The 72089-nt window shown below is 36.4% G+C and overlaps 9 protein-coding genes and 1 pseudogene across 9 annotated transcripts in view; 4 read left to right on the plus strand and 6 right to left on the minus strand.

Moving 5' to 3' along the window:
- Positions 1-3112: 3112 nt before the first annotated feature.
- On the plus strand, positions 3113-4045 carry LOC148215571 (olfactory receptor 14A16-like). The gene has a single exon (XM_088142976.1). The coding sequence runs from the start codon at positions 3119-3121 to the stop codon at positions 4043-4045; it is 927 nt and encodes a 308-aa protein (XP_087999102.1). The 5' UTR covers positions 3113-3118.
- A 10953-nt stretch (positions 4046-14998) lies between these two features.
- On the minus strand, positions 14999-15922 carry LOC103057802 (olfactory receptor 14A16-like). The gene has a single exon (XM_088143061.1). The coding sequence runs from the start codon at positions 15914-15916 to the stop codon at positions 14999-15001; it is 918 nt and encodes a 305-aa protein (XP_087999187.1). The 5' UTR covers positions 15917-15922.
- A 2151-nt stretch (positions 15923-18073) lies between these two features.
- On the minus strand, positions 18074-19025 carry LOC148215572 (olfactory receptor 14A16-like; annotated as a pseudogene).
- Positions 19026-27726: 8701 nt separating this feature from the next.
- Positions 27727-28728, plus strand: LOC107326757 (olfactory receptor 14A16-like). The gene has a single exon (XM_015891357.2). The coding sequence runs from the start codon at positions 27736-27738 to the stop codon at positions 28726-28728; it is 993 nt and encodes a 330-aa protein (XP_015746843.2). The 5' UTR covers positions 27727-27735.
- A 7008-nt stretch (positions 28729-35736) lies between these two features.
- Positions 35737-36717, plus strand: LOC112542455 (olfactory receptor 14A16-like). Its single transcript, XM_025175356.2, has one exon. It carries the CDS (start codon positions 35746-35748, stop codon positions 36715-36717), a length of 972 nt encoding a protein of 323 aa, XP_025031124.2. The 5' UTR covers positions 35737-35745.
- An 8377-nt stretch (positions 36718-45094) lies between these two features.
- On the plus strand, positions 45095-46039 carry LOC112542454 (olfactory receptor 14A16-like). The gene has a single exon (XM_025175355.2). The coding sequence runs from the start codon at positions 45101-45103 to the stop codon at positions 46037-46039; it is 939 nt and encodes a 312-aa protein (XP_025031123.1). The 5' UTR covers positions 45095-45100.
- Positions 46040-53854: 7815 nt separating this feature from the next.
- On the minus strand, positions 53855-54808 carry LOC112542453 (olfactory receptor 14A16-like). Its single transcript, XM_025175354.2, has one exon. The coding sequence runs from the start codon at positions 54797-54799 to the stop codon at positions 53855-53857; it is 945 nt and encodes a 314-aa protein (XP_025031122.1). The 5' UTR covers positions 54800-54808.
- A 7119-nt stretch (positions 54809-61927) lies between these two features.
- LOC112542452 (olfactory receptor 14A16-like) lies at positions 61928-62872 on the minus strand. The gene has a single exon (XM_025175353.2). It carries the CDS (start codon positions 62870-62872, stop codon positions 61928-61930), a length of 945 nt encoding a protein of 314 aa, XP_025031121.2.
- A 6040-nt stretch (positions 62873-68912) lies between these two features.
- On the minus strand, positions 68913-69860 carry LOC148215573 (olfactory receptor 14A16-like). The gene has a single exon (XM_088142978.1). It carries the CDS (start codon positions 69852-69854, stop codon positions 68913-68915), a length of 942 nt encoding a protein of 313 aa, XP_087999104.1. The 5' UTR covers positions 69855-69860.
- A 2151-nt stretch (positions 69861-72011) lies between these two features.
- The window catches only part of LOC148215574 (olfactory receptor 14A16-like), a 951-nt gene continuing 873 nt past the window's right edge, over positions 72012-72089 (minus strand). The window contains exon 1 of the mRNA XM_088142979.1: positions 72012-72089. This exon is cut by the window's right edge and continues 873 nt beyond it. Coding sequence (XP_087999105.1) covers positions 72012-72089 — 78 coding nt within the window.

Raw genomic sequence — 72089 nt, forward strand, 5'->3', positions numbered from 1 at the left:
TGGACACAATGGTTAAATATGGAAGATTTAACTAAGTCCCTTATAACGAATGCACTTGTATTTGCAGAGCTCCAGAGATATAAGACATAATACATATATTATTTGAACCTCAACTGTATAAAAAAGAGAGGGATCAGTATCTTGGACTGCACAATAGATGAATGATCTATTGGGATCCTTATATTAAAACAATATATTTAATGTGTGGTCAGAATTTTAAAAATTGCATATAATACGGCCCTTTATTTGAACAAAGCAGTACAGGTGAGATCTGCATATGTGGATCTGATAAGAGTAAATTGTAGGGGTGATACAGAAATATGATTTGCATCCTTTTTCTTTCTTTCTTTCTTTTTTAATTTTAATTTTAATTTTTTAATCCTATTTTTAATATATGGTCTTTATGTCTTATGTTTCATATGTTTTATACTCTGTATCTTGATATGGCCTAATGGCTAGTCAATAATAATAAACTAAACTATTTTCCATTTCTTGGGTGGGGTAGCATTTTTATGCTTTAAAGCAAATAATAGTGGCCAGCTCTCTGCAGCCTGATTTTCCATCTGCTTGGATCTTCCTTTCTTTAGTATTGTTTTAAATTTTGGATGTTTTATGTGTTTTAAATGTATTTATAGTTTTAATGTTTTTTGTAAGTCTCCCAGAGTCCCCTATTGTGGGGGAGATGGGCAGCGGAGAAATCCAATAAAATAAAATAAAATAAAAATATTTTTAAAAAGAGGAAATGGTTAGGTTGTGGCAGTTGGAGGAAGCTGACATATCAAATGTTCATTCAAGTACCTTTTCATGTTCATAAGCTGACTTTCTTTCCCCATTAACTTTTATTCCTGACATGAAAGGTTATCTATATCCAGGTTCTTTGAAGGGTGCTTAGTTTATTTCTAAACTAAGACATTCTGCAGACTTCACTGATATACTGTAAATAAAAGAAGCTTACCTAAGAAGCTGAAGGACTTCTTTTAGTGACCATTTGGTTTCTGAAACAGAACGTACCAAATTGATTGATATTTTGTAATATATGTTGCAGTAACCAGGACTATTTATTTCTTAATTCAATTGGCCCCCCACTCTCCCTCTTTTAATTGTTATTTCATTAAGATATATTCAGGTTTCTTCTTATCTTGACTGCTACTAATTTACATAATGAGTCACGTGTAAAATTCAAGATGCTAGTTAGATTATACAAATTTAGCATGCCATTTTGAATACTTTTATCCATCTTTCTAGTAATTTTACATAGGAAAGTGATATAAATAATGAAAGTAAAGCATTCAGAAGAATAAAGACATACATTGTAAAGAGTACAAGATTGAGTAGGGAGGAAAACAAATACTTGTGTTGTCTTATTGGAAATTGTAAGTATGGAAACATGTGTAGAGAACGCTTTTAATGATGTTACAGATTTGTTCATTGGGGATGTGAATGTTCCTGTATTGACATATGCAGACAATCCTGTGCTGTTGGATGAGATCATAAATTCTTGGAAGGGAATGTTAGATTGAAAGATGCAACCAAAGCATATATCTGAACTTGAATATATCAAAAACCAATGTGGCTGTGTTTCATACAGAACAAGGAGGGAACAGTTCCAACCAACATGCAAACAGTACAAAAAATAGAGGTTTATGAATGTGTGTATGTTGTCAACATGAACATTGATGATGAGGAATTGGAGTAATTTTCAGATGTGCAAATGCTGGCAAAATGGTATTAGGCAATACATGGCCTGTTGCAAGGAATGAATATTTATAGAAAGAAGCCAAAAGGCAGCATATAAATCTGCACTTTTTATATTAAGAAAGTATTGTCTTTATTACAACTTCCATTTACTGCCTGTTAATTGGTTAATACTTCAAAATTATGAAAAAAATTGTCTGTGGAGGAAAAATGAAGAAATTGGTCCCATATGTTTTAAGATACATAGTACATGTCAACATGTTATATTCCCCAGGGAATGACTCCCTGAAACATAAGAGAAAGCATGATGTTATTTATTTATTTATTTATTTATTTTCATTTCCATGGCGATGGTGTCTTCTGCAAAAGTCTATTTATTCACAGGCAGACCTGGAAGAATCAACACTGAAGTAAAATAATCAAGGGTAAGTAGAAATATCTACTGTTTCATCCTAGGTATTCAGTCATTCTTCACTTATGAGAGATGCTTCGTACATGCTGGATATCTTGTAATACACCACTGTATTAAAAATATACCAATTTGGTTGATTTAATATGGAAGAACTAATATGAATTCAACAAATATCTACGCAAGTATGGTTAACATAGATATTAGAATTCTAGATTAAGATTCATTTTATATTGTATTTCTATAGTGAGAGAAAATATGTTTACAACTAATGATCAGAAATATTTTCTTTTTGAAATAAGAATATTTTTAGAATCCCTGAGTAAAATGGAACATACTGTTATCTTTAGTGGACAGAACCAGTTAATAGATTGTGTTAAAGTTGTTGAGGAAAGAAGAATAATGACAACATTTTCTTCAGTAAACTTTTAATTGACACTTCCAAGAAATAGTGAAATGAACATGGCTTTTATATATATATATATATATATATATATATATATATATATATATATAATAGAAACCTACAGTCATTTACCTGGGAAAATGGAGACAGAGAGCAAAAATAGTAATTGTACATACATTTTAGTGTATGTATTTAGTACTTTTATCACTAGCAAAAAATCATTCTTAAAAACCAGGTTGAACATATCAACATTTTCAATAGTTTCCATTTTTTTTAGTTTTTACCATTATTATGGTCTCTTTCTGTAAAATGCCTCTTTTTGTCAATGCAATCCATTCTGACAAAGGTGGATTTGATATACCTTGTCATGTCAAATGTAGAAAGGGCAAAAAGAATATTGTGTATATGTTTTCAAGTTTGAGGCTCTCTTTTGCCTTTTAAGAATTGAAAACTCTGACACTGAATATATTTCAAATACTGTGATAATTATAATTTAATAATATGCAAATATCACTATTATTGTATATAATACTGTACCCATATTTATTTCCACTATTTTTAGCCTATAATAATCTTTTTTTCTGTCCAGAAGGTGTCAAAGAAACTAAATGGTGAACCAATCCACTGTGACAGAATTCCTTCTGATGGGATTTTCCAATGATCATGATATGCAAATTCTGTATTTTGTGGTGTTTCTTGCCATTTACTTACTAGCCTTAATTGGAAATCTCCTTCTTGTAGTTGCTGTGATCCTAAATCATCACCTTCATGCTCCCATGTATTTCTTTTTGGCCAATTTGTCATTCTCTGATGTTTGCTTCATCTCAACTACGGTTCCTAAAGCCATGGCCACATCTTTGACCAATAACAAAGTAATCTCCTTTGTTGGATGTGCTGCTCAAGTCTTCTCAGTCTTCACCTTTGCATGTTCTGAGCTTGCCTTGCTCACCATCATGGCTTATGACCGTTACGTGGCCATCTGCCATCCTTTGCAATACACGCTAATGATGAACTGGGATGCCTGTTTACAAATGGCAGCTGCTTCCTGGATAAGTACTTTGATCCATGCTCTGCTACACACCACTCTCACTTTCAGGTTAAATTTCTGCAAATTACACATAATTGAGCAATTTTTCTGTGATGTCCCTCAGCTACAAAAGATTTCCTGTAGTGATACAAGAATCATCCAAATTCTGATTTTGGTTGTAGGGATTACTGTAGACTCATTTTGTAGTGGGTTCATTTTTGCTTCCTATGGCTACATCTTCTCTGCTGTGCTAAAAATTCCTTCAGTTCAAGGCAGGTACAAAGCTTTTTCAACATGTACTCCACACCTGATGGTTTATTCTTTATTTTTGAGCTCTGGCATGTTTGCATATATGAGGCCCCAAAGTCTTTCCTCCCCTACTTTGAACTTGCTCTCTGCTCTTCTCTACACAGTTTTGCCCCCACTACTGAATCCCCTCATTTATAGCTTTAGGAACAAGGACCTCCAGGATGCTGTTTGGAGAATGCTTAAAAAAATAAAAGTATAAGTTTTATCTATGCAGTTTTGTTGTTGTTGTTTATTTATTGATAAACATTATTCAGATAGCATACAACTCTGCCCACATAATTCTCCACAGCAAAGCAATAACTCTTTAAGTGGGCCATCCAAATGCTTGGAAATATCATCCTGGACTTGCAAAGCTGGATTAATGGTATGTTTTTGCTCCATGCATATAAATTAAGTGTCTATTATCATAATGGAAAGATTGACCAATATTAATCTATGTGATCGAGATTAAATGCTGTGTTAAAAAGTAACCTGGTTTTTTATGTGATTTTTACTTTTATTTTTCTTTGGGGAGTTAGCATTTTTATGTTTTAAAGCAAATAAAATATTTTTAAAAAGAGGGAAGGGTTTTGATTGTGGCAGTTGGAGGACACTGAGAAGTCAAATGTTCATTCAAGTAGCTTTTCATGTTCATAAACTGACTTTCTTTTCCCATTAGCTTTTATTTCTCACAGAAAAAGTAATCTATATCCAGATTCTTTGAAGGGTGCTTAGTTTATGTCTAAACTAAGACATTCTATAGACTTCATTGATACACTGTATATAAAAGAAGCATATGTGAGAACCTGAAGGACTCCTCACGAGGAGAAGCTCTCTGGAGCACACTTGGGCAATATCTCATCCACAATTATACAAATTTAGAGTGCCATTTTGAATACTCATTTTTGTGTCTTTTGAATAGCCCAGATTTAGGGAAAAAGAAAAAAAGACCTTACTAATATTGCCATTCATGAAAATACATTATTTGTTTACAATTTGAGTCCTCAACAAGGTGCCAGATGGGTGTATGTGAACGGACATTTCCTTTCCTTTTCAGTCTCTCTGGAATTACTGGGCATTGGAACTGTCTATTCCAGTGGTCTATGAGGATGAAGAGGAGGAGATAGGTTGGGCTGTGCCACAGAGCAAGGAGTGAAAGGACCAGGTCCCAGTGTAAATGTTTCTCCACCCATACTTTAGTTTGCCAGAATTAATGCCCTTGGTGATTACTGCTGTTTGTCCTTCCCTCTCTCAAGCTACAATAAAATCATGCTAAGGACAACCCAAACTCTGCCCAAGTGCAGTAATTCAAGATGAAACAAGCAAATGAAGTTGCCAGATATTTTTTGTTAGTAGCCAAGAGCCCTAGCCAAAGGAAATGTTAAACACTTATGTACACATAAAAAGCCCTCTTTGATCCACTCATCAGTCTGTCTGCTCCAGGGTCCTATGTCACACTACAGGAACAATATTCATTCCAAAGCTTTCAGTTGTGAACATGACAACAGTAGCCTTGCTCCACTGTTGCTGTCCAACTCCTCATATTTTTTTTTTGGGAAAAATTTTGGAACACACTTGGCCAACATTAAAAGCTCAGAGTTTCTTTTTAAAATTTTCTACAGTTACAGGGTTTTTTTTAAATTGTTTGTTCTTTTTTTTTTGGTCTATATTTTCTTGTTAAAAATTCCCCTCTCACCCCTATCGGTGGTATGTGTCTTCCTCAATCTCGGGTTCTCTACCAGAGGCCTGGGAATTTGAAGGTTCTGCGCAGTATCTTAGCTGTTCCCAGCACTCCACTCTTCTGGACAGAGACCTTTGATGTTGTTCCTGGGATCTGTTGGAGCCACTCTCCCAGCTTAGGAGTCACGGCCCTGAGTGCTCCTATCACCACTTTGGGCTTTACTTTCCACATCGTCTCTAGTTCCTCCTTCACGCCCTGATATTTCTCCAGCTTCTCATGCTCCTCGTTCCTGATGTTGCTGTTGCTTGGCACCACTGCATCTATCATTACCACTGTCTTCCGGTCTTTGTCTACTACCACGATGTCTGGTAGATTGGCCGGTACCTGCCTGTCCATCTGGATCTCGTCCCACAGGATCTTAGCCCTGTTATTCTCCATGACCTTCTGTGGGATCTCCCATCCTGACTTAGGGGGTCTAGCCCATAAACTTTTCAGATGTTCCTGTACACAATGCCAGCTACTTGGTTGTGCTGTTCAGTATATGATGTTCCTGCCTGCATCTTACATCCTGCCACTATGTGTTGGACTGTCTCTGAGGCCTCTTTGCACAATCTGCACCTTGGGTCCTGTCTAGTGTGGGAGACACCTGCATCTATGGATCTGGTGCTTTGCTCCTGTTCTTGTGCTGTTATGATCAGTGCCTCAGTGCTGTCTTTTAATCCAGCCCTTTCCAGCCACTGATAAGATTTCCGAATGTCAGCCACTTTGACTATCTGTTGATGATACATCCCATGCAGGGGCTTGTCTTGCTATGGTACTTCCTCCATTTGAAATTCCTCCCATGTCTGCTGCTGCCTCAGGCATCCTCTCAGCAGCTCATCTTTGGGTGCCATCTTACTGATGTACTCCTGGACACTCCGGGTTTCATCCAGGACAGTGGGTTTAACACTCGTGAGACCCCATCCACTATCTTTGTGGCTGGTGTACAATCTTTGGGTATTGGATTGTACACCAGCCACAATCTGTACCTCCAGGTCTTCACGTTGGCAGCCTCCATGTCCTGCTTTGGCCAGCCCACTATACCAGCAGGGTATCTGATGATTGGCAGGGCATACGTGTTGATGGCATGGATCTTGTTCTTCCCATTCAGCTGGCTCTTTAGGACCTGTCGTACCCTTTGGTGGTACTTGGATGTTGCTGTCTTCCTTGCCTCTTCATCATGGTTCCCATGTGTCTGTGGGATACCAAGGTATTTACAGCTGGTCTCTATGTCTTCTATGTGGCCCACTGGTAGTTCCACTCCATCGGTCTTAACTACCTTCCCTCTCTTTACTATCATCCTGCCACACTTCTCCAGTCCGAATGACATCCCAATGTCCTCACTGTAGATCCGTGTCAGGTGGATCAGTAAGTTGATGTCTCATTCATTCTTAGCATACAGCTTGATGTCACCCATGTAGAGGAGGTGGATGATGGTGTTTCCATCTTGAACTTGTACTTGTATCCAGTCCTTGTGCTTATTTGGCTGAGGGGGTTTAAGCCTATGCAGAACAGCAGCAGGGACAGTGCATCACCTTGGTATATGCCACACTTGATGGCCACTTGTGCAAGCTGTCTTGAGTTGAGTATTGTCTTCCACAGTCCCATTGAGTTCTTGAGGAAGGTTCTTAGTGTCCTGTTGACTGTGTATAGTGCCAGGCATTCACAGATACATGAGTGTGGCATTGAGTTGTAGGCTTTCCTGTAGTCAATCCAGGCTGTGCTCAGATTGGTCTGCCTAGACCTTGAGTCTTGGGCAACTGCTCTATCAATGAGCAACAGGTGTTTTGAGCCTCTGGTGTTGTTCCCAATGCCCTTCTGAGCTGTGCTCATGTACTGGCCCATATGTAGCCTGGTGGCTAGGATGCCTGATAGAACTTTCCATGTTGTGGGGAGGCAGGTTATTGGCCAGTAGTTGGATGGTGCTGTTCCCTTGGGAAGGTCTTTCATGATCAGCACTGTCCTTCCTTGTGTTAGCCACTCTGGGTGGGAGCCTGCTGCTAGCAGCTGGTTCATCTGTGCTGCTAGGTGTTCATGCACTGCTGTTAGTTTCTTTAGCCAATAGGTGTGGATCATGTCCGGGCCAGGTGCTGTCCAGCTCTTTATGTTCTTGACCTGCTGTTGGATGTCTGCTACTGTGATGGTGACTGGTTCCTGTTCTGGGAGGTTGCTGTGGTCTGATCTCAGGTCCTGCAGCCACTTTGCACTGGTGTTATGTGTCTTCTCTTTCTCCCATATATTCTTCTAGCACTGTTCAGTTTCTGCTGCTAGTCGCTTCACTTTTACTGTGTGGTTGCACTGCAGTTGGGAGTACACCTTGGATGGTTCTTTGGAGAACAGGGCATTTATCTTCTTGGCCTCTTCTTCTCTAGTGTAACTCCTTAGCCTGGCAGCCAGTGCTGTGAGCCTTTGTTTAGCACTCTCTAGGGCTTGAGATGGACTCAGGCCCATATATTTTTTTCAGTAGCCGAGTCTTATCCTTAATCTCCACACCCTTCTGTAGTTCCACCAGCTGACTGACTTCTCTCTGAGTTGCCTTGATCTTAGCCTCCAGCCTCATTTTCCAGGGAGGGTATGTACTGCTGTTCTTCTTGGTCATGTAGCCAGGCATTTCCAGGATTACAGCAGCTATAGCGTATATCGGTTCGTTGGTTTGAGTTATGGTGGTAGTAGGGATTGTCTGGAGGGCTCTATTGGCATCTTCTATAGTAGCATACTATCCAATGATCCTTCTCCACTGAGCCTTGGTAATTGATCTTGAGTGTTGACTGTAGCTAGTTTATCCATGATCTTACTGTATGTCTCATATGAGCTGCTGTGCTCTGTAGTGGAGTGGGTGGCAGTGACGTTCCAGCTTCTGGAGTTGGCTGGACATCTGGTTGTTTTTCCAGGTCTGCTTGAGTCTGGGTTGCAATGTGGAGTTGGTCTATCTCAGGTTGTGAGAGCAGCTTCCTCTTCACTATGTTGAAGTGCTTGGTAACTAGTTGTTTCTCAGTTAGTGTGGATGTAGGTCTTCTGTCTATCCATAGTTCCCTCATACATGTCATATATCCTCTCTCATTAGGTCTGTTGTTGTATTAGCATTCCATCAATTCCAAGTTCTCTTGTCTCGTCCGTGTGTGGTTTGTTCCAGTATCGTCAGATTGTCCTGGTTCCCCAACATCTGACGCGGACTGTGTCAATTTGGGCGATGTCCGAGCTGGCATGACTCTCTTAGTTTGTGTCAGTCTCATATTTGAGGTAGGCAGGTGAAGTGTTAGAGGGTCTTTGCCCAAGGCCCCCTACTAGTAAGGTAGGTACCAGCGGGATTTGCATCCCAGTCTCCTGTGTCAAAGGCGGTGTTCTAACCACTATGGTATCCACCCGTATCATTCATTCATTCATTCATTCATTCATTCATTCATTCATTCATTCATTCATTCATTCATATACATACATACATACATACATACATACATACATATTTTGTCTGTTTGAAAGTGGATCAATAGTTTGGGTGAAAAAAAGTATTATTTGTATGGTTTCTTAAATATACCAGCAACGTTAATTCCTGATGCAACACATATGGAGGTGGTTGAGTTTTATTCCTTGCCTCTTCTAAATGCTGCTGCTAATTTCACAGATAAATGCAGTGACATTTATTCTCTTTCATTATCCTTATTAGAGTTTTATCTCAAGTTTTTTATATGTAACTCAAGTTGGCAAACATGCCTAATACTCCTTCATTCTCCTATTTCCTACACAACAACAACCCTGTGAGGTGGGTTGGGCTGAGAGAGACTGACTGGGCCAAAGTCACCCTTTCATGCCTAAAGGAGGCCTGCAACTCACAGTCTCCTGGTTTCTAGCCCAGCACCTTCACCATTACACCAAACTGGCTCCATTCAGAGACAAATTATCTGTAAGATGCCCATTTGATCTTAAAGGATGGTTTGCTTTCCACTCAAAATGTTTGATTTTGCCTCTTGTGCATATGTCAAATGTAAATATTATTTATTCCAAAAACATGTACCCATATAGTGGTCTCTAATGCAGTATTCATGAGGCATCCCTTTTAAGGAACATACTAATCCTTTGGTGAGGATTGGGATCCTCTTCCTTCAGCAGTGTTGATCCTAGTAAATACCGTTTCAACCATGTTTATATGGGGGAACCCTGTTAGGCTTTCAAGATCCTGTTATTGACCCTTACAACAAAAACACTTGATTCTCTTAGTTCGTGTCAGTTTCATATTTGAGGTAGGCAGGTGAAGCGTTAGGGGGTCTTTGCCTTAGGACCCCTACTAGTAAGGTTGGTAACAACCGGGAATTGAACCCTGTTCTCCTGCATCAAAGGTGGTGTTCTAACCACAACAAAAGGAAAGAAATTGAACAAGAAAATACATAAAAATAAAAAGGAAAAAAAACAACAACCCAATAAAAACTGTAAATTTTTAATATATTAAAAAGAAAATCTGAGCTTTTAATGTTGACCAAGCCTGTTCCAAACTTTTTTCCCTATGGCAAAACATGAGGAACTGGACACAAGAGTGGAGCAAGACTACTGCTGTCATGCCCGTGACTGAAAGCTTCCAGTGTGAGACGTTAGCTGAAGCTAAAGATGAAGCAGACACGTAAGCAGGGTGGACAAAAGCCAGGAATCTTGTCTAAAAGATCTCATCAAGGAGGTAGTTAAGAAGGAACAAGTTGTTAAGGAAACAAAGAAAAAAAAAATCACCTGAACCAGACAAAGGAATTTGGGTCTGAGCACAGGAAAACCCCTTCCCCCCTCCTGCTTCAGGTTTCAACCATGCACACTCATACATGGTTACTTATGGAGTTTAGCAATTTTACTCCAAGGCTGAAGAGATAACAGTGAAGAAAGGAGTGTAAACAAAACTGAGGCTTGCCTGAAGTGTTTCCTTTCTAAAGAGGAGCATGCAGAGGAGTTGTCCAAATCCAAATCCAGGGTGTCAGGAGCCAGGTCAGTGTTGTCAGCCACCCCAGAGGTCAGAGGTTCAAGGTTGCAAACACAAACAGGATTTGCAGGAATGTTACACAAGATCCAGAGGTCAGATGTTGCTTCCAGCAAAAGGGGCATGGGTCCGAGCTGTTTCTTTTATCAGGCTGTAGCCAGTGATCACTAACTGAAGACTTACTCCCTTGCTTGGGAAGAAGCCTCATGGAAGTCTGCTTTGCTCTTTTCTCTACTTGCCAGGTGCTGAGGCTGACATTCCACGCGTTCAGCTGGAGCAGCTTCTTCAGATTCAGATTCAGAATTTGAGTCCTGAGCTTGAGTCATGATACCCCCCAAGTTCTATCAACAGCCATAAGACTTGTAAGTTAACAAGGCAAGAGTAGCTGCCAGTCTTGTGAATCAACAAAGCAAGGAGTTTTGGGGATAAAAGGGGTCCTGAAGCTCACCCACTCTTTGAGTTGTCCTTGTATCCAGACTTGGTGGCTTCCATCCCTCTAGCCAGTGCCTGGCAGCCTAGTTGAGAAGGATGTGGGTAAATATGGATGAGTATATGTCTCCATGTGAGAAAGAGAAAATGTAGGACTTATGGTGGAGGATAAAATGGCGGAAATTCCCTCCGGCTGAAGCTTCTCTGAAGCTGGACCTTAAACGTGGTTAATTCAGTGTCTCAGAAATTTTTTCCGAGACACAAAGCATTCTCCAGGCAAGGGGAAGCTATCAAATCACATCATGTGTCTTCCGACAGCTATAGCTTATTGATTGAACGTGGGTTGCAAACAAACAGTGAGCAATCAGCCAGGAAGCGGGTGGATCAGCTTGTCAGTGCTGCATTTAAAGCCTCTTAAAGAGACACTACTTCCGACCACCGCACCTCTAAAATCACTTTTGTTATAAGTTACTTAAAAAATTTAAAGAGGCTATCTCCACTATAGAAATCTTTCTTCTCTTGGTTGACTTTCATTATTTTCTGGGACTTTTAAAGTGCATTATACTAGATTGGAAGGATTGAAACAAGAGCATGCAATCTGGAAGTTTTAATGTTTTTAAAGAAGTTTTCTACGTTTTTAGGAGACTACTTTTATCTATATTTTACTTTTGCTTTTAAAAAGCAAGAATTTTATATAAGTTTTTTTTTTCCTTTCTTTTTTTCTTTGTGGAATTGAGAGAGATTTACTCTTAAATGCTGTGGGAAAGTCTTGGTTTGGTGATTTTCACAAGTTATGATTGGCTGCAGATTCAACCCCCTTTTGTTTTGTTGCTAGTTTGTGAGAAAGCAAAATCTGTTGATTTTTCTAAGCTGGGATTGGCTGCTGATTTGCCCCCCCCCCCCCCCATCTTGCTGTTTGTTGTGGCTATCCAGTTATGTTTGCATTTGGGAATAATCACGTTTGGCCACAAGGGGAGCAAAAATATTAAATTGGATATTATTAAAAGGAAGAAACAGCTTTCCTTTTTTCCTTTCTTTAATTTTTAACTAAGGGTAGAAAGAAGAAGAAACAGAAATAATGGCCACCAAAAAGCGTATAAGGCACGGATTTAGTGAACTTGAGTGGATGAAAGGCATGTTTGAAGAATATACTCTCAAAATCACACAAACCATTACTCAAAGTGTTAACCAAATATTTGATTTAAGATTTGCTGATCTTGATAACAAGCTTGACCTAAAACTGGAGAAAATCGAAAAGGAATTGGAAAAATGAAATAAAAAAGTTAATGACACAGTTAACATGTTGGAAAGTGAGAGGGACAAAGAGTTGGATAAAGTTGTACCACTGGAACTGAGAGATAAAGAAGTTTGTTTAAGGTCCAGGGAAATTTTTGAGATTAAAGGAGAAAATTTAATAAATATGATGGATGAAATAGAGAAAATTCTTTGTATAAATTGTAAATATACAACTGTGTATATTAAATCAAGAGATGTGTTGGTCTTTCAGGTACTCTCTGATTTTAAATTTAATACTGAAAACATGGATATAACTAGGCCTAAAGAAATATAAGTAAGAATTTCAAGGAAGGGCAAGGATTATGATGTTTTGATAGATACTTTGAAAAAGAATAAAATCCTCTTTTATTGGGAAAAATTAGAAGGGATAGGGTGAATTAAATTTTAAAATAAAAGAATAGTTAACAGTTTGAAGGCTTTATATATTATTGATCTACTTACATGCAACTGTTTAAATGTTTTTGTATAAATGATGAATATGTTATTATTAAAATGTATAAGATGTTGTTATAGATGAATCTGGAAGATGAACAAGCCAAGAAAGGTGGAAGGTCCCACAAATACCTACAGCAGAAGAATGGATTATTTAATGGTTAACCAAATATTTGATTTAAGATTTGCTGATTTTGACAAGAAAGAGAAAATGTATATTATAACCAGTAAAGTTTTGCTGTTACTTTAAATGCACTGGGTAACTGTGTATTCCAAAAAATCTGTTGTGCCTCAGTGTTCAGTTGAAAGCTACTTGTGCATGTCCCCAGTTACTTCCCACCTATTGCCTGGGGCTGTGTGTCTGGTTTCCTCTAGCCACGCCTATTGGAAAACCCAGGTAGAAGGCAGAAGGAGGCCAGAATGAATATTGTGTCTCTGATCAGGATCCTGGACCAGACAGATTGCTGAATGGATCCAGCAGGGCTTTTTATCTGTATATAAATGTTTAAGATTTACTTAGGGCTTTTGTCTCCTGTCAAAGAATATCTGGCAAATTCTTCTTTTTACTTTATCTTCAGTTATTTTACTCAAGAAGAGTTGGGGTTGTTTTTAGCATGATTTTATTGTACCCTGTGAAAAAAGACAGACAGAGAGAACAGGGCAGAGAGCAGTTAATACCAAAGGCACTAACTCTAGGAGACTAAGGTGGTGAAGAAACTTTTGCATCGAGAAGTGTTACTCCCACTCCTTGTTCTGTGACACCACCCAGCCTATTTCCTCTTCTTCATCCTTCTGACCTCCAATAGACTACTGGCATAGATAGTTCCATTCTCCACAAATTCCAGAGGGAAGGGAAGGGAAGGGAAGGGAAGGGAAGGGAAGGGAAGGGAAGGGAAGGGAAGGGAAGGGAAGGGAAGGGAAGGGAAGGGAAGGGAAGGGAAGGACCCTTCACATACACTGAACAGGCCTCTTACTGAGGACACCAGCTGTAGACTAATAGTTAATTTTCTTGAATGGAATGTTAATAGGGTCATTTTATTCTAAATCTGGACTATCCAGAAGACATGAATAAAAGTATTGAAAATGGGACACTAAAAATGCATAATTCAACAAGTAACTTGACTTCTACATAGTGACCCAATTAGTTAATCAATAGGAATAAAAAGAAGAAGAATGCTGAATATATCTTAATGAAATGCCAATTAGAAAGAGAGGGAGTGGATTCCATTTATTAATGGAATTAATAAATAAATAGTCCTGTTTAGTGCAGCAAAAATATCTATCATTTTGATTCAATCTTTTTCAGAACCCAAAGAGTCACTAAAGCAAGTATTTCAGCTTCTTAGATATGCTTCTTTTTAAATGCAGTATAATAATGAAATCTACAGAATGCTGTAGTGTAGAAATAAATTAAGCACACTTCATAAACTCTGGCAGTAAAAGTACCTAGATATAGATAACTTTTCGTGTTAGGAATAAAAGTTAATGGGAAAAGAAAGTCAGCTTATGAACATGAAAAGCTACTTGAATGAGCATTTGACTTGAAGCTGTCAGCTGACACAACCTAAAGTATACACACACACACACACACATCTATACACACACACACACACACACACACACATCTATACACCACACATACACTGTATGTGTATATATTTATACATACAAAACCTAAAGCACTTCCTTTTATTTATATATAAACACAGTATATATGTGTGTGTGTGTACACACACACACACACACAAAACTGTGCAAATGTTTTAGGCAGGAGTGAAAAAAATGCTGTAAAGTAAGAATGCTACCATCCTGAGAAAAGGGGGGGAAAATAAAAAGCACGTAAAAAGCAGCTCAGTTTTTAAACACAGCATTTAATAGATTGGTATTCGTCTGTCTTTCAGTTATGTCATATGAAAAATCAGTTCATACACAGAGAGCAAACACATACCATTGTCGAACGTTGCAAGTCAGATTACTGTATATTGTCTTTCCAATGTAACAGAATCACCTTCTTCAAAACACAACGGTTACAATAAATCCAAAGTTCTTGATTTCTTGATGAATTCCAAATTTTCAATATTCAATTCAGCATCAATCCATCAGACTGAAGCTCAATTCCTCTTCCCAAAACCATATTAAACAAAATATTACAACAGTGGGCTGATTCTATGCAAAATCTTTAAGTGCCCTTTCCATCATTTTGATAGTAATTAACACTTCTAAGCATTTGGAGGACCCACTTAAAGAGTGACTATTTAGTGTGGAGAGTTTGCATGGGAGAGATCTATGTTGTCTGAATAATGCTTATAAAGAAAGAAAGAAAAAAAGACTAAAAATAACACTTATTTTTTTAGCATTCTCCACATAGCCTCCTGGATGTCCTTATTCCTGAAGCTATAAATGAGGGGATTGAGTAGTGGAGGCAAAACTGTGTAGAGAAAAGCAGAGAGCAAGTCCAAAGTAGGGGAGGAAAGACTTTGGGGCCTCATATAGGCAAACACAGCAGAGCTCAAAAATAAAGAATAAACCATCAGGTGGGGAGTACATGTTGAAAAAGCTTTGTACCTGCCTTGAACTGAAGGAATTTTTAGCACAGCAGAGAAGATGTAGCCATAGGAAGCAAAAATGAACCCACTACAAAATGAGTCTACAGTAATCCCTACAACCAAAATCAGAATTTGGATGATTCTTGTATCACTACAGGAAATCTTTTGTAGCTGAGGGACATCACAGAAAAATTGCTCAATTATGTGTAATTTGCAGAAATTTAACCTGAAAGTGAGAGTGGTGTGTAGCAGAGCATGGATCAAAGTACTTATCCAGGAAGCAGCTGCCATTTGTAAACAGGCATCCCAGTTCATCATTAGCGTGTATTGCAAAGGATGGCAGATGGCCACGTAACGGTCATAAGCCATGATGGTGAGCAAGGCAAGCTCAAAACCTGCAAAGGTCAAAACTGAGAAGACTTGAGCAGCACATCCAACAAAGGAGATTACTTTGTTATTGGTCAAAGATGTGGCCATGGCTTTAGGAACCGTAGTTGAGATGAAGCAAACATCAGAGAATGACAAATTGGCCAAAAAGAAATACATGGGAGCATGAAGGTGATGATTTAGGATCACAGCAACTACAAGAAGGAGATTTCCAATTAAGGCTAGTAAGTAAATGGCAAGAAACACCACAAAATACAGAATTTGCATATCATGATCATTGGAAAATCCCATCAGAAGGAATTCTGTCACAGTGGATTGGTTCACCATTTAGTTTCTTTGACACCTTCTGGACAGAAAAAAAGATTATTATAGGCTAAAAATAGTGGAAATAAATATGGGTACAGTATTATATACAATAATAGTGATATATGCATACTATTAAATCACATTGTTTGACATATTTCCAGTGTCATGGTTACCCATTCTTAAAAGGCAAAAGGGCACCTCAAACTTTTAAAACTTGTACACAATGCTTCCCCCTTCTATTTGATATATGACAAGGTATGTCAAATCCGCCTTTGTCAGAATTGATTACATTGACAAAAAGAGACATTTTACAGAAGGAGGCCATTGTAATGGAAAAAACCAAAGAAATGGTAGCTATGGAAAACTTCAATATGTTATGGCTGGTTTGTAAGAAGTATTTTTGCTAGTGATGAATGTACTAATTCTATACATTAAAAGGTACATATATTTCTCTTTCTTTTTCTCCTTTCCATTTTCCCAGGTAAATGAATAATGTAGGTTTTTATGATATTTTTATTTTTTAAAAAGCTGCTAACAGAATAGAAAATGAATACATATGTCTTTTAGGGAGTAATATTTTTCTTTAGGTATTTTCAGTTTCTTTAAAATAATTAAGGAACTAAATAATGATTTAATTAAACATAATAATACAGGAAACTACTGATAAAACCAATAAACTATGCTTCTACTACAAGAAGAGGAAACACACCTACATTTGGGGGGGAAGAGGGAGATTAACTTTATTATTCTACAGATTTCTATTAAAAGTAAAGCTTTCTTAAATTAATTGGATGTAGGATTGCCATCCTGGGCTACAGGACACAAACATGTTTATAGTGTATTACTGCACAGTCCTTCTGGGTTTTCCATACATGTCTGTGTGAACTACATTCCCTGAAATCAGTGGAGCCCACAGCTACTGTATGTAAGTGGGCATCCAATGGCAGCATAAAGAAGTTAATGAGTTAATAGGTCCATATAAGCTTTGTGTCAAATTAAACAAATATTTGATATTATAATCAGATCATTATTATGTATTTACTGAGTCAATTTTGTAAAAAAATAATAATTGTAAACTACTTTTGAATCCTTAGAGCTCTTTTCTAGTATCATGACATTGTGATGTAGCTGTCATATTTTTCTTAATAATCCTTTTTTCCCCTGTTTATTCCTCTTAGCATCAGAAATAATGAATCATGCTTGAAAACAAACACATACACTTCAACTCATACACACACACACACACACACACACACATAAAGTTGAAAAAGGGATTTTTAAAGCATTATACATGCTTTATACAGGTCTTCCTGTAAGAAATTATACAGGTCTTCCTGTAAGAAACGTTACACAATTATTTGATAGCTAAAATCCTCAGCACATAGGAATTGCGGTCTTTACTTAAGTGTTCTACTTATCACTATTTTGGTTGCAGTCTTGAAATAGGCTTGAAGAGTGATAAGAAATATACCTGTGCTTTTCCACCATTTTATAGATTCTAACTGTCTGCTAAGAAGAACTGAAAGAAAGAACAATTATGTCACCCTTGTTTTCTACTGTGCTTCAAGGACTCACTCCCTGGAGATTGATCATAATTCTCATGCTGAAGTGAAAGTCTAAGTTAGAGAACAAGAAAAGGACTGATTGTTACATGTTTTCTTTTTTAGAAAAGTAGAAAAAATTACATGTTTTCTCTTTAGAAAAAGATCTATAAGAATAGTTAAAATTGCCATCCATGTTTCCTTCTTCTGTCCCAAGTATACAGGGGGAAAAAAAGGAATGCAGTTCTCTTCCAAGCATCATCCTACAGAAACAAACATTATATTATATTATATTATATTATATTATATTATATTATATTATATTATATTATATTATATTATATTATATTATATTATATTATATTATATTATATTATATTTTAATGTAATAATTAAAGTTAGGAGCAAGGAACCCAATCCAATTCATGGGTGCTAGCCATTGTACATAGATATGTCCTAAATAACTTCCTCTTCCACTCCTTTACATCCAAATACCTGCAGCATTCAATCCAAAAGAATGGGAGATTGTGCTATAGATTAGAATATAATAATGAAGAAAGATGCATGTGAGGAGGATCACTAACAGTTTAAGATCCTTAAACAGAATATTATATTTGTGAGACTGAAGATGATTCAATCAGATTAGGCAATTATTTTTCATTTGTGCTGTTAATTTCCACACAGCTGTTTGAATGTCCTTGTTTCGGAGGCTATAAATGATGGGATTCAGAACGGGAGGCAAAACTGTATACGAAACAGCAGAGAGTAAGTCTAGAGTAGGAAAGGAAAGAGACTTTGGCCTCATGTATGAAAAGAAAGCTGAAGAGATGAATAAAAAAAAAAACTGTCAAATGTGGACTGCAGGTGGAGAAGGCTTTGTATCTGCCTTCAGCTGACGGAATCTTCAGCACAGCAGCGATGATGTAGCCATAAGAAGCGAAAATGCATCCAATACAAAATGAAGGCACGATGAATCCAAATACCCAGATCAGAATTTGGTTAACTTTTGTATCTGTGCAAGAAATCTTTAGTAACTGAGGAATATTACAGAAAAACTGCCCAATTGTGTTTGGCCCACAGAAATTTAATTGGAAAGTCATGACCGTTTGTAGAGATGCATAAAGCAGGGAGCTGACCCAGGAAGTAACTGCCATTTGATTGCAGGTATCCCAGTTCAGGATAAAACTATATTGTAGGGGATGACAGATGGCTACATACCGGTCATAAGCCATGAGGGTAAGCAAGGAGAGTTCAGAAAATAGACTAGTAATGACTAAGGAAACCTGAGCAACACACCCAGGAAAAGTAATTATTTTGTTGTCTGTCAGAGAAACTGCCATTGATTTGGGGACAGTGGTTGTGATGTAACAAATATCAGTCATGGATAGGTTGCTCAGAAAGAAATACATGGGGGTGTGAAGGTGGTGGTTTAGGATCACAACAAAAAGTATGAGTAAATTGCCAGTTAAGGCCACTAAGTAAGTGAATAGAAACATGACAAAATGTAGGAGTTTTACATCGTGGTCATCAGAAAATCCCATCAGAAGAAACTCCATCACAGTAGATTGGTTGGCCATTCCAGCTCTTTCCATTATTCTGTACAAAAACAGATTATGATTGGAATCAGAGGAGGAAAGAAATGCAATTACTCATATCAATTTATTGCCAGAACATAGTTAAACAGCGTTACCAAAATGTTTTATCTCAAAAGTTAAATGGACACAATGAGTCAAATAGGGAGGAAACATGCTTATTCATTTCCTATATATGAGCACTTTTTTATTATAATTCAAGATTCAGTAATACAGAATTTTGCAGAAATCCTCAGTTTGTCCCTAAGAATTCTGGAGAAAATAAAATTCATTCCACCATATCAGGAGGTAGAGGAAAGGTAGGGAAACAAATATCTCTATACAAGATTTAAAATGATCCACTCTTCAAATTATGTTAAAGTATTTTTAAAAGTATTCTTTGACATGGCTTTGCCTATCCCCAAAAGTGAAAGAGATCTACTGTATGTATGTATGTATGTACGCATGGATAGATGGCTGATTATAGTTATTAATGGAAGAAAAGATGACAAAAGGCAGAATTGTCAAATCATATTAATTAGAACATCCCATCAAGAAGGACTGTATCATGGGGAATAGGTTGCTTATTATGTATCTTTGAATCACGGTGGACAAAAGGTAACTATTATAGACTTTAAAACATAATTACTGAAGGGAATATATAGAAAGCAGTATTATAGCTATGTATACTTCTTTAATATCTATTTTGTACTTCTCTGTAATTAAAAAATTAATATACATTCAGCTTTGAACCATAAGTTACTTCCCCCAAAAGTAAAGGGTTGCATTATTCAGAAAAGGGAAGTACATGTTTATGTATCCAACATACATGTTAATTTTTTTATATAAGAATATAGATGATTTGATAGATAGATAGAGAGATAGATAGAGAGAGAGAGAGAGAGAGAGATAGAGAGAGAGAGAGATAGAGAGATAGAGAGATAGAGAGATAGAGAGATAGAGAGATAGAGAGATGATAAGTAATTCTGCAAAATTCTTCGCTCCCTAGGATTCTAAGAATAAGCCAAATCTTATCAGCCTGGGACAAAATTGACAAGAAGGAGCTGTGCTTTCAAATAATATTTTGTAGTAATTCATCAAATTAAGTAAATAATTCAGAGCCTGCCTTTCTTTCTTTCCCTTTTTGCAAGGGAAATTAATTTGTTTTTCTGTGAAGTACAGTTTGCTGACCTCAGTGGGACTTAATTCAAGTTAACAGTTGCAGAATTGCTAGCTAATGTGTTGTAAACAGAGACATATGGTTTCAGATACTCCTAACATTTACATATGTATATATTCTCTAAAATCTTACCCTACCTGTCAAGCTCACTGAGTTCAGTGTGTGGACTGCTAGACAGGTGAGTGTAGTATTGCAGACAGAACTTCATAATTACCTATCTCAGTTTTGTACCAAATTGATTATCATCCGGTAATATTTCTATTAATTCAAACAATAAGAAAAGCCAGCTGATTAGATATTGTATCATTACAAACAAAGCGTTATATACCTACCATGAGTTTTCATCAAGGGCCTTATTATATGATCTAAAGTCAAAGTATAACTAATTTACTTCTGCTTACAATTATGGAGCTATTTACCTAAGCCAGAAATTCACTATTTCACACAAGAAGGTCTAAACCTAATTAATCTCTGTGTGAATTACAAATAGACAACATTTGACAATATTTTAATAACTGACCTTCTAGGCAGCCAGAATTAATGAAAAGGAATTCTTCTTATCTTGGACTTCTTTTGATGAGAAGATGACTCTGCCAATCTGTTTAAATATAGATGTTTCTGTAGATGTTTCTCCTATGCAGAAAGAAATTGTGTCATCTCTGCCTTCTGTTCACTCTTTTGGGATCACCACAATTCCCATATTAATATATAAAGTTTATTAAAAAATCTGACATTAACTCATAATATTTAGCAGATGATAGCCCTATGGGTTTTTTGTTTTGTTTTTTGTTTTGTTTTTAACTCAAAACATCTCCTGAGTTTGAGAAGCTCAGGAGATCACTTTTGGTGATGGTCCCCCTTTTTCCTCTATGAGTCTATTACGAATAATATAAATCTCTAGAGATGAACAAACAGAATTGCTTTATTTTATCCATTGCATACAGAATGCATAACTATACAGGTGCACGTCCAGTATAGCCAGGAACACAGATACAAGAATTTCTTAAAACAATCATAGCGCTTCAATTAATTAGGAACAAATCCCTCAGTCCAGCGGTTTGTCTCTGAGATAGCCGTTTTCTTCTCTCTTGTCCAACAACTAGAAAAGCTTCTTGAAATGGCAGAATGGTTGAAAAGGACATACATATTGTCAGCCCTTCAAAGGAGGTGAGGCCAGAAAAGAGAAATGGCAAAGATTATTGCAAATGTATGGAATTGTTGTAGGTATAATAATGAACCTTGAAACAGAATCCTGAAAGCCTAACAGAATCCCCATGTTTAAATAGGAATTGAACATTATGACTTAGAATAAGTACTATCTAAGGCACAGGATCCTAATCTTGACTAAAGGATTGATCTGTTCCTTAATAGGGATGCCTCATACATACTGCATTACGGACCATTATAGGGCTACATGTTTATGGAATAAATATTATTTATATTGGGCATATATACAAGAGGCAAGATCAGACACTTCAGGTGTCAAACAAAGCATCCTTTAAGATGGAATGGGTTTGTCACTGATAGCTGCTCTCTGACTACAGAAAGAAACATCACTGCAATTATTTGTGAAATTAGCAGCAGGTATATGGAACAGGCAAGGAGTAAAACTCAACCAATTCCATACATGTACTATTAGGAATTACTACATATGTAGACTTGCTAACTATATTTTAAGAAATAACACAAATAATAATTATTTTCCCCAAAAAACAAATACTTTTATTGATCCATGTTGAAACAGACATACAACAAAATAATATAAAATAAAAATAAACAATTCATCATATGGAAAAAAAAAAAAAACCTTAAATAACAAGTTTATAAATAAAAAGGACAAACAAACAACAGAAAGACTAATTTTGTAAAACTTTAAAAAGAAAAAGTTGACATGCCTGTTCAAAAGCTTTTCCCAAAGGGGATATTGTGACATTTTCTGATTATCTGAATATACAATTATCTCAAAAATGGCTAAATCTCTGAAATCCAGTCCTTTATGTCTCCAATTATAGCATGGTTCCCTCTCCTAAGAATGATTAAAACAAATAATACTTCTAGCAAAACAAACAATATAGTTCAACAAGGGAACTTGCATGTAAGTTGATTTTCAAATGTGATAGATAAGTTCAAAAATTAGGTTCCTCTCATTGCTTGCTAAGCCTGATAGCTAACTGCTACCTCCAGAACCATGGAGAAGATATCTTGAATACAAAGAGTTGGACAACAACAGTGGAGCAAGGCTACTGCTGTCATGTCCATGACTGAAAAGCTTGCAGAATGAATATTGTGTCAATGATGTAACACAGGATCCTGGACCAGATTGTTGAATGGATAGAGATTGAGAGCAACCACGTTTCCACTCCTAAAAGTTCAACAGGGGCATTCTGGGGAACATTCAGAATGTTCTTCAGAAAGCTATTGTAGATGGTCTCTAGATTAGCAACAATTTTTGCATTCCGTACCCAAATCTCTGTCCCATAAAAGTGCCAAGGAACATTTCTAATGGAGGGCAATTAATAGCCCTCCTTTGCACTGAAATATTCTGTGAGTGGGGGTTATTAATTGGCCTCCATTAGAAAACCAAACCAAAGAGAGAATTATGTTTCAACAGATTTCCCCCAATTTGGAAAAAATTGTGGCAATTTCTCACCCTATTCCATAGGAAGTTACACAGAAAGAAGGAAAAGATCTTAAGGACTTTAGGAGCAGGTTGTAGCACCATGTATTCCAAATCTGAAGTACCTTAGACGGCACCAAAAAAAAAAAAAAGGGGGGGGCTCCAATAGAATTGATATAGTGGTTATTATGGTGTATATTTTATAAGTGTCAGGTTCAGCCCAAGGACCACAGCAATACAATTCAGGACCAGTTCAGTTACTTTATTAGCTTACACCTATTAGACAGAATCTCACCAGACTAACTCAAACCCCCAACGACAGCAACTATAAACCTGAATTCCTTAGGGAGGTCCCAGTTTCCTTCTCTTAACTTTCACATGCTCCAGCTGGGGGCTGAGGAGATGCTTGGAATGCCTCTCCCCCTCCCCGTGACCTTGGAACTCCCTTCCATGATCCTCCTCGCTTAGGCCTTCCATCACAATAAGTTTCTGAATGATAAAAAGGGCAATATCATTTTTTCTAAAAGCTCTAGATAAATTCAATATTAATTCATTATTTCAAAAGGACTGCATCTTTGTAGAAAATGTTCTGCTTGCTAATATGAAGATCCCTGTCTTTAGCACCTCCTGATCCACCTACTTATTTTTCACCTGCCATTCTTATTTATCCATACTTCTTTTCCCCACTATTTACAAAATACTGCCAAATAAGGTGCTGAAAGCCAATACACCCTCCACTAATTCATCTCAGAAAAAAGCAGCCAAATATTCCCTCACTTTTTTTTCCAAAAGAGCATTAGGTCATGTCTCACTTCAACAACAAAATTCTAAACAGAGACAGACAAAAAGTATTGTTATTCCTCGACAACTTGACAAACCACAACCTATCTGGATATGCCTTAGGTAAATAAATAGCCCTCTTCAAAAACAGAGGGATGCTTCATAATAGTCAAATTAAAATTCCAGCTGGAATCCCCGTGGAAAAGGTGAAAACAAAAATCATTTTAGGAATACTATTCCATATTGCACAGCTTCCCCTGGCAATGAACACTTGCAAACATTCCCTAGATTTTTGGATTCAATAGACAGTGTTTCAGATTTAAAACAATAACATCCACAGAAATGGTTAGAAGACAACCACTCCTTTTCTTGTTTTGTAAATTAGACTTTCAAATTAACGTGAGAATTGGGATCAGTCTCCAAGGAATGGGTCCTGGAAACACAGCAGAAAACAAGGGTGACATGACTGCTCTTCCTTTTAGCTCTTCATAGCACATGAGAACTGGAACCTATAAACAGGTTACCTTCCAGGCAAAAATTAAGACCACAAAAGCCGTGGTAAGTTCAATGTGCTGCAAAGGTTTCAGTTAGGAAATATTTGTGCATATAGGAAGAACATAATGCATAGTGTGCTAAAAACAAGTGTTTGGTTTGTATCTGATTGTTAGGTAACAGTATAATCCTTCTGTTTTTCCAAGATCTGGTAATCAGCCTTAAGGCCTGAATTTATGGCCCAAGTAAACTAATTCTGGTGCACAAGTCTGTATTTCATAGGCATCTATCTCGTGAGTAAAATATAAAGCATTCCAAGCAGAAGCATGATCCAGGGTTAATTTAACTCTCTTACTTGACTAGAAGACATATTGCATGCTGGTTTATTGAATCCCTTAAACAGGTCTCCTGGAGAGTAGATGGACATTGGTAGCAAAACTCTTAAAGTAGACAATAATGTTTTCTTGGGGAAGCAGTTCCCCTTGCTCCTGATGAGCTCAAATTCAGCCTTGTCATTGACAGCTCTCCATCAGTTGGGGATCTGACTAGAGTTTCATGTGTTTTTTTAGCAGTCTATTCATTGTCAGAACTAAACATGCTTCATTTTATTTCATTTATTTGTTTTATTTCTATAGGCACCCATCTCAACCAAGTGACTCTGGGTGTTAATCATGTCATCAAAATCTAAATCATCAGAATGTTATCAAAATCTAATCAGAGTTAATCATGGCATCAAAATCTCGTTCCAGATCAGTTACTTCCAGTTTAAGTCCTATTAATGTATATATGGATCTTTTGTGCTAACATTAATTAATTTGCCCTGGCATACTGCAGATACTAAATCTGTTTAGTGCCTGTAAGTGTGAAGAAACAGGTACTCGGTTTTTGGATCAAAAGATAGGTCCTTAAGGAGTTTCAGCTTCCTGTTAACCAAAACATGTTGAACAAAGTATGTACCACCTATCTAAATAAAGATTCCTTTTAAAAGGAAAAATAAACACAAAAACAAAAACCAAGCAATTACGTACCAAAAAAAATTCGTAAGGAAAAATAATAACTTCCCATCAACTTTTCTACAATTAGACTTTGGCCAAAAGTTTCTACGTTCCCTTCTGAAAGGTATACTTGATATGTTTTGTCAAACTTCCGTAGGGAATCTATTCTGCATTCAGCATATCCTGAACGGTGAGGATCAAGGCCAAGAGCAAGAAGAACACCTAAGGTGCATCAGGTGGCTGAAAGAGAGAAGGAGGAAGAGGAGCTAGTAAGTTACTATGATTCCAAATTCTGTCATGTTAGATATAAGTTGTGCAGCAGTTTGATTGACATGCTTACCTAATCAATCATTCTATCCATCTCAGTTTTATGCATGCACTGTGTTTTATGGACTGGTTATTAACCATAATAAATAATCTCTCTCTCCCTCTCCCTCTCCATTTTCTTGTATCTGTGTTCTGGTTCAATACTCTGTATGTACCTGTATGGTCATGGGTTCTGTACGCAAACAGTAAAAATAAAACAGTTCTATCTGTGCAGAAACAAAGATTCATATTTGTCTTACTGGATCTGTGGAGGAAAGGGGAAATCACCACTTGCAGCATCCTTGTAGGTTGAAGATTCAGCAATAGTGTTGTTGAAGTGATTCTATGAAAGATTAAGGCCCTACTTTAAGAAATCCCCTGGATGATCTGCTTCTGAAATTCAGGACTTGCTACTGTGCACAATAACAGGGGTACCATTATTGACAAATAAGACAGTATAACCATCTACTAAATATTATGGGTTACTAGCAGGTCTTTCAAAATCGAAGGAAAAACAAGGGAAATTAAACTTTCTATATTAACATGGAATTTATGGTGGTCTCAAAGATGATTCCTTGAAATGTTGCAGAAAGCAGAGAAGACACCATTTATTTCTGCATAGCAGAAACATCTACAGAGTTTCTGTATTTAAACAGATAGGGAGGGTCACCTTCTCAGCAAAAGAAGTCAAAGGTAGGTAGAATTCTCTTTCATTCATTCCAGCTACTTAACACGTCATTTATTAAAACATTGCCAAATGTTAGATACGTATATTTCACATAGAACATTATAAGATAAATTAGTTTTATATTTTCTTACTGCTGAAATAAGGAGTAAGCATTTCTGGGCTCAGGTAAATGGTTACAAAATTATTTGTAAAAAGCATTTATAACCTTGTTTGTAATGATACAATATGTGATCAGCTGGATTTCTTCTTGTTTAAATACAGTATATTAGAAATCTGATATTATCTAATAACAATTAATTTGATACAAAACCGAGATAGGTAACTCTGATCTTCAGTCTGCAATACTATACTTGCCTGTCTAGCAGCCATTACACTGAATCCAATAAACTCCACAATTTAGGCAAGGGTTTCAGTATGTATCAATACCTAAAAGCCAGGAATATGTGTAAAAGACATAGGCGGGCAGTTCTGCAACCAATAAATTCAATTAAGACCCAGTAATGGAATACACAGAAACAGAAATTAGCTTCCTTTTCAAAAAGGAGGGAGGCAGGGAGGGAGAGAAGGTCTGAATTATGTATTTGTATGAATTACAGAAAAACATTCCATACTTTTAGCCACATTAGTAATGCTTTGCTTTTTCTTGCAACCCTAAAGAACAGAGGGATTTTGCAGAATTCTCTCTGTTTCATTTTATTATACTCTACCTATCTATCTGTCTATTCGTCATTATAGGAAAACTCTTTCCAATGGATATTTTCATGAATATGATACACAAATTCTGAATATTGGCATTTTTTCTCCATTACCTTAGAAACCTTATCTCCATTACCTTAGGAACATATCTTTCCTTCCTTTCCTTTCCTTTATTCCCCCCCCCCCTTTTTTCTTCTTTGTATAGATGGAATAGTAATAAAGACTACTTCTTAAGATATTTAAAGACATTTTGGGGAAGTTAGTTTGTTTTTAAAATATTGTGTGCAGATATTTCCTCCCCAGGCCCATCCAGCCCAGTGTTGCTTCTCATCAAGTTCCTGATAATTTGCATTGGATTTTATTCTCTTCAGAATTCTTAGGGCTGAACTGGGGATTTCTGAAATTCCATAGTGCTATACCTTGCATTATAAGGGGGGAAAAATAATATTCATAGAGTTAGAAGAATTGTATGTTCTCCCAATCTGACTGATGTGTCCACTTTTGATCTAACCTAAGCTGGATATGTAATAAAGATTTCTAATTGAGTTTCATAGCAAATTAGTATAAATAATGTATACTGATGTATCATTATCTCCATATTTTCTCTTCAGTAATGGTGCTCAATAAAATGCTTTCTACGTTCATATGTGTATGCAGCACAGGGTGGCAATTCTATATCCAGTCTAAATCAAGAAAATTTATTGTAGGAAAGAAATTTATAGCACTGTACTGTTATTTTCTCTCTTCTCCCCCTTCAATGTGTGACTGTATATGTAAAAGTCATAGAAAAAGATCCCCCCCAGTACTATAGTGAATTTTTCTTGAAATGTAATTTTTGCCATTTTTTGTCAGAAAGCTTGGGGAAAAAAAACATATTATCACTATTATTAGGTGTAATATTGTAGCCATATTTCCTTCCTGTATTAATATCCTATGATCATCTCTTTCTGTCCAGAAGGAGTCAAAGAAACTCAATGGCCAACCAATCCACTGGGACAGATTTCCTTCTGATGGGATTTTCTGAGGACCGTGATTTGCAGATTCTGTCTTTTGTAATATTTCTTGCCATTTACTTACTAGCCTTAATTGGAAATTTCCTTCTTGTTGCTGCTGTGATAATAAATCACCAGCTTCACACTCCCATGTATTTCTTTTTGGTCAATTTGTCATTCTCTGATGTTTGCTTCATCTCAACTACGATTCCTAAAGCCATGGCCACATCTTTGACAAACAACAAAGTGATCTCCTTTGTTGGATGTGCTGCTCAAGTCTTCTCCGTCTTCACCTTTGCAGGTTCTGAGCTTACCTTGCTCACCATCATGGCTTATGATCGTTACGTGGCCATCTGCCATCCTTTGCAATATACGCTAATGATGAACTGGGATGCCTGTTTACAAATGGCAGCCGCTTCCTGGATAAGCAATTTGGTCTATGCTCTGCTGCACACCACTCTCACTTTCAGGTTAAATTTCTGCAAATTACACATAATTGAGCAATTTTTCTGTGATGTTCCTCAGCTACAAAAGATTTCCTGTAGTGATACAAGAATTAACCAAATTCTGGTTTTGGTTGTAGGGTTTATTGTAGACACATTTTGTAGTGGGCTCATTTTTGTTTCCTATGGCTACATCTTCTCTGCTGCACTAAGAATTCCTTCAGTTCAAGGCAGATATAAAGCCTTCTCAACATGTACTCCCCACCTGATGGTTTTTTCTTTATTTTTGAGCTTTGCTACCTTTGCATATATGAGGCCCCAGAGTCTTTCCTCTCATACTTTGGACTTGCTCTCTGCTCTTCTCTACACAGTTTTGCCCCCACTACTCAATCCCCTGATTTATAGCTTCAGGAACAAGGACATCCAGGACACTGTGTGGAGAATGCTAAGAAAAATAAAAGTAGAAGTTATATTTTGCTTTAAATGGTTTTGGGAGGTGGAATTGGGTTTAAATGTGTCAAATTGGAAGTAAATAACAGGAAATAAAACATTGACATTTTCTTTGTATCAATCTGTGAAGAGCTTTGGATTTATCCATTTTAAAGTGTCCGTTCTCTCTCTACATTATTTTTTTCCCCCACCAATCCCCCTGGAATTTGTGCAGAATGGAGCTATAATAGTTTTAGTTTTATTCCTTGCCTGTTTCATATGCTGTTACTAAATCCATAACTTGAGTGATTTTTATTCTGCATTGAGAGACCAGCCATCAGTATCAAGCCCATTTCTTTTTAAAGCATCATTTAATTGACTCTTGCAGTATTTAATCTTACCTCTTGTATAGATGTCAAATATTTATGCCATTAACATGTCCCTACATAATGGCTTATTTGGAAATATATATGAAGCATACCCAATAATAGGGATTATTAATTTTTTGGCCCACGACTGGCATCCTGTACTGAAATGTAGTGTTTTCAATGATTATCCATGCATTCATGAACTGGGGCAGCCAAGGTTGATTACCTAATAATATGAGCATCACATTAATTTTATATTATATATCCCAGAATAGTGTACGATGAATTAGAATGTTCATCTTGCATCTGAGTTAATTTCTGAAAGTAGATATGTAGACTTGCTAACTAAAATTTAAGAAATAATACAAATAATAATTATTTTTCCCAAAAAACAAATACTTTTATTGATCCATTTTGAAACAGACATAGAAAAAAATAATAATACAAAAATATTTTGTCATAAGGACAAAAAAAAAGAAAAAGAAAAACTTTAAATAACAAGATTATAAATAAAAGAACAAACAAACAATGGAAGGACTAATTTTGTAAAACTTTAAAGAGAAAAAGTTGACATTCCTGACATTTCCAAAGGGGCAAGATAATATGACATTTTATGATTACCTGAATATACAATTATCGGAAAAATGGTTAAATCTCTGAAATCCAGTCCTTTATGTCTTCAATTATAGCATGGTTCCCTCTCCTAAGAATGAATAAAACAAATAATACTTCTAGCAAGACAAACAAAAAAGTTCAACAAAGGAACTTGAACATAATTTGAGTTTCAAATGTGAGAGACAAGTTCAAAAATTAGGTTCCTCTCATTGCTTGCTAAGCCTGATAGCTAACTGCTACCTCCAGAACCATGGAGAAGATATCTTGAATACAAAGAGTTGGACAACAACAGTGGAGCAAGGCTACTGCTGTCATGTCCATGACTGAAAAGCTTGCAGAATGAATATTGTGTCAATGATGTAACACAGGATCCTGGACCAGATTGTTGAATGGATAGAGATTGAGAGCAACCACGTTTCCACTCCTAAAAGTTCAACAGGGGCATTCTGGGGAACATCCAGAATGTTCTTCAGAAAGCTATTGTAGATGGTCTCTAGATTAGCAACAATTTTTGCATTCCGTACCCAAATCTTTGTCCCATAAAAGTGCCAAGGAACATTTCTAATGGAGGGCAATTAATAGCCCTCCTTTGCACTGAAATATTCTGTGAGTGGGGGTTATTAATTGGCCTCCATTAGAAAACCAAACCAAAGAGAGAATTATGTTTCAACAGATTTCCCCCAATTTGGAAAAAATTGTGGCAATTTCTCACCCTATTCCATAGGAAGTTACACAGAAAGAAGGAAAAGATCTTAAGGACTTTAGGAGCAGGTTGTAGCACCATGTATTCCAAATCTGAAGTACCTTAGACGGCACCAAAAAAAAAAATGGGGGGGGCCTCCAATAGAATTGATATAGTGGTTATTATGGTGTATATTTTATAAGTGTCAGGTTCAGCCCAAGGACCACAGCAATACAATTCAGGACCAGTTCAGTTACTTTATTAGCTTACACCTATTAGACAGAATCTCACGAGACTAACTCAAACCCCCAATGACAGCAACTATAAACCTGAATTCCTTAGGGAGGTCCCAGTTTCCTTCTCTTAACTTTCACATGCTCCAGCTGGGGGCTGAGGAGATGCTTGGAATGCCTCTCCCCCTCCCCGTGACCTTGGAACTCCCTTCCATGATCCTCCTCGCTTAGGCCTTCCATCACAATAGGTTTCTGAATGATAAAAAGGGCAATATCATTTTTCTAAAAGCTCTAGATAAATTCAATATTAATTCATTATTTCAAAAGGACTGCATCTTTGTAGAAAATGTTCTGCTTGCTAATATGAAGATGCCTGTCTTTAGCACCTCCTGATCCACCTACTTATTTTTCACCTGCCATTCTTATTTATCCATACTTCTTTTCCCCACTATTTACAAAATACTGCCAAATAAGGTGCTGAAAGCCAATACACCCTCCACTAATTCATCTCAGAAAAAAGCAGCCAAATATTCCCTCACTTTTTTTTCCAAAAGAGCATTAGGTCATGTCTCACTTCAACAACAAAATTCTAAACAGAGACAGACAAAAAGTATTGTTATTCCTCGACAACTTGACAAACCACAACCTATCTGGATATGCCTTAGGTAAATAAATAGCCCTCTTCAAAAACAGAGGGATGCTTCATAATAGTCAAATTAAAATTCCAGCTGGAATCCCCGTGGAAAAGGTGAAAACAAAAATCATTTTAGGAATACTATTCCATATTGCACAGCTTCCCCTGGCAATGAACACTTGGAAACCTTCCCTAGATTTTTGGATTTAATAGACAGTGTTTCAGATTTAAAACAATAACATCCACAGAAATGGTTAGAAGACAACCACTCCTTTTCTTGTTTTGTAAATTAGACTTTCAAATTAACGTGAGAATTGGGATCAGTCTCCAAGGAATGGGTCCTGGAAACACAGCAGAAAACAAGGGTGACATGACTGCTCTTCCTTTTAGCTCTTCATAGCACATGAGAACTGGAACCTATAAACAGGTTACCTTCCAGGCAAAAATTAAGACCACAAAAGCCGTGGTAAGTTCAACGTGCTGCAAAGGTTTCAGTTAGGAAATATTTGTGCATATAGGAAGAACATAATACATAGTGTGCTAAAAACAAGTGTTTGGTTTGTATCTGATTGTTAGGTAACAGTATAATCCTTCTGTTTTTCCAAGATCTGGTAATCAGCCTTAAGGCCTGAATTTATGGCCCAAGTAAACTAATTCTGGTGCACAAGTCTGTATTTCATAGGCATCTATCTCGTGAGTGAAATATAAAGCATTCCAAGCAGAAGCGTGATCCAGGGCTAATTTAACTCTCTTACTTGACTAGAAGACATATTGCATGCTGGTTTATTGAATCCCTTAAACAGGTCTCCTGGAGAGTAGATGGACATCGGTAGCCAAACAATGAATAGACTGCTAAAATAACACATGAAACTCTGGCCAGATCCTGAATTGAGGGAGAGCTGTCTATGACAAGGCTGAATTTGAGCTCATCAGGAGCAAGGGGAACTGCTGTCCCAAGAATACATTATTTTCTACTTTTAGACAATAATGTATTCTTGAGAAAGCAGTTCCACTTGCTCCTGATGAGCTCAAATTCAGCCTTGTCATCGACAGCTCTCCATCAATTGGGGATCTGACTAGAGTTTCATGTGTTTTTTTAGCAGTCTATTCATTGTCAGAACTAAACATGCTTCATTTTATTTTATTTTTTTATTTCATTTCTATAGGCACCCATCTCAACCAAGTGACTCTGGGTGTTAATCATGTCATCAAAACCTAAATCATCAAAATCTAATCAGAGTTAATCATGGCATCAAAATCTGTTTCCAGATCAGTTACTTCCAATTTAAGTCCTATTAATGTATATATGGATTTTTTGTGCTAACATTAATTAATTTGCCCTGGCATACTCCAGATACTAATTCTGTTTATGCCTGTAAGTGTGAAGAAACTGCTACTCTGTTTTTGGGCCAAAAGATAGGTCCTTAAGGAGTTTCAGCTTCCTGTTAACCAAAACATGTTGTACAAGGTATGTACCACCTATCTAAATAAAGCTTCCTTTTAAAAGGAAAAAACAAGCACAAAAACAAAAACAAAAACCAAGCAATCACGTACCAAAATAATTTCTGAAGCAAAAATAATAACTTCCCATCAATTTTTCTACAATTAAACTTTGGTCAAAAGTTTCTGTGTTCCCTTCAGAAAGGTATAGATATGTTTTGTCAAACTTCCATGGGCACCCAATGTGCATTAGGTGGCTGACAGAGAGGGGGGAAGAGGAACTAGTAACTTACTATGATTCTAAAGTCTGTCATGTTAGATATAAGATGTGCAGCACTTTGATTGACATACTTACCTAATCAATCAATCACTCAATCAATTTTAGTTTTATGCATGCAATGTGTTTTATGGACTGGTCATTAACTATAATAATCTCTCTGTCTCTCTGTCTCTGTCTCTGTCTCTCTCTCTCACACACACACACACACACCATTTAAAGGTATTCTTGTATCTGTGTTCTGGTTCAATACTGTCTATATACCTGTATGGTCATGAGTTCTGTAGGCAAACAGTAAAATAAAACAGTTCTATCTATGCAGAAGTAAAGATTTATATTAATCCTACTGGATCTGTGGAGGAATGGGGAAATCACCACTTGCAGCATCCTTGTAGGTTGAAGATTCAGCAATAGTGTTGTTGAAGTGAGTCTATGAAAGATTAAGGCCCTACTTTAAGAAATCCCCTGGATGATCTGCTTCTGAAATTCAGGACTTGCTACTGTGCACAATAACAGGGGTACCATTATTGACAAATAAGACAGTATAACCATCTACTAAATATTATGGGTTACTAGCAGGTCTTTCAAAATAGAAGGAAAAACAAGGGAAATTAAACTTTCTATATTAAGATGGAATTTTTGGCGGTCTCAAAGATGATTCCTTGAAATGTTGCAGAAAGCAGAGAAGACACCATTTCTTTCTGCATAGCAGAAGCATCTAGACAGTTTCTATATTTAAACAGATTGGGAGAGTCACCTTCTCAGCAAAAGAAGTCAAAGGTAGGTAGAATTCTCTTTCATTCATTCCAGCTACTTAACACATCACTTGTTAAAACATTGCCAAATGTTGGATACGTATATTTCACATAGAACATTATAAGATAAATTAGGTTTATATTTTCTTACTGTTGAAATAAAGAGTAAGCATTTCTGGGCTCAGGTAAATGGTTACAAAATTATTAGCTGGAATAAATTACCTAAACTTTGACTCCAAGTCTCATGATACTAAAGGAACGATGGCAAGCATTTATAACCTTGTTTGTAATGATACAATATGTGATCAACTGGGTTTCTTCTTGTTTGAATACAGTATATTAAAAATCTGATATTATCTAATAACAATTAATTTGATACAAAACTGAGATAGGTAACTCTGATCTTCAGTCTGCAATACTATGCTTGCCTGTCTAGCAGCCATTATAATGAACCCAATAAGCTCCATAATTTAGGTGAGGGTTTTCAGTATGTATACATATCTAAATGCCAGGTGTAAAAGACATAGGCTTGCAGGTCTGTAACCAATAAATTGAATTAAGTCCCACTAATGGAATACACAGAAACATAAATCAGCTTCCTTTTCAAAAAGGAGGGATGCAGAGAGGGAGAGAAGATCTGAATTATGTATTTGTATGAATTACAGAAAAACATTCCATACTTAGCGAATTTTACCCACATTTGTAATATTTTGCTCTTTCTTGGAACCCTGAAGAACAGAGGGATTTTACAGAATTCTGTCGATATCATTTTATTATAATCTATCTATTTATCTGTCTATCCACTATTATGGGGGAGGGGGGAGAAAGAAAGAAAATATGTGTTGGATGGGGGGGAACATACATCCTCCTGACCTGAATAATGTCTCCTACTTTTTTCATGAGTAAATTACATTTGACACATAAAGCCTATATTGAAAACATTTCTAATTATACATGAGTAGTATTAAAAATCATAATAAATATTTATACTGTATAATACTAAAACTATTAATAATGACATATAGCTATAATTCTCCCTGCTCTAAATTTCCTCCACTAATTGTGTTTTATAAACTATTACAATCCCTTTTTGTCCACAATGAGTCAAAAATATTTAATGGGCAACCAATCCACCATGCCAGAACTCTTTCCAATAGATATTCTGATGAATATGATATCCAAATTCTGAACGTTGGCATTTTTTCTCCATTACCTTAGGAACCTTGATTATACATATATACATATTTCCTTTACTTCTTTGTATAGATGGAATATTAATAAAGGATAATTTTTAAGTTCTATATCCAGTCTAAATCAGGAAGAAAATTATAGCATTGTGCTGTAATTCTCTCTCTTCTCCCGCTTCAACGTGTGACTGTAAATGTAAAAGTCACAGAAAAATCCTTTCCCCCCCCCCCAGTACTATATTGTCTTTCTCAAAAAATCATTTTTGCCATTTTTTTAGAGAAATTTATTGCCTAGAGAAAATTATTGCTTCATACAACACAGATGGGTATTTAATTTCCCACCATCTTTATCGCTTGCTTTATTCTTGCTTTTTTTTTTAAATTTAAATATCATTACTATCCCAATCACACATTTACCAGAGGAAAATGTACGGAGTCACTGGGAGTTGTGTAGCATATAAATGATGATGATGATGATGATGATGATGATGATGATGATGATGATGATGATGATGATGCAGCGTGCCTTCAGTCTGTTCATTACTAGCAAAAAAATTCTTCTTACAATTTGATTTTAATAGATCAAACTCATCAGGTTTCTGTAGCCTTGTTTGCTTTCTTCTATGGCCACTATGGCCTCATTCTCTAGAAGGTCTTTTTGGGCAATGGAATCACCTGCAACATAGAGAGGTTTGCTGTAAGTTGGCATGTATAATGCAGAAGGAAAAAAGTATCCCGTACCTGTTTTAAATGTGTGAAGCCCCCTTTTGCATGTGGAGAACAGATACTTATTTGAAACCTGTGCTAATTATAATTGGATAGCAAGCATAGTATCACCGTTATTAGGTGTAATACTGTAGCTATATTTATTTCCTCCACTAAATGCCTATGATCATCTCTTTCTATCCAGGAGAAGTCGAAGAAACTCAATGGCCAATCAATCAACTGTGACAGATTTCCTTCTGATGGGATTTTCTGATGACCATGATATGCAAATTCTGTATTTTGTTGTATTTCTCTTTATTTATTTAATAGCCTTAACTGGAAATTTTCTTCTCATTTTTGCTGTGATCTTAAATCACCAGCTTCACACTCCCATGTGTTTCTTTTTGATGAATTTGTCATTCTCTGATATTTGCTTCATCTCAACTACGGTTCCTAAAGCCATGGCCACATCTTTGACAAACAACAAAGTGATCTCCTTTGTTGGATGTGCTGCTCAGGTCTTCTCAGTCTTCACCTTTGCATGTTCTGAACTTGCCTTGCTCACCATCATGGCTTATGACCATTATGTGGCCATCTGCCATCCTTTGCAATACACGCTAATGATGAACTGGGATGCCTGTTTACAAATGGCAGCTGCTTCCTGGATAAGCAATTTAGTCTATGCTCTTCTGCACACTACTATCATTTTCAGGTTAAACTTCTGCAAATTCCATCAAATTGAGCAATTTTTCTGTGATGTTCCTCAGCTACAAAAGATTTCCTGTAGTGATACAAGAATTAACCAAATTCTCATTTTGGTTGTAGGAATTACTGTAGGCTCATTTTGTAGTGGGTTCATTTTTATTTCGTATGGCTACATCTTCTCTGCTGTGCTAAAAATTCCATCAGTTCAAGGCAGATATAAAGCTTTTTCAACATGTACTCCCCACCTGGTGGTTTTTTCTTTATATTTGAGCTCTGGAATGTTTGCATATATGAGGCCTCAAAATCTTTCCTCCCATACTTTGGACTTGCTCTCTGCTCTTCTTTACACAGTTTTGCCCCCACTACTCAATCCCCTCATTTATAGCTTCAGGAACAAGGACATCCAGGACGCTGTGTGGAGAATGCTAAGAAAAGTAAAAGTAGAAGTTATATTTTGCTTTAAATGGTTTTGGGAGGTGGGATTGGGTTGAAATGTGTCAGATTGGAAGAAATAAAAGAAAATAAAATAATGACATTTTCTGTGTATTAATCTGTTAAGAGCTTTGGATTTATCCATTTTAAAGGGTCTCTTCTCTCTCTATGTTATTTTTCCCCACCAACTCCACTGGAATTTGTGCAGAATGGAGCTATCTAAGCTTTAGTTTTATTCCTTGCCTGTTTCATGTGCTGTTTCTAAATCCATAATTTCATTGATTTTTATTCTGCATTGAGAGAGGAGCCATCAGTAACAAGCCCATTTCGTTTTAAAGGATGGTTTAATTGACCCTTGCAGTATTTAATCTTACCTCCTGAATAGATGCCAAATATTTATGCCATTAACTTGTCCCTACATATTGGTGGATTCAGCAATATATATGAAGCATTTCAATTAATGGGCATACTAATTCTTTGGGCCAGGACTGGCATCCTTTGCCCTGTATAGTGCTGACTCTCAGTGTGTTCAATGATTATCCACATACTCATGAACTGAGGCAGCCAAGGTTGATTACCTAATAATATGAGCATCACATTAATTTTATATATCCCATATAGGCTGACATATCATCCACTGGCTGTCCTGAATATTAATACTGTAGGCTAGAATAAAACATTTGTAATGTACACTTTCTTTGTCTACATTTCACTTTGGACCAATTTATCTAAACCCCATCTGTTAATTGTCCTAAATACCTAATTCTATTTCTTAATATTTCTCAATCTAAAGCATTAAAACAGACCACTCTTGTGCTCCCTGAAAGTTTTCCCATGCCCCTTCTTGGGTTTAGTATTGATCCCAGGAGTTTATTTATAGACCACAGCTTGGATTAAGTAAACTAATATTGACATGTTTAGAGTGAATCCTATCATCCTGCCGAGTGATGGTTGGAACAATTAGTATATATAGGTCTAATATGCAGGCTTTCTGTTTCATAGCGAGAATAGTAAATGCTATGATCACGTGAACCCAGAATCTTGAAGTATCATGCATATATAATAACTGATTACTGGTAAGCATACATTAATTACAGTTGCCCCAGGTAAGATTCAGTCTTTTTCTGAGCTAGCTGTGAGTATAGAAGAAAGGGAGAGAGGAAAATAGTGCTTTACATGGAGCTACCCTTGAAGAGTATCCAGAAGCCACAGCTGGCACAAAATACAGCAGTGCAGACAGTTCTGAATGCCCCAGAGGGGCATGTATAATATGCCTGTTATACGAACTGCAATGGTTGCCAGTTTGCTTTTGGGTCCAATTCAAGATGTTGGCTATTACCTTTAAAGCCCTCAATGGAACTGGACCAGGTTATCTGAGGAGCCATCTCATCCCCGCCATATCAGCTCTATTATGACCATTATGTTGCCATCTGCCATCCTCTGCTATGTAACCTTATCCAGAATTTGGTTACCTGCAAACAAATGGCAGTTGCTTCCTGGATCAGCTCCCTGGTACATGTATCTCTACAAACTGTCCTGCATTTTCAGCTAAATTTCTGTAGGCCAAACATGACTGAGCAGTTTTTCTGTGATATTCCTCAGTTACAAAAGATTTCTTGCCCTGAAGCAAAAGTTAACCAAATTTTGATTTGGATAATTGCATGCGCTGTGGATTTATTTAGTACTGGATTTGTTTTTGTTTCTTATGGCTGTATTATTTCTGCTGTGCTGAAAAATCCATCTGTTGAAGGCAGATGTAAAGTCTTCTCAACTTGTAGTCCACACTTGACAGTTTTTTCTTTATTCGTTTCTACACATTTGTTTTCATACGTGAGGCCAAACTCTCTTTCCTCTCCTACTATAGACTTATTTTCTGCTGTCCTGTACACAGTTTTGCCTCCCACTCTGAATCCCATCATTTATAGCCTCCAGAACAAGGACATTCAAGCAACTGTGTGGAAATTAACATTGACAAATAAAAGGAATGTCCTAATCGGATAATGCCATCTCCAATCTCACAAAGATAACATTTTGTTAAAGTAACCTCCTCTATAAAATGATTCTCCTCCCACACATATTCCTCCATTCTTTGAGTCTAAAGTATAAGGCAGGCTCCTGCCACTCTGTTTTGAATCTTGCATCGTTCTAATGCTGATTCAATTTATTTTCATGATATGATTACCACCATTTATTTTAGGTTTCATGTAATAAAATAGATAATAGGGCTATATTAATCGTCTCCATGAAGCAGAATATTTTTCATATACAGCAGACAGAGATAATTAAGCTACTATACTAGATTATACTGGACTAGGCTAAGAGACGTGCTTGATCACTCAGTAATAATAATTGCCAAATATATCCACAGAACCTCATTCTGTGAAATAGATTTCATGTACTTTAACTATTTTTTTCCCCAGAATCATATAAAGCTAGTGTCAGGGACAAACTGAGATCCCAGGCATGCATATATCCTGGATAATTTTAGATCTCTTTTGTAAGAAAAGCAAGTTGGGTGGAAAGCAACATTTGTCTTACTAAGGACATAATATCTTTTTCATAGAGCAGCAAAGCCTTTGGAATAGCAACTAGATGACATAAGTTCTGTATGGTCTTGAAAAGGAATTAAAATAAGTAATGATACAAAAATAAAAAGGTAAATTACTCCAGAGAACATTTACTAGTATTCAAATAGCCATTTGTCAAGCAGTTAACACCTTTCTAAAAGATGGATTTTCTACTCTCTGTGATGAACTGTGACTCATAATCCTAGAGATCTTTGAAGAGCAATAAATACTTTATGATGGGCTTTCATTTAAGTATTACAAATAGATAGCACCCATGGAACATCATTCTCCACCCCCAAATTAGATTAGCTCCAAGCCCACAAGCCTTCCATAAGTGCTTAAAGACATGGCAGTGGAATCACTTTGAACTCATGAGCCTCTCTGATAGGGAACCAGAGGAAATGTGGAATGAAATCAAAGATGTTGTTAAAAATAAAAGTTAAAGAAGATTCCTAAATATCAGGAAGCAGAAGAAAACAAACTAGATGTCAGAATTATTGGTAGGAATTGCCAAGAATAGAAGAGAAGCCTCTGGGGTATGTCAGGTGTGAAGCAGACACTGCAAGAAATATTAGAACTCTACTTTATTGATACTGGCTACAATAACAGAATTTTGAAAGCTTAACAATTTCCTCCTTCCTTTCTCTGGTGTTGGAGAAGACTCCTCAGACTATCATGGAGAGCCAAGAAAACAAACCAATGGATCATTAAACCAATCAACCAGGTGTTGTCACTTGAGGCACAAATGACCAGGGTCAAATTATCCTATTCTGGACACATTATGCAAAGAGCCAGCTCCCTGGAGAAGGCTGTAATGCTGGGAAATGTAGAAGGAAAAAAAAGAAGAGGACAACCAGCAGCAAGGTGGATGGACTCAGTTACAAAGGTGATAAGTGCACAAAGGCAGACTTGAAAGGACAGTTTAGGGATAGATCATAATGGAGAAGATCTAACCAAGGCTTTAGGAAGGCATTTGAAGACCTGGCTGTTTTCTCAGGCATTTGGAAAATGGGTAGATGACCTCTGTTACTATTGATGGCCAATGAGCCATTGGTTATCCTTGGGTGCCCAGAGCTTATGTTTGGTGGGTTTGTGTGTTTTAATCTTATAAGCCTCCCAAAGTCACTTGCATGAGATGGCCAGGTATAAAAATCAAATCAAATCAAATCAAATCAAGTCAATCAATCAATCAATCAATCAATGACAATTCAGTGTTGTCCTAAGGTAGCAATATTCTGGGAGCTGGATGGGTTCCTGGTTTGTTTCCATGTTCAAGATACTGGTGATCACCTGTAAAGACCTTTATGGTTTGCAGCCTGCTTAACTCCAGGACCATTTCCTCCAAATAGAATGTACCTCCCAGAGGCTGTCCATGGAGATTGCCTGCTGACAGTGCCTGCCTGGATGGAGGTGTGGTGCAGATGAGACTCAGAGGCCACATTCTCTGCAAGTTTCCCTTCTGTAGAATTACTGCCACCCAAATATAAGAACCTCACCCTCACTCATAGCATTCGGAAAGCTTTAAAAAAGGTGGAAAAGAAGCCAGTTGAAACCATCATCATTGTGTTTTTATACTTTTTGTTTCATGCTATAACCCAGTGTGAATGGTTAACCCTGTGGTTAAATTCCCTGGTTATTTTGAACAGTTTTATTTACAGCTCTTACTTTCACACTCAAGTGATGAAATTTTTAAAACGTGGCCAAATTCTGTCACATGAGATGTGACTGCAGTGTGACTGACATGATTGCCTAATTTGTTAATCACTCAATCAATATTAGTTTTATGTACGTAGTGTGTTTTATGGACTGCTAATTAAGCGTAATAAAGAATCAACTCTCACTCTCTCTCTTATTTAAAGTTATTCTTATATCTTTATTCCTGTACAATATTGTTTATGTACCTGCATGGTTGTGGGCTCCATAGGTAAACAACAAAATAAAATGGCTCTCTCTATGCATAACTAAAGATTTGTATTAGTCTTACTGGATATGTGGAGCAATGTGAAAAACATCACTTAGAATATCATTGTTGGTTGAAGAGCTGGCAACAATCTTGCTTAAATAATTCTATAAACTATAAAACTATATAGTTTTATAGTTTATAAATTCTATATAGTTTTATAGAATTATAAATTCTATAAACTATAAAAGTTTGAAGCCCTCCTTTAGGAGATCCCCCAGGTAAACTGCTTCTCAAATACAGGATTAGCTACTGTGTACAAAAACAGGACTGCCACTGTTCACAAATGCACCATTATAGCTGTCTACTAAACGTTAAAGATTAATGTCAGGTCTTCCTGTTTACAAGGAAAGAAAGGGAAAATTAAAATGTGGATATTAACATGGGAACCCAGGTGGTCCCAAGGGACTGATTCCTTGAAATGTTACAGAAAACAGAGAAGACATAATTTCATTCCACATAGCAAAAACATCTACACAGCATCGATATTTAAACAGATGGCAGAATCAACTTCTCAGAAAAAGAAGAGAGAGGTAAGAATAATTCTCTTTTATTCATTCCAGTTACTTAGAACATCAGTTATTAAAGTATTGCCAAATGTTGGATACTTATAACTCACACATAATATTATAAGATGAATTATGCATGTATTTTTTTTTACTCCTGAAATAAAGAGTAAGCATTTCTGGGCTCAGGTAAATGGTTACAAAATTATTAGCTGGAATAAATTACTTATACTTACTTACATGAATCCAAATCTTCTATATACTACTAAAATTCTTGTGTCTATAACTTTCTACTTGGCAAAACAACACATCATAGGACAATTTTTGAACCAAGGTACATCAAATGGGCTAACTTTCAGAATGCATGCAAATCTGGGACCCATTTATCCCATGTGATTGAAATTTGGGGAATTTGTGGCTGCTTCAGTGCTGTTGTGCTGCAGTGATCAGTCCAGGTCACATCATCATCATGAACATATCCCCAACTTCTTTCCCACCTCCCTCTGTCCCCTGTACCCAAACACACTGCATCAAAATCCAACAGGCAAGTGGTGATTGGCTGCTTTGGAAATGAGGCAGAAATGTGAAATCTCTTAATGACTTTGGGCATTGAGGGAAGGATGAAGGAGTGACTTGGATGCATGCTGGTGAAATAGGGCTGGCTGGGGGACACCCGTAGTTAATGGGTGAGCCCTCTTCCTCCCATGAGGGAGGGGCCCTTGTGGATACTCCAGAATAGGGAGCAGGGGTGCAGTTTAACTCGTAGTCTGCAGCTTCCTTTGTTGCACCTGGCCTCAGCAAAGTGCCAGGCAGTTTTGCAGGTCAGCCGAGGAAGAAGGATGCTTTGCCGGGGGTCTCCTGAAGATTGTGAGGGGAGGGCAAATGGTGCAAGGCTATATTATATGTGGAAATGGACAAGGGAGGGGTGGAAGGAAGGAAGATGGAAGGAAGGAAGAATTCTGATGCTGCCTGCCAGCTTCCCACAAGCCAAGTCAATGGGGAAGCCGGCAACGAGTTACAAGTTGCTCCCACTCCCACTGCTTTTTTGCCTTTGGTCATTCTGTTTCTCTGTTTAGGTAAGGCAATATCTCTGACACAATGACTCAACAGATCACAGGTTGTCTAGTATAATACTAAAGGAAGGATGTATTTAAAGTATTTGAAGTTCTGTTTGTAATGATACAATATGTGATCACCTGGATTTCGTATTTTTGAGTAAAATATATTAGAAAACTAATATTATCTCATAATAATTGATCTGATACAATACAGAGGTAGGTAATTATGGTCCTCAGTTTGCAATACCATGCTTGCCAATCTAGCAGTCATCAACGTAAAGTCAATGAGCTCAGCAGGTTGGGCATGGTTTTATATAATATGTACAATACATTTCTAAAATTCAGGCATTTTGCTAAAAGACAACAGGTAAAAGTTGTCAAGTTATATGTAAGATGAACAGCAGTTTGATTGATTTGTTTATCTAATTTGTTCATCAGTTTCTGTTTTATGCACTATATGCAAGCCATTTTAGGGATTGGTCATAATCATCTTCTCAGCCCCATCTTCATCCTATTTCACTGTATAAAAGAAATCAGCTGCGAATTCTGTAACAGCTACATTTAATGAATTCTCACTCATTTTAGCAAATTGGAATACACAGAAAAGCAAAAAAAGGAAAGGAAAGGAAAGGAAAGGAAAGGAAAGGAAAGGAAAGGAAAGGAAAGGAAAGGAAAGGAAAGGAAAGGAAAGGAAAGGAAAGGAAAAGTTTTAATTTGTTTAGATGGATTACAGGAACATGTTCTTTAAAAAAAGAAGAAGAAGAAGGTTCTTCTTCACACACAGTGAGTTTTACCCAAACTTGTAAGATTTTGCCTTTTCTTGAGACCCTAAAGTACAAAGGAATTTTACAGAGTTCTGTGTATGTTACTTTATTATAATATCAATGCACCTCATCTTTTTGTCTATCATTATAGAAAAAAAGGACATACATATTGGAGGAATTTTATTTATTTATTAAATTTATATAGCCACCCATCTCATGAAGGTGAATTTGCTAGGTGTACAATAAAAACACATATTAAAATAATCAGTAAAAACATAAATAAAGATATATCTCCCTGATCTGAATAATATATCCTTCTATTTTTTGGATAAGTAAATTATATATGACACTTAAATCACTTCTAATTATAGATAAGTTGCAAGTTTTAATAATGATAATAAAAAGTATTAATTATGAGATGTAACTATGATTTTTCTTTCTATAAATTTCCTCCAGTAATTGCATTTTATAATCTATTATAATCCCCTTTTGTCCACAACAGGGTTAACCAATCAATCATGTCAGAACTCTTTCTGATAGGATACTCTGATTGCTGTGATATCCAAATTTGGCATTTTAGCATTCTTTTTCTTCACTGAATTAGCATATGCAACTTTTCCCTTTGCTTCTTTGTATAGATGAAATTGTACCAAAGACTAGCTCTTAAGATATTTAAACAAATTTTTGGGAAAGTGTATTGTTGAAGGCTTTCACGGCCGGCATACGATGGCTGGTGTGGGTCTTCCGGGCTGTGCGGCCGTGGTCTTGAAGTCTTGTTTCCTAACGTTTCGCCAGCACCTGTGACCAGCATCTTCAGAGTGCAGGAGCACAGACAGGAGCAGTTCTCTCTGTGCCCAGGGTGAAGTGACCCTTCTGTGGGTATTTATAGAGATCTGGGGGTGTGGGGGTGTGGGTGGGGTTGGGTTACTGAGTGGCTGCTTGTTTTGGAGTCAGCATCTGTGTGTATTTTCCTGGGGATTAGGCAGGGTTTTTTCTTCTACTGAAAGTCCGTGTACAGCGACAGCCCCAAAACATCACTGCTCTAGAGGAGATCTGCATGGAGGAATGGGCCAAAATACCAGCAACAGTGTGTGAAAACCTTGTGAAGACTTACAGAAAAGTTTGACCTCTGTCATTGCCAACAAAGGATATATAACAAAGTATTGAGATGAACTTTTGATATTGACCAAATACTTATTTTCCACCATGATTTGCAAATAAATTCTTTAAAAATCAGACAATGTGATTTTCTGGATTTTTTCCCCATTTTGTCTCTCATAGTTGAGGTATACCTATGATGAAAATTACAGGCCTCTCTCATCTTTTTAAGTGGGAGAACATGCACAATTGGTGGCTGACTAAATACTTTTTTGCCCACTGTATGCAATGAATAAGCATGTGTCTTCCAATCTGACTGATGTGTCCAGACAACTTTTGATATAACTTAAGTGTTACATATCATAAAGATTTCTAATTGCAGATTGGCGATAAATTGATATGAATAATATATACTGAAATACATGGTCCCCATCTTTTCCCCCTACTAATCTCCAGCTATAATCTGTTTTTGCCCAGATTCAAAGAACCATGTCCAACCAATCTACTGTGACAGAATTCCTTCTGATGGGATTTTCTGATGACCCTGACATCCAACTTCTATATTTTGTCATGTTTCTATCCATTTATTTAATAGCCTTAATTGGGAATTTACTCATTGTGATTGTTGTGATCCTGAACCACCACCTTCATACCCCCATGTATTTCTTTTTGGTCAACCTGTCTCTGACTGATATTTGTTACATCACAGCCACTGTCCCCAAATCAATGTCAGTTTCACTGACAGATAACAAAATAATTAGTGTACTTGGATGTGTTGCTCAAGTTTTTTTAGTTGTAACTTGTGCAGGTTCTGAAATTGCCTTGCTTACCATCATGGCTTATGACCGTTACATTGCCATCTGCCATCCTTTGCAATATAGCCTTATCCTGAATTGGAATACGTGCAACCAAATGGCAGTTGCTTCCTGGATCAGCTCCCTGGTACATGCATCTCTACAAACTGTCCTCACTTTCCAATTAAACTTCTGTGGGCCAAACATGATTGATCAGTTTTTCTGTGATATTCCTCAGTTACAAAAAATTTCTTGCACTGATGCAAAAGTTAACCACATTTTGATTTGGATATTTGGATTCATTGTGGATTCATTTAGTACTGGATTCATTTTTACTTCTTATGGATACATTATTTCTGCTGTAGTGAAAATTCCATCTGTTGAAGGCAGATGTAAAGTCTTCTCAACTTGTAGTCCACACTTGACAGTTTTTTGTTTATTCATTTCTACAGGTTTGTTTTCATACGTGAGGCCAAACTCTCTTTCCTCTCCTACTATAGACTTATTTTCTGCTGTCCTGTATACAGTTTTGCCTCCCACTCTGAATCCCATCATTTATAGCCTCCGGAACAAGGACATTCAAACAGCTGTGTGGAAATTAATATTGACAAAGAAAAGGGATGTTTTAATCTGATAGTGCCATTTTCAGTCTGATAAATATAATGTTCTGTTAAAGTAACATCTTCTATAAAATATGAGTGATCTTTTTCCAACAAATATTCCTCCATTCTTTGAGTCTAATGTGTCGGGCAGGCTCCTACCGCTCCGTTTTGAATATTGCATGTAGTTGAATGTAAGGGGGGAATTATTCAGGAAATATTTTTCTCAAGTGATGTTTTGTACAAGCCTTGAACTGAACCTTCTGCTTTTAATCTTACATCATTCTAATATTTATTCAATTTATTTTCACGACATTGTTATAAGCATTTAATTCAGGTTTCATGTACTGAGATAGATATTAGGGCTACATTAATCATCTCCATGAAATAGGAGATGTTTCATATACAGCAGACAGATAATTAAGCTTTTATACTAGATTGTACTGTACTATGCTAGATTAAGAGGCATGCTTGGATTCAGGCTGTTGGGTCTCTTCTTTTATGGCCCTTACATACACATATATTATCTAGTTTATAAGGGAAAAAAAAAGGAATTGACATATTTTAATGGCTATGTGGTTTCTCTCTCCTTCCCCATTCTGTGACTTTTCCCCTCTCTTTAAATTGGAAGATTGTCCCCTTCATTAAATTTCCTCTCCTTTTCCCATTTGTCTGTATAACATTATCAGCAATCAGTTGGGGACATCAGTAACAATCAAGGGGACATCAGGGAAATTCTGTAATGTCTGATGACCACTGGTTGGGATTTAGAGATTCATTTTAATTTATCACTATAGCATTATTTTATTTAGTATTTTATATTTCTCACCTTTGTGGGCTGGGACTGGATTTTAGATGTAATCCAGATATAGTATAAATGGATATGGTATATACTATTTTTCTTGCTCACAGAAGAATGGTATATACCATATCCATCTCACTCATTTTTAATATTAGTAATATCTTATAGCATAAGTCTGAAATAAATTTTAAAAGATGAGAACTGAATTAGCCTTTTTCATTGCAGAGATCTTAGATTTTACCTAAAGAAAATCTGTTTCAGAAATTTGGTTGGGGGTTATATACGTACCTGTTTAAGGTAACATACAGATGCTGCTTATACATTTTTTTGAATCACTTTTTCCATTTCAAGCAATGGAATTGCAGTTCTGTCCTTTCTGTCTTTATTCAAATTAAACAAATCTACTACTAGCAAAACATTATCTGATTCACATCTATTTATTGATAAATTCAACTTAATCATTTTGACTACTAAAACATCATTTGCTGAAGTTTGTTGGTTAAAACAGCAGCTGAGATTTTAATATCTACATTAATTAGTGAAATAGCATGATAGTGTACAACAAATACTCTCTGTTGGGTTTTGATATAATATGGAAAGATTCTATAATCAAGTAAAATGATACTTATGATATAGATTTTGTACTTATGATATAGATTTTACTTGATATCATTATATCTAAGATATTTTAGTAGACATGTTATGTGCATTTTTAGTTGTATTGGTCTATGACTGTAATAAACTTATTATTATTATTATTATTATTATTATTATTATTATTATTATTTAAAATGATTGTTTCAATACATAAATTCAGTTGGTGTCCCTATATGAAAGGTGACAGCATTTTGATTTGCTGTCCATTATATATTAATGGAAAATCTTTGAAAGATGTTCCATTAATATGGAATATATTAATATGGAATATATTCCATGAATATATTCTCTAGATGTCTGCATTAATTATCAGCCATTCAAATCTAAAACAAACAAAACAAAAAAAATGGGGGGAAGTTTAATTCTTATTTACAAGAAAAGCAAGCTGAGTGGAAAGCAACATTTTTCTTACTATGGTTGGAATATTTTTTTTTTCTTCAAAGACCAGCAAAGCCCTTGGAATAGGGACTAGATGACACATCATCTGTATATTGAAAAGAAATTAAAATAAGCAGGCTCAAATTATCCTACTTCAGACACTTTATAAGAAGACCCAGCTCTCTGGAGAAGGCTCTAGTGCTGGAAAAGGTAGAAGGAAAGAGAAGAAGAGGATGACCAGCTGCAATATATGTATGTATGTATGTATGTATGTACAGTATGTATGTATTTTTTTCAAATTTGTCACTGCCCATCTCACTGTGGGGTGACTCTGGGTGTTTTACAGTAAAAATAGAATAAACCTTAATTAAAATAGATAAATATTAATTAATTAATTAATTAAAATATGCTAAAAACATAGACTGAGTTATGGTCATGACCTGAAAGACCAGATTAGGGACAGATCATCATGGAGAAAGTCTCTGTTTGTGTGTTTGCGATGCATTGTCACTCACAATCCTAGAGAACTTTGAGGAACAATAGATCCTGTATGGTGGTATTCCAATCTCTCATCAGAAGCAGCACATCTTACTTGCATGTTCTGTCAATTTCAGATTGAACCTGGCCTTTAAATTCATCAAGTTCCTTTTTCTTCTGCATCAGTGGTTGGAACATAACATAAAATACTTATCATATGAAATAATTATCCACAAAGTCTAATTGATATTATTTGGTCATTGATTGCATTGATGCCAAAGCTGGAAATAAAGAGGAAAACACAATTGAAATACGTATATGGCCTAGGAAAATAACTTATCAGTTTTGCCAATCCAATGTGACTTTTTAAACATGCATTTGGGGATGAGAGTGGTACCTGAACTGAGATGAATTTTACTGTTTGTGGTTATATTCGGCATTTATGTTGCAGGAGGCTAATAAAATTGTAATAAACAGCAGTCAGATTATCAACCACAGAAGTCAGCAAAATGTAGCATTCTGCTCACTCAAACATCTCAAAAAAAGAAGTTGTGTTCTAAGAAGAAAATAAAATTCCTGAAACACACTCATTTCAAATATTGTAAGGGTCTGAGGGAACAGGTGGAGGAGTTCTGGTGGTATGAGAAAAGGCATCACAACCCAGATGTGCAAGACGTGGGAAAGAAATGTTTCAAAAAGACTCTGCCCTGACAGCAATTTGCTGCAGGGCTTCTTTCAACATCATGGTTTTACCCATTACAAGCAATAAAAAACCTTTCTGCGATCTATATGGTTTGACTTCTGGTTTTTGTCAGGTTTGTGGAGTTTGACAAGCATGGAAAACTCACAGCAGCTGTTTTGTGTTTGGAATATTTTAAAGTTAAAATGCTTGCACATCCCTACTTGTCAATTCCCAAGCCATGCAGGATGCATGGATAAAGAGTGGTGGGGTAGATAGGTTGGACTGGGTACCAGAGATGATCGCCTTATTTCGTCAAGCCCATAACAGCATACTACAGTCCAAGAAAAAACAGTCACTGTGAGTAGCACTAATAAGGTTTTTTGTCAAGGCAAAAGTCAAGAGTCTCTGAGAGCTGTTTGAAACTTTTGTTCCCAGTATTTCAGGGTGAAGAGCTAACATTATTATTATTATTATTATTATTATTATTAGTAGTAGTAGTAGTAGTAGTAGTAGTAGTAGTAGTTTGTTTTGCAGATAAGAAAAAAGCCTGGAAAATCCATTTGCTCATAATTAATAATATCCTTCTATTTATTCCCTAGACTCAGTGATCTTGTTTAAAGCCTTACTTTCAAGTTGCCCAGGTGAGGCATTAACGTAGCAGAAGTTCTTTGCTTTTTAAACTATTACCCGGGGAAATTCTAAAGAGGGACGTACAAGTTTTTTGTAAGATTGAAAATTTTACGTCAAAATATAGCTCATCTAAAATTAATGCGGAGGAGCAGCACCTTCACAGAACTCTCCTCTGTTTCACTTTTTCCTGTCCACCTGTACTGCACTACAAGCTAAGCTATTTTTGGACAATGGTTTATCAGTCTTCCAGATGAGTGAATGGCTGAGTGAGAAATTTACTAGTCTTCCTGTCATCTGGACTAGAAGGGAAAACAAGCAGAACGTTTGTCAATATCAGCCACTTCCCAAATACTTCAAATTGATAAGTGATGAACCAATGCACTCATTTGGGAGAGAACCATAATGTACCTCTTTTCAAATTAAAATCAATAGATTGCTCCTTTTATACTTTATCAGACAGACAAACTCATCTTTTGAAAGACCATTGAACACATGTAATAATATCTCTACTGGCCTTCCTAAAGACTAATATATCAATGTATATAAGGCATCCATGTAAATGCCTGAACAATGCTTTGATGAAAGTCAGGCATTACATGAGCAGATACCTCCTTGGAAACCAGGTGTTCAGTTGCCCTTCTACTCTAAACCAAAATAGTCATGGAGGGCAGTGCCCAGTAAACAGAAGGAAAGGGCTATGCCCACAGCAGACTCAAGCAGCCAATAGGAACTCAGCTGAGCAGCCCCTTACATGGCAAAGACAAAGATTGTGAGTGAGGCATGGTAGACCATTTGTATGGCAAGATTTGGGTCAAGAAATGATAGAAAACACTACTTGAAATGGGAACAGCTAAGGGTGAACATAATCTGTCTCCACAGTAGGCTAAGGATGAGAAGAAGCTTATACCATCTACAATAATGTTTTTTCTCTACTTGGCAACTTTAATATGTGTGGACTTCAACTCCCAGAATTTCCCAGGCAGCATGGGAATGAAATTACGACAGTGCTGAAAAGGTATACTGTATTTATGAACCAGACCTTACACTTATGACTGTCACAGCATCCCTGTGGTCATGTGATCAAGATTTGGGCACTTCACAACCAGTAGGTGGTTATAATCATTGCTGCATCTTGCGCTCACATGATCACCATTTGTGTGATTCACAGTTGGCTTCTGACAAGTGGAGCCAATGGAGAAGCCAGCAGTAAAGTTGTAAGTCATGGTCATGTGATATCTTGCTTAATGACTGTGTTGCTTAGTGATAGAGTTGCCAGTGCTAATTGTGGTTTTTAAATGAGGACTATCTGTAATTTGCATTCATTTCATCTTTGATGAAAAGAAAAGAAGTTTTAGACAGTAAGGATTCAGAAGCAGGTGACAGCACCAAGCTCCTATAGATAAGTTTGGATGTCTAAAGAATAATGGCAAATCATTCTTCTAATCACTATCAAAAAGACCTCTGTGGATGCAGTCACCAGAAGTTAAGTTCATTTTGGGTGCATCTTTAACTTTTAATATGAATCAAGATTCTGAAATAATGACTACTGAGGAGGTTGAACATCTCTGAAAAGAAGGACTCTTCCATTCCGATTTCATGTACATTTTACATTTTCCCTAGGAAACAATTTTTGCTGGTGTTTGAAATGTTTCAAAAGTATTTAAACACCCAACACTGGGGGGGGGGGGAGGAGGAAGAAAAAAAAATGTCTGATGAAGGATCAGCACATTTAAATCATAAATATGGGTTGTAGATAGATCAATAAAACTCTGAAACATTGCAGAATCAAGTTCTCCCTTTGAAAAGTCAGAGATTAATGCCAAGATTTCATGGCCAAATATTAATTTGAGCATTAGTAGTATTCCTGTATAAAATATTAACAGGACTGACATTCTGACCATTTTAGACACATGAATATGAACACCGATAACAGATTTCAAGAGAAATGTTGCTTGACTTACCTAATTTTCCTACAGTTCACATCTTTTAATTCCTATTCAAAATCATTAAAAAAAAAAACCCACACAAACATTTATTTATTTATTTATTTATTTATTTATTTATTTATTTCAATTTATATGACTGCCCTTCTCACAACAATGACTGACTGGGTGGCTAGCATAAGTTTAAAATTTAATATAACCAAAAGATGGTGATGATGATGATGATGATGATGATGATGATGATGATGATGATGATGATATACAACAGTAGCCAACAGCAATCAACATAAGTAAACATTCTTCTTGAGGACCCAGTTAATCTCCCAACTCCCATGCCTGGGAATACAGGTACATTTTAAGGCTTTTCAAAATGCCAGCAGAAATGCGGTCAACTAGATTTCAAGGGGTATGGTGTTCCAGAGGATATGTGCTACAACAGAAAAGGCCCACTTCCTAGGTCTAATTAGATGACATTCCATGATAGATAGGACCTGGAGCATGCCTATTCTGCAGGGGCATGTAGAAACATCTGGAGAAAGGTGGTCCCTCAAATAACTGAGCCATGAAGGGCTTTACAAGTGACTACCAGCACTTGGAATTGTACTCATAAGCACATTGGAAGGCAGTGTAGCTTATGGAACAGAGGTGTAACATGAGCATACCAGGGTACTCCAATAACTGCCTGCCACATTCTAGACAAGATTAAGCTTCCAGATGTTCTTCAAGGACAGGCCCATGTAAACTATATTGAAGTAAACTGCTCAGAAAGTGACCAAGGCATGACCAACCATGAGTAGTGCCTCCAAATCTAGCAAGGGTGCAGTTGGTGCGCAAATGTAACTATGCAAAGGTTTTCTTGGCCATGGCTGCCTCTTGCTCTTCTAACAGGAGCCATGAGTCCAAGAGAACTCCCAAATTGTGCACTGGTTCTGTTCGAGGTAGTGCCACCCCAACAAAACCAAAAATGGCAAACCACTGGTTTCAGGAAACTCTAAAACGCAGCACCACTCAGTTGATGCCTCCCCCATTCAGACCCCCACAACCTCCAGTCACTGAGAAAGCATATTGACTGTATCATCTGGTCAGCCCAGGATGGAGATATATAACTGAGTATCATCAAGATTATGGCAGATTATCTTATCAAGTGGGTTCATATAGATGTTAAACAGGAGCAGGGAAAGTATTTTAATAACTCTACAAAGAAGAGGCCTTGGGCTAGATTTCTCCATCTGCTATCAACATCAACTGGAACTGATGGTGCAGGAAGAAGAACTGCCATAGCACCTTCACTTCCAACCCACTGAGCCAGTCGAGAAGGATACCATGACCAATAGTATTGAAAGCCACCAAATGGTTAGGGCAATTTAGGATGAACACACCATCACCATCCCACTTCAGCCAGAGATCATCCATAAGCAGATTCAGTGCTACCAAGAGGTCACAAACCTGGGCCTGAAACCTGACTAGAAGATAATCTGCTTCCTCCAGGATTCTCTGAATATGCAGTATAACCACCTTCTTAAACACCTTCCCTTAAGAGGAAAGAATAGGTTGAAGGTTGTCCAATATGGTTGGCTCCAAGTATGGTTTGTTGATGTAGGGGTACACCAATCCCTAATAAAGTCAAGAATTATTTAGTCAAAATTCATCAGCCTATACTAAATTTATAGGCAATTGGACTAACAAGCAACGTAATTACATCTAGCAAATTGAAGAGTTTTGTTTTCTTGGTAAAAAAAAAAAGTGGCAAGGATATTGAAAAACAGTGTCTTCAACTATTAAGGAGCAGACAGGATACAAATACATACATCAGTAAAAATAAATTAAAATATAATCAGTATAATGAACATATTTGCAGAATATGGGCAGATTATCTGAGCAAATAAATATGCAGTATGATACACAAACTTTTCATAATGTGGATATATGAGGGAGAAATAAAGAAAAAGTGAAGTGATGTTAGAGAAGGCCATTTAGGCTACTAAGGGCATCATGCCATGACTTTCACATGTGTGGCTATTAAGATTCTAAACCATAGGTAGTACAGAGAACTGGGAAAAAAATAAAGTTATGGAAACTGTTCACTTCACAGAAACCGTTTCTGAACACCAGCACACATAATGTTAATGTCCCTTATAAAAAGCTTGGAATATTACTGAAAATATCAGTGGGAACATGAGAGGAAGCTGCAGTGGAAAGTGGAAAATCATCCTAAATAAATCACAAAAATGTTTCATAACTAGAGCTTATAACTTATGTTTGTATAATACAGTTTATGCAGTCATTGTATTTTTAGAGAAAGGAAATAAACCACCTTTGTTCCTATTTTCCACATGGCTTCCTGAATAACCTTGTTCCTGAAGCTATAAATGATGGGATTCAGTAGTGGTGGCAAAAGTGTATAGAAAACAGCAGAAAGCAAATCTACAATATGTGAGGAAGGACTTTTTGGTCTCATGTAAGAAAATATTGCAGTGCTGAGAAATAAAGAAAAGACAATCAGGTGGGGGGTGCAGGTTGAGAAGGCTTTGTATCTGCCTTGAATGGATCGGATCTTCAGCACAGCTGAGAAGATGTAGCCATAAGAAATGAAAATGATGCCACAACAAATTGAGCTAACTACAATTACAATCACAAAAATCAGTATTTGGCTAGGTCTTGTATCAGTGCAAGAAATCTTCTGTAACTGAGGGACATCACAGAAAAATTGCTCAATGCTATGTGACCTACAGTATTCCCACCGAAATACAATTACAGTTTCTAGCAATGCGTGGATCAGACAGGTGAGCCAGGAAGCAGCCACCATTTGCAGACAAGCATCCCAGTTCAGGATAAGGCTATACTGCAGAGGATGGCAAATGGCCACAAAACGGTCATAAGCCATGATGGTGAGCAAGGCGAGGTCAGAACCTGCAAAGGTGAAAATTGAGAAGACTTGGGCAACACATTCAGCAAAGGTGATCACTTTGTTATCTGTCAAGGAGGTGGCCATGGATTTGGGGATGGTGGTTGAGATGAAGCAAATGTCTGAAAGTGACAGGTTGACTAAAAAGAAATACATTGGAGTGTGAAGGGAGCAGTTCAGAGCCACAGTGATAACCAGGAGGACATTCCCCATGATGGCTATTAAGTAAATGAAGAAAAACATCACAAAATGCATAATTTGCACATCATGGTCATTGGAAAATCCCATGAGAAGGAATTCTGTCAGAGTCGACTGATTCATTTCACTTCTTTCAGACTTTGCAGGAAAAAGAGATGAGAGTGCACAGTTAGCAGCGGGAAAAATTAAAATCTCAGGTTGTGCTAAACATCATTATATTGTCTGTTAAAAAGAGATCAGTGAGGAAATTAATAAATAAGGAAAACAACAACATGTATTGGCTTTGCAATATTAGTAACAGTCTCTTTGTCAACCCCTTCTCACCCTTGCTAGTTAACAAGAAAATATAATCCCCTGATAGTGAAAATATAACAGTGAACTAAAATCACTTTGAGAAACATAATGCGTGCTGATGGAGTTTCAAAATGTCAGTGCTTTACAATGAGACATTACTGTTGTTGTTACTACTACTACTACTACTATTGTTGTTGCTGTTGTTGTTATTGCTGTAATTTCAAGATGTCCTCCCTTGGCAGAAACAACAATAACAAAAACTAAGGACATACAGAATGGACTCAAGGAAAGCTCTAAAACTGTCTTTCAGCATCTTTCAAATCCTTTCTCACTTTTCTTTCTCACTTTTGTTCTCATTTTTGTTTCTCACAAACAAATAAAAATAACATTTTTCATTATTTTGCATGTATCTAACTAATCAAATATAAGTTAATTAACTTCCATCTGATTTACTTGTGGTAGATGGATATAAAATCTTCCTGGATTTTATTTTATAAACACACATGAAAAAAAACCAAAACTCACTCTCTCTCTCTCTGTCTTTCTCTGTCTCTCTCTCTGTCTCTTCATTTTATTAAAGGTTTTAGAAAGAATATAAAAACTAACACAAAAGAAGGAAAAAGGAAACAAAGAAAAAGAAATCAAAGAGAAGTGCAAGAAAAGAAAAAGAAAGTAAAGAAAAAAAAAGAAAAAAGATATGAAGAAGTAACTTCTGATTTCCTTTACACCAATAAGTACAATTACAAGTTTAGCTCTTATTCTATGGCTACATCATACTTCTCTTCTTTCTACGGTATATTCTGTTTAATCATCAAAACCATATATCATAAGTTCATTTTTTTCTGTTTCATGCAAAAAGTCTATAAGGGGTTTCCAGTCAGATAGATAGATAGATAGATAGATAGATAGATAGATAGATAGATAGATAGATAGACACACACAGACACACAATGTATGTATGTGTGTGTGTGTGTGTGTATACACACACACATATACATACAAAGAAAAGAATATATATATATTCTTTGATCAAAAAAATCAGTTTAGCCACCTCAGCAAGTCCCATCATTTTCACCAACTATTCCTCCATTGTGGGTAATGTTGAGTCTTTCTATGTTTGTGCATGCAATAATCATATACAAAAACAAAGTTTCCCTCAGTTCCAAAACATAAAGCTCTGGTTTCAATTGTATATTAGTATATTTACTTCTCATAAGACTTTGATACTGGCATAAATTTTTGGGGATTTCTATACAAAACACCTCCCTCCCCTCCCCTCCCCTCCCCTCCCTTCCTTCCTGTCATCCAGCTGAAATAAATTCTTCACACAATTTTTTATGAATCACATATTTTATATCCTTTTTTCCAATATGTGTGTCTTTTGGGCAAATTATATCTTGATTATTTTTTTTTTCAAATAATGCATTCTTTTCAGGAGCATTTGCTCCGTTTACATTCCACATTAAACATTTGTAATCCATCATCTGATCAGAAATTTAGAAAAGTCTATGCCTGAAGTGCCTAATTCAGTATCATCCCTTTCAGCTTCTTGTGGCACCAGTTTAAGTTTTTGTGTAAATTTTTTGTGTAAATTTTATCATGAATACTGGAAAGTACTGGAGAGTCAATACTGTACTTGAAATTATTTTTTTCCTTTTTTCTAGCGAGCAGTTAACAGAGATAAGAAAGTTAACCTACTGATGATTCCATAATATTCATATTCATTTGCAACACTGGCAGTAAAAAAAAAAAAAAAGGAAGGAAGGGGGGAAATGAATTTAATTATGGAAGACACTAAAATCACAGCATTGAAAATGGAGCAAAGTTATATGTGTGTGGGTGTTTTAGAAGCAACCAATATCTGTATACCCATTGAAAAGGAAAATAAATGCCAAATATGTAAACCAGTTAGCAACTTTTTAAAATTTAATGTGAGTGGTGGTGATACAGTTAAAAACATTAATATTTAAGCTATTCTTGTAACACTATTCAACATATATTGCTGTCTTGACACACATGGAACTAGGTGCTTTACAATGCACAATTTATTTTATTTATATTTCAAATTTGGTCACTGCCCATCTCACTAGGGAGTGATTCTGGGCAGTTTACAGTTTTTAAACAAATGCTTATGGCAATACATCACACACGATACCCCAAAAGCAACAAAGATTGTTTGTATTTACCAAGGGAAATGGTGATTGTTGCAACTGAAGCTGACAGTGGAGTGAAAAATCAGAAGTCTAACTAATTACCTAACAAAAAGTAAAGAGAGGAGGTTAACAAATGTTTGCAAGGAAAATATTATGAATTTTACAACATCAGAGTGGCATACAAAACTGATCAGTTAGAATGGCAGGTGGAACATTGGAAAGATAAACATCCATGTTCAACACCTGAAAGAAAGTGAAGGTAAGTTAAATAGCAAAATCTGATGACGGCTTCAAACTGGATCCATCAAGGAGGAAAGAAAAAGTTTAATATTTGCAGGACAAGAACAAGTACTAGTAACAAATGTTATTAAAAAAATAAGATAAACAAACTCCAATGCAGGTTATGCAGAGAAAGATGAGACTATTGACTACCTGATCAGTGCCTGTAGTAAACTTCATGCCCCAAAGTGTTGATATGGTCATAATGTTGAAAAAATGATCCACAATGGCCATGATTAAAAAAAAGGGGGGGAGGGATTTCCAAATTCAAATGGACTGACAGCAAGAACACAACATGCTGGAGGTGACAGTAGTCAAGAAAAACAAGTATTACTAATAGGTGAGGAAAAAGCTGTAAAATATCAGGATTAACAATGGAAATGCAGAAATTATGGACTAAATACACAATTATTTTCCCTTACTGGAGCATTAGGAGCTACAACAACGGCATTGTCAAAACAGGTGACAAACATTAGAATTATTTGATCTCAAAACATGTAGTTACAGTAAACAGCTATGCTTGGAGAAAGAGAGAGAGAGGGAGAGAGAGAATTTGGACAGTTCTTTGGCTTTGAATTAAATGAAAATGAAATACTCATTTTTGCTGAGTATTTTTCAAAACAAACAAACTTGATGATGATAGCAAACAAACATAAACCTATTCTTGTGTTAATTTTATTCTAATACCCTGATTTTTATACATTTTTGAATTTGAAATCATGACTGCCTACAATTTTAATTTTTACCTGACAATGCTGTAAGAAGATGTTACTTCCTTGAAGAAAACCAAGCATCACTTACAGGTGTGGCCATACCAAATAACACAAGAGTGGTTCAAAAGGAATTAGAAAAAAAAATGTAAAAGATCAAGATTTAACAATGGGAATACAGAGCTTATGGAATAAATAAGCAGCTATTTTACCCCCATCATTGTTGTAGCATCGGAAGCTATAAGAATGGAACTGTCAAAACAGTTGCAAAGTTAGAATGATTGGTTACAGCAGCATTTGGATAATCCGTAGGCTTTAGGATAAAGCTTGAATTGGCACTAAAATACTAGCATTTGCTGAGTATTCTTCAAATGATGATGATGATGTTGATGATGATGATAGCAGCCAAACAGAAATGCACCCTTTGTATTAATTCTTTTCCTGCTTTTTATACTAATTGAAATCCTGAGTGCCTGTAATGTTAAATTTTAGCTGTGTCAGTGCTGTGGAAGGATGTTACTTACCTCTCCTTGAAAGACTGGTAATGCCAATATGTTTGAACGTCTATCATCTTTAATATAAGAAAACTCTGCTATAGGGAGCTGGTAGAGGTTGAAATAATGTCATCTTTCTTTTCCATTATACTTCTGGGAATCAGTCCTTGGAGAAAATCTCAGATTGCATGATGATGTCCAAATAAGTGTAATGACTATCTATGTTTTCTGCAAAACTTTTCTATCTTAAAGGTCCTGACTGACTCTTCATTTCAGTCTTGCTTCTGCAAGAATGGAATATTATGTTTACGGTACACTATAACACACCAAATATCCCCCCACACCTGCAGTTTCCTTCCTTGAAGAACGGTTTAAAATAGAAAATATGAAAACTCTTGAATATCATATCATACTGTTGAGTCCGGTTCTTAGTTTTCTGAAGAAGGGAGACAATAAAATAATTGGGACCACTTCTAAAATATAAGTAGGAAAGATACATTGAAGACTATTTTGCACTGACATTTGTGATGCGCTGTTAACCTCACACCTAATTAAATATTCTGATCACGCCAATCACTGTATTTAAAAGTTTTCCTTTCAGATTCAAATGAGTCTATTTCCTTAAATGTGGCCAATTTTTGTCATGTAATATATAAGATGCATAGCCCTTTGACTGATCTGTTTGCCTCACTGGTTAATCAATATCAACTTTATGTAAGCAAGGTGTTTTATGGATGGTCATTGACCACAATAAAGATTCTTCTTCCACATCAAAATGGCAGTTCTAAGGAGCCTTCCTTTGTCTGGCTACACGCTTATCTCTTGTGTTCCTTTCAACCCTCCTCTGCATATCACCTTATCCAGTCTAAACTGTAGTAGAAGAGTGACTACTACTTTTAGTCCCTACTGCTTTAGAAGATGGCTAGTAAAAGTTTATAGAATACCCAAATTGCAAGCCACAGAATAACAGCTCAGAGAAGTATTCTGCTTCTCAGCACAACTCAAAACAATTAAGATGATCTAAGATGAAAACAAAATTCCTGAAACAAAAGCATTTTATTTGTTATATACATCATGATAAGAACTCTTCTCCCTGAATTTCCCACCATTGTTTTTCTCTTGCTTTTTGTGAGAATAGAAGTGACTTTAGTTACGCTAACCTTCTTTAAGTTAAGTTATTTAGTTTCTTTGTCTATAGCAAACCAAGACCATAAGAAGCAAGCACCTGTCCAAAGCAACCACTCTGTTTCCAGGAACTTGATTTGTTATCTGTGATCGGTAATGTTTTGCTCATAATCCATGATCTTGCCCAAACACAAGCAAGCCACAGAAACATTTATTAATGGAACTGTTAATTTACATACAGCATGTGTGTGAACTCTTTGCTTGCTGACAGCAGTAACCATAAGAATGTCCCAAACCAATTTTAGACTGCTTTTGAAAAAGTAGGTTAAGCAAGCTACACATCCCTTAGTGCATATGTGATATAGTTTCTGAACATGTTTGATGATATAAGCAGGACTTACATCAAATCATGTGACAGAAAACTATTTTCTGAGTCTTTGTCTTTCCATTTCCCATGCTATAATAGGTTATTGGCCCTCGGTTGCAAAATAAAATAATGTTGTAGCTCTCTCTAGTTCTACCTTTACTGGATTTGGAAGAAAATTCCAGAGCACAAAGTTGAAATGCTTTATGCATCCTTATCTGTGAATTGCAAAGACATGCAGGGTTTGTTTTCTTGTTTGAAATCTAGAGCATAATATTAGGCCTATTCTTGTAATCATGTTCATATGCATTCTTGCAGTCTTTGAGCTGGTAAAGAAGATGCCATCATAAATTGCACTCTCTGATAGCTGAACCTTTATTTTTCTCAGTAAAGGGACTTGCAAATGTTCTTAGAACTCTACTGTGGGACAATTTAACTTCAGTGATTGGTAGCTATAGCACTTTCAGTGAATTCTATCCCACATCATTCTGTCCATCCCCTACTACATCAACTATAGACTGGCTATCTCTGGACTTAGGTTTGCTAGTCATTCAGAAGGCTGGCAGATTGGTGACAGGTTTGCCAATCTTTGCATTATTGTATGACACTTGGACATGAAGGAGAACTAGCAGAACTCTTGTCAAGAAGATTGTTGAAAGGGATTTGGTGTAGCTTTCTACAATGTTTTTGGATACTGCCTGACCTTCCAAGAATCTGGACTTGAAGTTTACTAGCCCCTTCCCAGTGGTTCAGCAAATAAACTCAGTGGCCTTTTGTTTCTAATTGCCAACATCAATGAAGGTTCATCCTGTTTTCCATTGATCATTGCTTGTGCAGCAGATGCCCCTCTGCAGCTTATGAACTAGAACAGCTCCACCCTTAACCCCCCATCCTGGTGGATGGGGAAGAACAGCATGACATGGAGGCTATTCTGGACTCTAGACACAAGGGGACATGTTTGGAATACCTGATTCAGTGGAAGGGCTATCCAAAGTCAGAGAGCTCATGGGAGAATGGAACAGATGTGCATGCCCCATAAGTTGAATGCCAATTTTATCTGCAATTCCCAGGGAAACACCATCCATGTGAGCTGCCACCATTACAAGGGACTTGAATATCCCACACTGAACAAGATTTTGGATTGTTTGGAATGGCTAGAGTTTGTGTGTATATGTGTGTGTGTGTGTGTGTGTGAATTCATTCCAGAGCAACAAGATAACATTCAGAAGCTACTCTGGCAAATGCCTCCCTGATTCAATGAAGTACAAGAAGTGGTAGGAGTAACAGCACAATCAGATATAATTTGAAATCTAAAAATAAGGCAACAGATCTCTAACCTAATTTCTAATGGTATTTGGAGACAGTTGGTCTAACAGCAAAAGTCATTTTAGCAATCTGCACCTTCTTCCTCTTCCTCTTCTCCTCTCCTTTACTTCCTCCTTCTTCCTTGCCTTATTTTTGGAAGTGTGGGGTTATAGATGGAGTGCTAGATTGGATTCCAGATCAGAGATTTCATTTTCTTAGGAAAAATGGTGGGTGGGTAACAAAGTGGAATGATTTAAACTAGAAATGAGTGCATTAATAAACAGTAATAATGATTCCAAATATCACCTCTATAATGGACATATGTTAAATAGTCCCTAGACCATGCACAGATTATTTTGAGTCAACAGTTAGACAGTCCAGTATACATGAACCTCTCTGTGTAAAGGACTCAGAGGGTGTTCCAAAAATATTAGTGAGAAAGTGAGAACTTGCAATTGGAGGACAGAAATCATTAGAAATTTCCATAGATAGAGTTATGTCTTCAAGATGTGTATTAAGCAAAGACATTATGTTTGTTTTTTAAAATGCCAAAATATTTTCACTGCTGTTTTCAACATGGCTTCTTTCATGTTCTTGTTCCTGAAACTATAAATGATAGGATTCAGTAGTGGTGGCAAAACTGTGTAAAAAATGGCAGAAAGCAATTCTACAGTATGGGATGAATGGCTTTTTGGTGTCATGTAAGAAAATAAAGCAGTGCTGAGAAACAAAAAAAAGACAATCAGGTGGGGAGTGCAGGTTGAGAAAGTTTTGTGTCTGCCCTGTATCGATTGAATCTTTAACACGGCTGAGAAGATGTAGCCATAAGAAACAAATATGATGCCACAACAAAGTAAGCTTACAATGACTGCTGTCACAAAAATCAGTGTTCGACTATAACTTGTATCAGTGCAAGAAATCTTCTGTAACTGAGGAATATCACAGAACAATTGCTCAATGCTATGTGACCTGCAGTATTCCCACCGAAATACAATTACAGTTTCTAGCAATGCGTGGATCAGACAGGTGAGCCAGGAAGCAGCCGCCATTTGCAGACAAGCATCCCAGTTCAGGATAAGGCTATACTGCAGAGGATGGCAAATGGCCACAAAACGGTCATAAGCCATGATGGTGAGCAAGGCAATCTCAGAACCTGCAAAGGTGAAAACCAAGAAGACTTGGGCAGCACATCCAGCAAAGGTGATCACTTTGTTATCTGTCAAGGAAGTATCCATAGATTTGGGGATGGTGGTTGAGATGAAGCAAATGTCTGAAAGTGACAGGTTGACTAAAAAGAAATACATTGGAGTGTGAAGGGAGCAGTTCAGAGCCACAGTGATAACCAGGAGGACATTCCCCATGATGGCTATTAAGTACATGAAGAGAAACATCACAAAATACATAATTCGAACATCCCGGTCATTGGAAAATCCCATCAGAAAGAATTCTGCCTGACTGGATTGATTGGCCATTTCATTTCTTTCACTTGTTTGAGACATTCTGAGGAAAAGAGAGAATACAATTAGTAGACAAAATCAAATGATCTAAAATGTTATGAAATTTCACTATACTTCCTGTGAAAGAGATAGTGATGGGAATTTAGTAAAACAGATTGCCTTTGCAACAGTAGAAATAATATCTTTATTAATATTTTTGGGGTTGGAGTATACAGTATAATTATTTTCATGAAAGTGGAAGAGGGATATGTGCCACCCAGCACAGAATAAAGGTTTTTTGCTTCTGCAATGGAAAAGGCAATCTATATTAGTTTGGAACTGTGCTAAACCCTTCTCTCCCTCATCAGGGAAAGAAAATACAACAGTGAGCTAAAATCAGTTTCAGAATAATAATGATCTTTGATAGATTTGCAAATGGTTTGAAGAATTGAGAGCTACGGTGTAGCATACTACATTGATATTGGTTAAAAAAAATGAAGTGCTTTACAATCAGCTATTGATATTATTGTTACTGTTCTTACTGTTGTTGTAAGATCTCCTCCCTTTAACTAAAGTGAACAATAACAAAAACTGAGGACATAGGGAATGGACAGAGCAAAAAGGAAACATTTCTCTTTCAGCCTGTTTCAAATACCTTTTCTCACTTGTCCTCATTTTTCTCACAAACAATAAAAAATCATACTTTTGCATAATTTGAATGTACCTGCCTAAAGAAAAATTAGAGTAATTAAGTTTTGTGCTTAATTTGAGTGGATATATTTTTAAGTGAATGGATTTAATTTCTTCCTGGAGTCTATCTTATCAACCCATATTAAAAAATAAAACAAAAGCAAAAAACCCTAAAATCTTATAACAAATATCAGAAAATAGGACTCAATCTTTGCCGTGTGTGTGTGTGTTTTACTGTATAAAGTGATTGAAGGGATAAGAAATTAACTTCCTGATAACTGGAAAGAATTTAGAAGAGTATATATCCATTTGTAACACTGGCAGTAATTAATTCATAAATAAATAAGAATAGTTATATGGAACTGAATCATGGAATGACACTAAAATAAAAGCACTGAAATTGGTGGAAAGTTAAAGTGTTTGGGTATTTTAGAAGCAAACAATATTTGTATGCCCATGTAAAGAAGAAAACAAGCACCAAATATGTAAAATGCATTAGAAATATTTTTAAATCACAGGTAGATATTTATAATACAATCAAAGCCATTGATACTTAAGCTGTCCTAATCTACTGCATGGCAGATATTGTTGACTGGACACAACTGGAACTAGATGCTTTACAATGCAAGATCCAAAGGCATATGACAATATATCATGAACTATATGCCAAAAGCAACAAAGATGGTTTGTATTTACCAAGGAAAATGGGTGGTTGTGGTTTGTTGCAACTGAAGCATGCAGTGGAGGATAAAATCAGAGGTGTAAATGATTAAACAAAAGTAAGCAAAGAGAGGCTAACAAATGCCTGCAAGGAAAATATTGTGAAAGTTACAGAATCAAAGGTAGCATCCAACATTGAATGGTTGCAATGGCAAATGAAGCATTGCACAGATAGATAAACCTCTACATGGTTAATACCTGAAAGGGAATTAAAGGCAAGGTGCATAAGAAGACTTGGCAATGCTTCAGATTTGATCCATCAAGAAGGAAAGAGAAGGCTTAAAATTTACAGCACAAGAACAAGTACCAACAAATGCTATAAAAATGTAAACTCAAAAAAACAAAAGAAAACAACAACCTGGAAACAACCTCAAATGAAGATTATGCAGAGGACGTTGAGCCTGGTGAGCACCTAATCAGTTCCTGCAGCAAAGAAACAAATGAATAAAAATAGGTTAGACTGTAAGACAAGATATGATCATGTGAGGAAAATAATAAATTGAATTTTGTCATAAAGTTTCATTTAGATGCTCAAAGTGTTGGTATGGTCATAATGCTGAAAGAAAGTATTCAGAATCTCCACATTGCAAACTCATGAGATTTCAGATGGATTAAGATCTAGAATATAACATGCTGGAGATCACAGTAGTTGGGGGGAGTATCACTTATAACTGTGGCCATAGCAGCTGAGACTAGACTGGCTCAAATGGAACTGTAAAAACTTTTCAAGGGAAATAAGAGATTAGGGAATAAATGAGCAATTATTTTCCCCCTATAAGTTTTGGAGTTACTGAGAGCTATAATAACTGAATTACAAAAACAGTTGGCAAAATTAGAACTATTTTATCTCATCAGCTTTCTGCGGAACCACATGTATATTATAGCAGAATTTGGACAATCCTTAGGCTTTTGAACAAAGCTTGAATGGACCCTAAAACACTAACATTTGCTGAGAGCTCTTCAGAAGAGAAACAACAGACATAAAGGTATTATCTGTGTTAATTCTACTCCTGTACTCCAGCTTTTTATACTAATTGAAATCCTGAGTGCCTGTTATGTTAAATATTTGTTGTCAGTGCTTTAGGAAGATGTTACTTACCTTTCTCCTTAAAAGATGTTAATGTCAATGTGCTTGAATGAGTATCATCCTTAATACCAGAAATCTTTGCTATGTGGAGCTAGTAGAGTTAGAAATAGTGTCATCACTGTTTTCCATTATACTTCTGGGAGTCAGTCCTTGGAGAAGATCCCAGATTGCATGAGGATGTCCAGGTCCTAAGTTGCTAGACAGCAACACTGTGGTCTATATTTTCTGCAAATCTTTTCAACCTCATGTTATGACATTGACTTTTAATCCTAGATTTGCTAGTGTAGAAATTGAAGACTATGTTTATGGTACACCATAACAATTGAAGTTTTATTTCACCTCTGGGAGACTTATTTACTTGAAAGATGGGCCAAAATAGCTATATGGAAGCTATGATTGCATGTCATATTATAATGCAGCATCACCTCCTTGTTTTTCTGAAGAGGTAAAGACAATAGAACAATTGGGTCAACTTCTAAAATACAAGTAGGAAAAAATGTATTAAAGACAACAGAGAACCTACCATTTATCTCAATGATGGGACCTAAGATATCTTTTTAGACTATTGATTACATTCAAAAGGTATTTATAAAGGTAAGACGCCTGTTTAATGTAATTTTATGTATGTACGATCCTGGCCAAAGAACCATGACACACTCTTTTTGATCAGTTCACCAAATACCCATGTCTAAATGGACTCCATCCTTTCATGTCAGAATTTTAGGTAGATAGGTTATAATCTGTTCTAGTTTATTTCCAGATATTTTCAGTTTCTTGAATGTGAGACCAAGCTTCTTAAAGAATCAGTTTAAAATCGTCTTTATCTGAAGAATAATTCCACATATTCTTCTGCTGACCATGCAGCAACTTGCATTTGAAAATGGGGTCATTTTATTTATTTATTGGTCCAAGGAGGACTATGTGGTCTTTATATATGAATTTCAACTTATGTATACTGAACATATTACTAAGGATCCTGAAGCTTCAGCCATCTTCTAGATTGGTTAGATTTCAGTTATAATAAAGATTTTTGGGAACCAAGGAATCATGCATACCTACTCCTTTAGCTATTTTAATCAGCATTCAGACCAGTTCCAGAATCAAAACATCAGAAAATAAGCAGTGGTAGCATAACCCTGTTAGCTCTTCCGGACTTCAATACTTTTAATGTCGTTTATCACTCATAAGCAACCTTGTTCTCTGCAGATTGTTTTTTTATTACTGTGGCAAAGTCCCTTGTAGACAGAGAGGTGGGGAACTGACTTGTGAGTAAAAACAAACACTGAACTCTCCAAAGATGTAGAAAACCTGCTGTAGTTTATTCTCCCCAGACCCTTAAGCATTCAGGGTCAGGGGCTGAAAATAAAAACTGACTCTTCAGAGGGTTAGCAGTCCAAACCAAGAACTCAGAAGTAATTTCATCAATATTAACAACAAAGGAAGAAAAGGGGCCAGACTGCAGCAGTTTGACACTTGTTACCCTCCTTTTGCACCAACGGACTTAATGGGTGTGCCAATCTCACCTAAAGGCAATTCCTTGCTTAAACATTTTCTGGCCCCTTCCTTTCTTCTAAGTAAAGCTTTCCAGTATCCAGAACAGCACTATTCTGTGCCTGAAAAAACAGCTGGATCCCAACCATACAGCATAGGAGGGTGGGAGACCCTGTTTATGCAGGCCTTGATCAGGGTAATTCTTGCAGGTGCTTCCTCCACAGGCTCCTGCTTTCTTCTCCAAACCTCACACCTGCCCTTTAAGCTTAGCCAGCCCTGAGTCTGCAGGCACTTATAGACAGCAGCTGTGGCTTACTTATGAGGAGGCTGGGGTTTTTTTTCCCCTTCAACACAATTAGAGTTCCTGAAATTGCTTAGACTGGCTAGGGTTGAAGTTTGAAGTTGAAGTCTAAATCATGCTGGGCTAGAAACCAGAAGATTTTGAGTTCTAGTCCTGCCTTAGGCACAAAGCAGCTGAGTGACTTTGGGACATTCATTCTTTCTCACCCCTGAGGAAAAGGAAAAGGCAACTCCTTCCAAAAATATTGCCTAGAAAACTACAGGGACTATTCCAGGCAGTTGCCAAGAGTCAACACTGACTCAAAGGAAAGAAAGAAAGAAACAAACAAACAAATAAATATTTTTTAAAAATCTCCCTGTAATCCAACTTCTCTAATTGTAAGAGGGAGTTTCTACAGTACATCTATGGTAAAACACTGGTTCATTCTAGGGAAAGGTGCACATCCTTTTCAAGACTGACAACAATACCAAGGTTCAGGTGTTATGTATTTGGTTTGGTGGGAACAGGAGAGCAGTTTCCAAAATCTGCCAAGAAAACTTCAAGGATTTGTCCAGGCAATCACCAGAAGCCAGAACTGACCTGAAGGCACACCCACCCACAAAAACCCACTAAGAAACATGAACCAGAATTACTGTGCTTGAGCAGAGTTGGGGTTGTTCTTAGCATGATTTTCTTGTAGCTTGACAGAGGCAAGGACAAACTGCAGTTACCACCAAGGGCATTAGTTCTGGGAGACTAAAGTATGGGTGGAAAAACATTAACACTGGGAACTGGTGCTTTCACTCCTTGCTCTGTGGCACAGCCCAGCCTATCTCCTCCTCTTCATACTTCTGACCTCCAGTAGACCACTGCAATAGAGAGTTCCATTGTCCAGTAATTCCACAGAGAAGGAAAAGGAAAAGGAAAAGGAAAAGGAAAAGGAAAAGGAAAAGGAAAGGAAAGGAAAGGAAAGGAAAGGAAAGGAAAGGAAAGGAAAGGAAAGGAAAGGAAAGGAAAGGAAAGGTACCCTCACATCCACTGTCTAGTACCTTGTTGAGGACTCCACTTGTAAACAAATACTTCATGTTGATAAATGGCAATATTAGTAAGGTCTTTTTTTCTAAATCTGGGCTATTCAAAAGACACAAAAATGAGTATTCAAAATGGCACACTAAATTGTATAATTGTGATGGGGTATTGCTCAAGTGTGCTCCAGAGAGCTTCTCTTTGTGAGGAGTCCTTCAGCTTCTCACATATGCTTCTTTTATATACAGTGTATCAATGAAGTCTACAGAATGTCTTAGTTTAGACATAAACTAAGCACCCTTCAAAGAACCTGGATATAGATTACCTTTCCTGTGAGAAATGAAAGCTAATGGGAAAAGAAAGTCAGTTTATGAACATGAAAAGCTACTTGAATGAACATATGACTTTTCAAATTGTCCTCCAACTGCCACAATCTAAACCCTTCCCTCTTTTTAAAAATATTTTATTTGCTTTAAAACATAAAAATGCTAACTCCCCAAAGAAAAATAAAAGTAAAAATCACATGAAGCAGCAGCTCACTTTTTAATCTTGATCACATAGATTAATATTGGTCAATCTTTCCATTATGATAATAGACACTTAATTCATATGCACGGAGCAAACACATACCATTAATCCAGCTTTGCAAATCCAGGATGATATTTCCAAGCACTTGGATGACCCACTTAAAGAGTTATTGCTTTGGTGTGGAGAATTATGTGGGCAGAGTTGTATGCTATCTGAATAATATTTGTAAATAAATAAACACAGCAACAAAACAACTACATAGATAAAACGTATACTTTTATTTTTTTAAGCATTCTCCACATACCCTTTTGGATGTCCTTGTTCCTAAAGCTATAAATGAGGGGATTCAGTAATGGTGGCAAAACTGTGTAGAGAAGAGCAGAGAGCAAGTCCAAAGTAGGGGAGGAAAGACTTTGGGGCCTCATATATGCAAACATGCCAGAGCTCAAAAATAAAGAATAAACCATCAGGTGGGGAGTACATGTTGAGAAGGCTTTATATCTGCCTTGAACTGAAGGAATTTTTAGCACAGCAGAGAAGATGTAGCCATAGGAAACAAAAATGAACCCACTACAAAATGAGTCTACAATAATCCCTACAACCAAAATCAGAATTTGAATGATTCTTGTATCAGTACAGGAAATCTTTTGTAGCTGAGGGACATCACAGAAAAATTGCTCAATTATGTGTAATTTGCAGAAATTTAACCTGAAAGTGAGAGTGGTGTGTAGCAGAGCATGGATCAAAGTACTTATCCAGGAAGCGGCTGCCATTTGTAAACAGGCATCCCAGTTCATCATTAGCGTGTATTGCAAAGGATGGCAGATGGACACGTAACGATCATAAGCCATGATGGTGAGCAAGGCAAGCTCAGAACATGCAAAGGTGAAGACTGAGAAGACTTGAGCAGCACATCCAACAAAGGAGATCATTTTGTTGTTTGTCAAAGAAGTGGCCATGGCTTTAGGAATCGTAGTTGAGATGAAGCAAACATCAGAGAATGACAAATTGGCCAAAAAGAAATACATGGGAGCATGAAGGTGATGATTTAGGATCACAGCAACTACAAGAAGGAGATTTCCAATTAAGGCTAGTAAGTAAATGGCAAGAAACACCACAAAATACAGAATTTGCATATCATGATCATTGGAAAATCCCATCAGAAGGAATTCTGTCACAGTGGATTGGTTCACCATTTAGTTTCTTTGACACCTTCTGGACAGAAAAAAAGATTATTATAGGCTAAAAATAGTGGAAATAAATATGGGTACAGTATTATATACAATAATAGTGATATATGCATACTATTAAATCACATTGTTTGACATATTTCCAGTGTCATGGTTACCCATTCTTAAAAGGCAAAAGGGCACCTCAAACTTTTAAAACTTGTACACAATGCTTCCCCCCCCCCTTCTATTTGATATATGACAAGGTATGTCAAATCCGCCTTTGTCAGAATTGATTACATTGACAAAAAGAGACATTTTACAGAAGGAGGCCATTGTAATGGAAAAAACCAAAGAAATGGTAGCTATGGAAAACTTCAATATGTTATGGCTGGTTTGTAAGAAGTATTTTTGCTAGTGATGAATGTACTAATTCTATACATTAAAAGGTACATATATTTCTCTTTCTTTTTCTCCTTTCCATTTTCCCAGGTAAATGAATAATGTAGGTTTTTATGATATTTTTATTTTTTAAAAAGCTGCTAACAGAATAGAAAATGAATACATATGTCTTTTAGGGAGTAATATTTTTCTTTAGGTATTTTCAGTTTCTTTAAAATAATTAAGGAACTAAATAATGATTTAATTAAACATAATAATACAGGAAACTACTGATAAAACCAATAAACTATGCTTCTACTACAAGAAGAGGAAACACACCTACATTTGGGGGGGAAGAGGGAGATTAACTTTATTATTCTACAGATTTCTATTAAAAGTAAAGCTTTCTTAAATTAATTGGATGTAGGATTGCCATCCTGGGCTACAGGACACAAACATGTTTATAGTGTATTACTGCACAGTCCTTCTGGGTTTTCCATACATGTCTGTGTGAACTACATTCCCTGAAATCAGTGGAGCCCACAGCTACTGTATGTAAGTGGGCATCCAATGGCAGCATAAAGAAGTTAATGAGTTAATAGGTCCATATAAGCTTTGTGTCAAATTAAACAAATATTTGATATTATAATCAGATCATTATTATGTATTTACTGAGTCAATTTTGTAAAAAAATAATAATTGTAAACTACTTTTGAATCCTTAGAGCTCTTTTCTAGTATCATGACATTGTGATGTAGCTGTCATATTTTTCTTAATAATCCTTTTTTCCCCTGTTTATTCCTCTTAGCATCAGAAATAATGAATCATGCTTGAAAACAAACACATACACTTCAACTCATACACACACACACACACACACACACAGAGAAAGTTGAAAAAGGGATTTTTAAAGCATTATACATGCTTTATACAGGTCTTCCTGTAAGAAATTATACAGGTCTTCCTGTAAGAAACGTTACACAATTATTTGATAGCTAAAATCCTCAGCACATAGGAATTGCGGTCTTTACTTAAGTGTTCTACTTATCACTATTTTGGTTGCAGTCCTGAAATAGGCTTGAAGAGTGATAAGAAATATACCTGTGCTTTTCCACCATTTTATAGATTCTAACTGTCTGCTAAGAAGAACTGAAAGAAAGAACAATTATGTCACCCTTGTTTTCTACTGTGCTTCAAGGACTCACTCCCTGGAGATTGATCATAATTCTCATGCTGAAGTGAAAGTCTAAGTTAGAGAACAAGAAAAGGACTGATTGTTACATGTTTTCTTTTTTAGAAAAGTAGAAAAAATTACATGTTTTCTCTTTAGAAAAAGATCTATAAGAATAATTAAAATTGCCATCCATGTTTCCTTCTTCTGTCCCAAGTATACAGGGGGAAAAAAAGGAATGCAGTTCTCTTCCAAGCATCATCCTACAGAAACAAACATTATATTATATTATATTATATTATATTATATTATATTATATTATATTATATTATATTATATTATATTATATTATATTATATTATATTATATTATATTTTAATGTAATAATTAAAGTTAGGAGCAAGGAACCCAATCCAATTCATGGGTGCTAGCCATTGTACATAGATATGTCCTAAATAACTTCCTCTTCCACTCCTTTACATCTAAATACCTGCAGCATTCAATCCAAAAGACTGGGAGATTGTGCTATAGATTAGAATATAATAATGAAGAAAGATGCATGTGAGGAGGACAACTAACAGTTTAAGATCCTTAAACAGAATATTATATTTGTGAGACTGAAGATGATTCAATCAGATTAGGCAATTCTTTTTCATTTGTGATGTTAATTTCCACACAGCTGTTTGAATGTCCTTGTTTCGGAGGCTATA

This window comes from Python bivittatus, unplaced genomic scaffold (genome assembly GCF_059951505.1).
Source record: "Python bivittatus isolate LINGU-HERP-01145 unplaced genomic scaffold, Pbiv_v1 ctg000470_np1212, whole genome shotgun sequence".
NCBI classification, from domain to species: domain Eukaryota; kingdom Metazoa; phylum Chordata; class Lepidosauria; order Squamata; family Pythonidae; genus Python; species Python bivittatus.

Bases quoted from the DNA above. Each gene is read 5' to 3' on its own strand.
- LOC148215571 (XM_088142976.1), top strand. From the start codon at position 3,119: ATGGTGAACCAATCCACTGTGACAGAATTCCTTCTGATGGGATTTTCC.
- LOC103057802 (XM_088143061.1), bottom strand. From the start codon at position 15,916: ATGGTGAACCAATCCACTGTGACAGAATTCCTTCTGATGGGATTTTCC.
- LOC107326757 (XM_015891357.2), top strand. From the start codon at position 27,736: ATGGCCAACCAATCCACTGGGACAGATTTCCTTCTGATGGGATTTTCT.
- LOC112542455 (XM_025175356.2), top strand. From the start codon at position 35,746: ATGGCCAATCAATCAACTGTGACAGATTTCCTTCTGATGGGATTTTCT.
- LOC112542454 (XM_025175355.2), top strand. From the start codon at position 45,101: ATGTCCAACCAATCTACTGTGACAGAATTCCTTCTGATGGGATTTTCT.
- LOC112542453 (XM_025175354.2), bottom strand. From the start codon at position 54,799: ATGAATCAGTCGACTCTGACAGAATTCCTTCTCATGGGATTTTCCAAT.
- LOC112542452 (XM_025175353.2), bottom strand. From the start codon at position 62,872: ATGGCCAATCAATCCAGTCAGGCAGAATTCTTTCTGATGGGATTTTCC.
- LOC148215573 (XM_088142978.1), bottom strand. From the start codon at position 69,854: ATGGTGAACCAATCCACTGTGACAGAATTCCTTCTGATGGGATTTTCC.